The sequence below is a fragment of the Lolium rigidum genome, unplaced genomic scaffold, assembly GCF_022539505.1.
Source record: "Lolium rigidum isolate FL_2022 unplaced genomic scaffold, APGP_CSIRO_Lrig_0.1 contig_29181_1, whole genome shotgun sequence".
Lineage (NCBI taxonomy): Eukaryota > Viridiplantae > Streptophyta > Magnoliopsida > Poales > Poaceae > Lolium > Lolium rigidum.
Window position 1 is genome coordinate 1 of NW_025900107.1, and position 55,589 is coordinate 55,589.

Below are 55,589 nucleotides of genomic sequence, written 5' to 3' on the forward strand. Positions count from 1 at the left end.
CGCATCGTAAACGGCTCGATCGGAGAACGTTGAACGAGATGGCGCGATCGAGAAAAAAAACAATGCCGGAAGAGGCTGCCATCTGGGCCCTACATCCCTCGGCGGTGCGGATTTGCGTTGACTCGGCCGGCGAAGCCGAGAATTCGCGATGCACCACGTCCCGGGCCACCATACGCGACGTTTTGGCCGCTTTCGTCGGGCTAGGTGGCCTCAAAAACGAGAAAAAAAAAAGTTTTGACATGCACCACGGAGGGACCAAAATCGTCGGCCATGGTACACCAGCAACCATGGCGCGACTTCAACTTCGTCGGCCATGGCAACTTTTCTTGTAGTGAATACCTGAACTGATCGTATACCTTGTCATTACCGGAGCCGTCGGCTTCTCCATCACCGGAGCCGTCGGCTTCTCCATCACCAAAGTCCTCGGCTTCTCCATCACCGGAGCCGCGGTCTTCTCCAGCTCCGGAGCCGTCGGCTTCTTTATCACCGGAGTCGCGGTCTTCTCCAGCTCCGGAGCCGTCGGCTTCTGGACCATCGCGGATTATGTTCTCGAAAAAGTCTTCCTGTTCCAAGTCACGATGGATTTCGAATGGATCCATTGTTTCTGCAAAAAATTAAATCGATAAGTACATGGTCTAACCCTAACCAAACCCTAACCCTAATGGCGACGCGTGTTTGCGAGAGGGAGATGGTGTCGGCGACGCGTGTTTGCGAGAGGGAGAGGGTGTCGGCGACGCGTGTTTGCGAGAGGGAGAGGGTGTCGGCGACGCGTGTTTGCGAGAGGCTCGGTGTCGGCGACGTGTTTGCGAGAGGGAGAGGGTGTCGGCGACGCGTGTTTGCGAGAGGCTCGGGTGTTCGCGAGAGGTAGAGGAGAGTGAGAGAGAGGGGAGTTGCGGCGTCGAGTGATCGCGAGAGGGAGAGGGAGCACGGGACGAGGGCGATTGCGCGAGAGGGAGAGGAGAGGGCCGGTGTCGGCGTCGGGGGTGTTCGCGAGAGGGAGTCGTCCGCTGGGGCTATGTACTATAACTAAATACACTAAATAACTAACTAAATACATATACTAAAAAACTAAAAAAGTAACTAACAAATTAACTATTAAACTAACTACTAATTACATAAAAACTAAAACAACTAAAACATTAACTAATTAACTAACTAAACCTAAAAACTAACTACTAAATACATTAACTAATTAACTAACTAAACCTAAAAACTAAAACAATTACAGAAACTAAAAAACTAAAACAATTACAAAAATTAAAAAACTAAAACAATTACAGAAATTAAAAAACTAAAAAAGCTCGATCGGCGGTGGCCGTATGGTGCCAGGGTGCTACCTTGGGCGAGGCGGCGGCCCGAGGCGCGGCGGCGCGTAGAAGTTGTCGGCGGCGGCGGCCGAGGCGCGGCGCGAGAGGCAGAGGCGCGGCGCGGCCCGAGAGGCAGAGGAGCGCGGCGGCGGCCCGAGAGGCAGAGGAGCGCGGCGGCGGCCCGAGAGGCAGAGGCGGGGGCGGCGCAGAGGGCAGCGGCCGGAGACGAGGAAGACGGCGGCGGCGGCGCGAATTCGGGCAGCCTGGCGGCGCTTCGTCTAGGGTTTGGCCTCCAGTAGTGTCGCGGGTGGCGGCTCCGCCCGCGACGACCAGCCTTTTATACCCACCCCCCTTTTGTCGCGGGTGGTGGCACGACCCGCGACAAAGACCCCTTTGTCGCGGGTCGTGCCACCACCCGCGACAAAGGGGGTCTTTGTCGCGGGTCGAGCCACCACCCGCGACAAAAGGCCTTTGGGCTGATCCGTGGCACAGCCCATCCAACGGCTCTGGCCGTTTGAATCCAACAGCCTAGAGCCGTTGGATGAGCTGTGCCACGGATCATCTCATCTACCCTCTTCACCCCTTTTCTTTTTTCTATTTTAAATTAATAAAACTATTATTTCAATAACTTTTGAATGGTAACTCAAATACAAATGTTTTATATTGAATATTGATCAGAAAAAGCTAATGAACATGAATATGACATCCATATACCTATTTGCATCTCGCATCATATGAAACATTGATAGTCCTGTATGTTTCACCCCTGTGCACCGCCGCCGTGCCACACGTGTCGTGTCCCCGTGCCACGTGTCGCGTCCCGTCGACGCCGTCGTGCGACGTGTCGCCACCGCTTCCACGTGTCGCGTCCCGTCGACGCCGTCGTGCGACGTGTAGCCACCGCTTCCACGTGCCTCGCCCCGCCGACGCCGGCGTGCGACGTGTGTAGCCGTGGCTTACACGTGCCATGCCCCGCGTGCGCTATATAGAGCGACGAGTGCGGGCGCAACCACACGTCGCCACCGCCTCCTCCGCTCATTCCTCTCCGGGATGCCTCCACGTCGTCGAGGGGCGTCTGGTTTCCGTGGCGTTCGAGTGCGTCCGAGCGGTAGGTTCACCGCCGAGATACGCGCCGGTGGCTTCCGCCTCACCCTCGGCACGTACAACACGCTGGAGCTGGCGGCGCGCGTTTACGACGCGACGGCGTGGCGCTTTCGGCGGCCAGGGCGCGACATGAACTTCCCGGATGTTGAATCGCTAGAGGAGGCGGAGTTCCTCGCGCCACCGCCGTGCCTCGTCGACAACGAGGACCGACGCCGGCACCGCCAGGTGCAGCGCAGGATCGCCATCGCCAAGCGCGACGAGCAGTTGATGCGCCAGTGGAGGGCGCAGTTCCCCAATGATGTCGACAACACCGACGCATGCTTTGCTAACCTTAGGGCACAACGCAGGTCCGACAGGCGGCACCGTCGGGCCGTCGCCGCCTTCGAGCTCGAGAACCCGAATACAACTTGGACCGAAAACGACCCTCGGTGGGATGACATTTGGACGGAGACAACCTCCGACGACGAGTAGAGACTAGACTAGTAATTTATCTATTTTATTGTAATTTCAATAAAGTCGTTGTCGGTTCTATTAGTTTAAATTTAGTTTATAAAGTCGTTGACGGTTGTTTTTGTTCAATAAAGTGGTTGACACGAAATTTATTACGATTGAACTGAACTTAAAGTACAGAGCTCAACTGAAAATAAAGTACAGTGTTGGGGAAATGGTTCTCATTATTACATAAATGTAGAGATTGTGAAGAATACATTATTACATTGCCATCTACTGATGTGATCTTCTACGCCGTAGCCATGGAGAATCTTCATCATTTAGCAATATGCTTGGGTCAATTTTCACCGTGAAGGGCGGAATTTCTTTAAACTTATTATAATCTTCTGACATGTCTGTCTTGTCATCCACTCCCACGATATTTCTTTTCCCCGAAAGAACTATGTGGCGCTTTGGCTCTCGGTTGATGTATTCTTTTGTTGATTTCTTTTTCTTGATTTGCTAGACATGTCCTTCACATAGAAAACTTGAGCCACCTCGCTGGCTAGGACGAATGGCTCGTCCATGTACGCAAGATTGTTGGGATCCACTGTTGTCATACCGTACTTATCGTCTACCTGTATACCGCTGAGCTTCACCCATTTGCACCGAAACAAAGGGACCTTAAAAGTGGGACCATAGTCAAGTTCCCATATATCCTCTATGTATCCATAATATGTGGTGGTTTGCCCATTCTCATCTTTTGCATCGAAGCGGACACCGCTGTTTTGGTTGGTGCTCTTTTTATCTTGGTCGATCGTGTAAAATGTATTCCCATTTATCTCGTACCCTTGGAATGTACATATGTTTGAAGATGGTAACCTGGCCAACAAGAACAGCTGCTCCACAACAGATGGGTCATTAATGAGATGTCTTTGCAACCAACTGCCGAAGGTATTCATGTGTTGACGTGTAATCAATGACTCGGGCTGGCCCGGGTTTATTTCTCGTAAAACATTCTTGTGTTTCTCGATGTACGGAACCACCAAGCTGGAATTGTATAGAACTGTGTAGTGTGTTTGATTGAAAGAAATCTTGTCCCTGCACACCGTTGCTTTCCTTCCTAGTGTGCCTTTTCCAGTCAGCCTCCCCTCATACCGAGATTCAGGAACACCAATCGGCTTAAGGTCAGGAAGAAAGTCAACGCAAAACTCAATGACCTCCTCAGTTCCGTAGCCCTTTGAGATACTTCCTTCCGGCCTAGCTCGGTTATGAACATATTTATTTAAGACTCCCGTGAACCTCTCGAAGGGGAACATATTGTGTAGAAATACGGGACCGAGAATTCTAATCTCTTCAACTAGGTGAACGAGGAGGTGCGTCATAATATTGAAGAAGGATGGTGGGAACAACAACTCGAAGCCGACAAGACATTCGACCACATCTTCCCGTAATCCCGACAAAGTTTCTGGATCCATTACCTTCCGAGAAATTGCGTTGAGGAATGCACATATCTTCACAATGGCTAGTCGAACATTTTCTCGGTAGAAGTCCCCTCAATGCAACCGGAAGCAATTGTGTCATAAGCACGTGGCAGTCATGGGACTTCAGGTTCTGGAATTTTTTCTCCTTCATATTTACTATTCCCTTTATATTCGACGAGAAACCAGACGGAACCTTGATACTGAATAGGGCTTCAAAAAAGATCTCCTTCTCTTGTTTGGTAAGAGCGTAGCTGGCAGGCCCTACAAACTGCCCTGGATGATTGCCGTTTCGTCCTTTATGACTTTCCTGGTCCTCCCGTGCTTCTAGTGTATCTTTTGTCTTTCCATACACGCCCAGAAAACCTAGAATATTCACAGAAAGATTCTTGGTCAGGTGCATCACATCGATTGCAGAGCGGACTTCCAGGACTTTCCAATATTCTAGCTCCCAAAAAATAGATTTCTTCTTCCACATGGGCGCGTGTCCGTCATCGTCTTTCGGAACAGGTCGACTGCCTGGACCCTTTCCAAAGATAACATTTAAATCCTTGACCATGTCAAATATATCAGCACCACTACGGGGGACAGGCTTCGGACGGCGGTCAGCCTCACCATCGAAATGCTTGCCTTTTTTTCCTTAAGGGATGCTTGCGCGGAAAGAAACGACGATTGAACGGGTACACAACTTTTCTGCTTTTTCCCAAATATTTACTTTCAGTCTCATCTAAACAGTGTGTGCATGCATTGTATCCTTTGTTCGTCTGTCCTGAAATGTTACTAAGAGCGGGCCAATCATTGATGGTTACGAATAGCAACGCTCGTAGGTCAAATTCTTGCTCGGTGTGCTCATCCCACACACGTACACCTGGTTTGGCCCACAACTCCAAAAGTTCATCGACTAATGGCCTTAGGTACACATCAATGTCGTTGCCCGGTTGCTTTGGGCATTGGATAAGCACTGGCATCATAATGAACTTCCGCTTCATGCACAACCAAGGAAGAAGGTTGTAGATACATAGAGTCACGGGCCAGGTGCTGTGATCGCAGCTCTGCTCCCCAAAAGGATTCATGCCATCTCGTACTTAGACCAAAGTATAAGTTCCTTGCCTCACCCGCAAAATCCGGGAACTCTCTCCCGATGTTTCTCCACCGCCGACCATCGGCGGGGTGCCTCAACATCGCGTCTTTCTTACATTCTTCCATGTGCCATCGCAACAACTTGGCATGCTCTTTGTTTCTGAACAAACGTTTTAACCGTGGTATTATGGGAGCATACCACATCACCTTCGCAGGAACCCTCTTCCTGGGTGGCTCACCCTCAACATCACCAGGGTCATCTTTTCTGATCTTATACCGCAATGCACCGCATATCGGGCATTTATTCAAATTCTCGTACTTCTCACCGCGGTAGAGGATACAATCATTAATGCATGCATGTATCTTCTGCACATCTAATCCTAGAGGGCAGACAAGCTTCTTTGCTTCATATGTACTGACGGGCAATTCGTTATTTCTTGGAAACAACTTCTTTAATATTAACATCAATTTTTCAAATCCCGAGTCAGTCACACCGACCTCTGCCTTCCATTTCAGCAATTCCAATATGCTACCCAGCTTTCTATGTCCATCTTCACAACCTGGGTACAACAATTTGTGGTGGTCCTCTAACATCTTGTCGAACTGCAACCTCTCCTTATCCGTGGCACAGTCTCTTCTTGCATCAGAAATGGCCCGACGAAGATCATCATCAACGGGATCATATGCTACCTGTTCTTCACCTCCTTCTTCTTCATTGTCGTCCATTGTGGTATCATCGCATTCAGAGAACATAGATCGGTACTGGTCATCGTTATCTTCTTCTTCATCGCCGTCTTCCATCATAACCCCTTCTTCTCCGTGCTTGGTCCAAACATTATAGCTGGACATGAATCCAAACCGAAGCAGGTGGCTCTTAATGTCTCTTGAGCAAGAGTAATCCTTCTCATTCTTACATTTCAGACATGGACAACACATAAAACCTTGCTTCGACTTGTTGGCCTCGGCCACAAGCGAGGAAAGAATTCACGCCCTCTCCGAAAGCGGGAGCACATCGGTTACCGTACATCCATGGATGACTCATCTGCATCATAAGTGTATCAGATGCAATCACCTTGCTAAAATTAGTATTGTACGGACTATGTATATACGAGAAAATAGTTGCTAACCTTTTAGGATCAAAAAGAGGAGAAATCTTATCAAATAAAATCAAGTGGCATCCCTCACAAGCATTCCATCAAACACCTCTTGTGCACATGAAGAAAAAATGAGCTAGCATACACCTCCACCTTTCACCACCAAGGAAAAAAATGTAGGGAGGTGGGGGGAGGGCTGGCTGCGTGTATATATAGGCATGGACCTTTTGTCGCGGGCCGTATTACGACCCGCGACAAAAGGGGTGCTGGCAGGAGGCGCCAGAGCTCAGACCCCTTTTGTCGCGGGTTGTGATACGACCCGCGACAAAAAGGCGCGATAAAAGGCCCGGCTCGCTCCAAATGGTTTCGGGGCGACGTGGCCAGGCCATTTGTCGCGGGTGCAGGCGCGCCCGCGACAAAAGGCTTCCACGAAATCCCTGTTTTCCACTAGTGCATGCTCCTGTAGCTGTTTGCTTTGCATCAGTCAGCGCCTAGCGATTGTGTGATACGGATGGCTAGCACTAGCAGCTGTATGTGAGTGATTTGTGCGGTGTGCAATTGGGAGTTGGAAACTTGGAAGCATCGACCACGTGGGTTTAGCCCAGTGGTTAGGGTCGCAGTGGCGCACCCTAACGACCAGAGTTCGATCTCTGTCAGGGACGAATTTTGGAATTGTCATGCCAAGTCCCGCTTCTACTATATCAATAGTGTTCTAGTTCCTCCTAGACACTGTTTCATTGAAACTTGGAAGCATCAGGATAATACATGTCCAGTGTGTCTGCTGTTGCGGTAATGAGGAACAAGTATGGCAAGGTTTAATTTGGTTGCATCCGTATTAGTACTACCAACTTTTGTAGCATGTGAAGTATGCCAGATTGCCAGACAATGTTCAATATGTATTCTTGGGGTTGTGAGATTTTTCAACACAATTTCTCGGTCTCGTAGATCTTTTTACACGGGATGTGTTCAAGATGTATTCTTAAGGTTGTGGGATTTTTTGACACAATTTCTCGGTCTCGTAGAACTGTTTACGCAGGATGTGTTCAAGATGTATTCTTGAGACTGTGAGATTTTTCAACACAATTTCTCGGACTCACAGATGTCTTTACACATCATGAGGTATTCCCGCCATCTTTGTTTGATGTTACAGTATATCGAGTGTGGGTCTCAGGCTACGCGGAGCCCCTTTTTAGAAAAAAACCAAAAATAACATTTTGAAGTTGCAAAAAATTCTCATAAAAATTCTAGATGTAGAAAATAATGTACTTGTGCCAACATGAAAAATCTCAACTTGAAATTACTCCGTATTTTGGGCTGCACAAAAATGTCAAATATGACATCTAAAGAATAGTGCAAAATTTTAATCCTCCAAATTCTATCAGATTCTATCTATTATAAGGTATTTCAGGTCCAGATTTCATGTGTTGGTAGAGTACTTCATATTCTATATCTAGGTTTGTTTTTAGAATATTTGGAACTTTGAAATGTTATTATCAATTTTTTTAAAAAAATCGAGCTCTATGTAGCTTGAACTCTAAAGCAAATCTCTGCAAATATCTCACTGCGCACCTAACGTATGCGATAAAGATGTGCGTGGTCATGTATTATGCATAGGGGTGTAAATGGATAGGTTTCAGAACTGAATCCGTTTTAAGGTATTCATATCCGATTCTAAAGAATCCGGCGGATATGGATATCTGATTTCGAAGTGGTGCTCCGAAGATGGTATAGGATATGGTATATCAAATTGCATGTACATATGGATTCTCGGAAATTTAATTAGGACAATTCGAAGGTTTTAAACCAGATAATCCGACTTTTGAGTCAAAAGCCAAGGCCAATCTTGCAAGATCAGTAGTTATTGAGTTACCATATTTATTTGACGAGTATGTTTAGCTCTATATTTATATCAAAGCACGGAACACACCCCTTGTAACACAGGCTCATAATTTACTGCTTTTGCTGACGTATTGTTGGGAAAGATCATGAGCACTAAAAAGTGAAACACGAGAATCACCCACCAAGCCAAAATCGACACCACATTTGCCCCCACCACTGTCTTGATAGGCCGAAGCGGAAGACAACCTACCATATCTAGAGTCCATGATCATTGGGTGTAATTGATATCTTCCCGATATTAATATATGCTCTTTATCGAAAAATGGTCATTGGGGGAAAAACCAACATACTCCTTGGTGTGCCGCATCATCCGTAATAACCACACAAGAGGGGAAAGATAAAGTCGTGTAACTTATCTTCTGTGTAACATTACCTTGACGGGCATGATGTGGCCAACATGAACACACAAAATTAACACTGAGATGCTTAAGACTCCACTCCAACATTATGTGGTTCCTCCACCTCCTGGTTCTAAAAAGTAACCAAGACGAGGAAACTAATGGAAACATGGGTAAGAAAGGAGCGCTTTGGCTGACTGGATGCTCTGTACCCAAGTTTTATGCGCTGGATGTGTTCGTGTTTGCTTGGTTCTGCCCGAACTTACGTTCGTATGACCTAATTCCCGGTACTAATTGCACGCAAAAAAGAGCTAGCATACAACATATCCTAGCTGTCTGCTAATGCTATCGAAACCACCGGAGTGGTCTGTCCTAGTTGACTTTACTAATTTGCCGAAGGTCCAGGAAATCAGGAGAAAATGGAGCATATGTCGCTACTAACTAAGCAAAGACCGTCCGAGACAGCTTCCATTCCGCGTTGTGTTCTTCCCATGGTTGACGTGATTGATAATCTTAGTATTGTAACCTGGTACTTTTCGTTTGGTCCGTAATAACGAGAAGAGTATAAAATTCAATCTAACATGGACCGGCCAAACCGCTAACCTCTAAACTGAACCTCAGACCACTCATCACGCACAAATTAACGCAGTCGGCGGCCTATAACATTTCAAAACAGTTTTCCAGTAAGTAATATAAGTCGAAAAGGATAAGAGATTCGTCGTCTAACAGGAGTAGGAAAATGAGAATGTCAACTCGACATTGCGATGATAAATACCTGACCAATAATCAGTGGGCTTCGTGGTGGTAAGTAAGTCAGGACACCTCTCGCAGGTCAGCTCAGACGACCATGTATAAATACGCCATTGTGGCATTGTAGCAGCAGCTAGCTGGCCCCAACACCGAGTTGTAGGCAACAGAAGGAGATCACACACGATAGAAGAGCAGAAGCTGTGAGAGTTTGGAAGATGGGACGGTTCTTGCTTCTCTGCGCATTCCTCCTGGTTCTGCTCAGTATGGCGAGCCTCACGGACGTCACGGAAGGGAGGGGCGGAGTACGCTTCCGCTTCCACGGCGTCGGAGTTAGCGGCAGCAACCCCCGTAGCCTCAGCGGCGGCACTTGGACGGCGTGCGTCGGCTCCTCGCTGCTGGCCGCGGCGGCCATGCTGGTGTAGCCGCGCTGGATGCATCAGCTGCCCCTAGTGCGATATACGGTCTCGGCCGGGAGATCCGCGACCGTGTAAGCACGTAGACATAGGTGATTTTGTGGTGTGTGCTGACTGGGCCGGATGATGTCCGATCAGTCATCGTAATTGGCAATAACAGTGTGTCTATATTGTGTGGGGATCGTAAAAATTCTTCACGGAGAGCACGCTGATGTCGGTGTGTGCATTGGACACGTCACACGTGTGAACGTATTTGTGAGTGCTCTGATGGTGAATGTATCGTATGTACGGTATGTTTAAAAGTGTGAAGTTGTCGTATTTGTATTACTGGTTTTTTTAAAAAGAGGAAAAAAGCTTTGCCCTATTCCATCGATAACGAGAAGTAGTTTTACAAATAACCCGGTTACAACACTATTACCAAAGGAACTACTCACGCGGCATCAAATTTCTCATACATTTGTCACCCGCCAACACCTAAAGCCTAGCCTCTAACTTAATTTTGTGGAAACCCACCGAGGACGGAAAATGCTTATTGTTGAAGACCTGAGAATTTCTTTCATTCTAAATTTCTAAGACACAAGGGTAAAGGAGGCCAGGTCTTTAGAGCATCTCTAGCCGTTGGGGCTCCCCAGGCCGAAATCCAACGCTATTTAGCGTCGGATGGATGTATTTTTTGGCCTGGGGAGACCATTTCCCTGCGGCGAGTCCAGGATGGATGATTTTTTTTTTGATAAATAACGGTGAATTCGGACAAAACAAGGCGAAATTCGTGTAAACATAAGCGAAATTTAAAGATATTTAACATATGTAGGCGAGTTCGTACATATATAGGCCGAGTTCGTACATATATTTGAAATTGGCCAGATGGAAACATAAACTAAAATGAATAACGGCGTACTACATGTCATCGTCGCTCGAGTTCCCGGCGTCCTCGGGCGGCGGCGCCGCCGGCGGCATCCCAAGGGGGGAGTTGTCGGCATCGATGTGCGCGAACACACGGGTGAGCGTGCGGCCCGACGCACCCCACCAGCGGCGTTGTTACACGCTGGAGGAGGGGGAGGGACCGTCGTACGCTGCGAGTTCCCGTTTGTGCCGGAGACGGAAGAACTCGTTCCATGCGTCGTAGTTGTCGGCGAGGTACCGCTCCTCCGCGCGCTGCTCCTCGGTGAGGGAGACCAGCATAGCGTCGATAGCGGTCGAGCTCGTCGCCTCCCACCGGAAGCGGCGGGATCGGGACTCCCCCCGCGCTCAGGCGCCATCCTCCGGGCACGTGGAATTCCGGCGGCGCCGGGTAGCTCGCCATGTGCAGGAGTCCCGCCTCCCACTGGTGTAGGGAACGGCGGCCGAAGCCATTGTTCGCCGCGTCGTGGCCTGATACGTCTCCGACGTATCGATAATTTCTTATGTTCCATGCCACATTATTGATGATATCTACATGTTTTATACACATTATATGTCGTATTTATGCATTTTCCGGCACTAACCTACTAACGAGATGCCGAAGAGCCAGTTGTTGTTTTCTGCTGTTTTTGGTTTCAGAAATCCTAGTAAAGAAATATTCTCGGAATTGGACGAAATCAACGCCCAGGGTCCTATTTTTGCACGAAGCTTCCAGAAGACCGAGGGGAAAGGAAGTGGGGCCACGAGGCGCCGCCACAGCAGGGCGGCCCGGCCCAGGTCTAGGCCGCGCGGCCCTCGGCGTGTGGGGCCCTCGTGTGGCCCCCGCGTTGCCCTTCCGCCTACTTAAAGCCTTCGTCGCGAAACCCCCAGCACCGAGAGCCACGATACGGAAAACCTCACCGAGACGCCGCCGCCGCCAATCCCATCTCGGGGGATTCTGGAGATCACCTCCGGCACCCCGCCGGAGAGGGGATTCATCTCCCGGAGGACTCTTCACCGCCATGGTCGCCTCCGGAGTGATGAGTGAGTAGTTCACCCCCGGACTATGGGTCCATAGCAGTAGCTAGATGGTTGTCTTCTCCTCATGTGCTTCATTGTCGGATCTTGTGAGCTGCCTAACATGATCAAGATCATCTATCCGTAATTCTATATGTTGTGTTTGTCGGGATCCGATGGATAGAGAATACTATGTTATGTTGATTATCAATCTATTACCTATGTGTTGTTTATGATCTTGCATGCTCTCCGTTATTAGTAGAGGCTCGGCCAAGTTTTTGCTCTTAACTCCAAGAGGGAGTATTTATGCTCGATAGTGGGTTCATGCCTCCATTAAATCTGGGACGAGTGACGAAAGTTTTAAGGTTGTGGATGTGCTCGTTGCCACTAGGGATAAAACATTGATGCTATGTCCGAGGATGTAGTTATTGATTACATTACGCACCATACTTAATGCAATTGTCTCGTTGTTTTACAACTTAATACCGGAAGGGGTTCGGATGATAACCTCGAAGGTGGACTTTTTAGGCATAGATGCATGCTGGATAGCGGTCTATGTACTTTGTCGTAATGCCCAATTAAATCTCACAATACTCATCATGTCATGTATGTGCATTGTTATGCCCTCTCAATTTGTCAATTGCCTGACTGTAATTTATTCACCCAACATGCTATTTATCTTATGGGAGAGACATCTCTAGTGAACTGTGGACCCCGGTCCATTCTTTACATCTGAAATACAAATCTGCTGCAATACTTGTTCTTTACTGTTCTTGCAAACAATCATCATTCACACTATACATCTAATCCTTTGTTACAGCAAGCCGGTGAGATTGACAACCTCACTGTTTCGTTGGGGCTAAGTACTTTGGTTGTGTTGTGCAGGTTCCACGTTGGCGCCGGAATCTCTGGTGTTGCGCCGCACTACATCTCGCCGCCATCAACCTTCAACGTGCTTCTTGGCTCCTCCTGGTTCGATAAACCTTGGTTTCTTTCTGAGGGAAAACTTGCCGCTGTACGCATCACACCTTCCTCTTGGGGTTCCCAACGGACGCGTGCTGTACGCGTATCAAGCTGTTTTTCTGGCGCCGTTGCCGGGGAGATCAAGACACGCTGCAAGGGGAGTCTCCACAATCCAATCTCTTTACTTTGTTTTTGTCTTGCTTTATTTTATTTACTACTTTGTTTGCTGCATTATATCAAAACACAAAAAAATTAGTTGCTAGTTTTACTTTATTTACTGTCTTGCACTCTATATCAAAAACACAAAAAAAAATTAGTTTACTTGCATTCACTTTACTTGATTCATCATGTTTCCTTTTAATTTTACCGTAAAAGACATACCGGTAGGACGTGGGTCTATAGTTGGGAGAGATAATATAGAAGAATTTTTCAATAATGTTAGTACCGTTGAAGATTTTGAAGATAGACACTTGGTAGAACTTGCTCCTACTTATGAAATTGCTGCTGCTGCTTTAGTTCGCATGTTGAAAACTAAATTTGTTAATCTCAATCCTATAATCCAACACATGTTTCTTACACTCGGTGATATGGAAGAAGGGGAAAAGAAAGATTTTGTTTTAGAAACCCTTCTTAGAGAATTTGGTGGTATAGCAAGAGAGGCTAGAAAGGTCTTTATTAAATATAAGATGCTTGGTTCTTATACCAATTTTGTTAGTATCCTTGAAAAGATGGACATGGAGAGAGTAAGGTACACTAATAATATTAATGATGGTGGGGAGATCAAAGCACCAATACCATGTAAGCTCCTAGCGATGAATGAAGCGCTAGAAAATAACTATGCTTGGCTTGTTCCTGAAAATTTGTTTGATGAGAGTAGCAAGCCCAAGACTAATGAAAAGGGAGCCGCTGAAACTTATGTATCCAATATACTATGCATGGTTGAGAAAACTCCAAACCCCGCTGAAATTGCCTGTGATAAAACTGCTGAAATTTTTTCCAACATTGGGGATGATGATCCCATTGCTTTAGATTGTAATGGTTTAGATTTTGATGATTGCCACATCTCTGAAGTCATAAAGTTCTTACAAAAGCTTGCTAAAAGTCCTAATGCTAGTGCTATAAACTTGGCTTTCACGAAACATATTACAAATGCTCTCATAAAAGCTAGAGAAGAGAAACTAAAACTTGAAACTTCTATTCCTAGAAAGCTAGAGGATGGTTGGGAGCCCATCATTAAGATGAAGGTCAATGACTTTGATTGTAATGCTTTATGTGATCTTGGTGCAAGTATTTTCGTTATGCCTAAGAAAATCTACAATATGCTTGACTTGCCACCATTGAAGAATTGTTATTTGGATGTTAATCTTGTTGATAATGCTATAAAGAAACCTTTGGGGAGAGTTAATAATGTTCGCATTACCGTTAACAATAACCTTGTCCCCGTTGATTTTGTTGTCTTGGATATTGAATGCAATGCATCTTGTCCCATTATATTGGGAAGACCTTTTCTTCGAACTCGTTGGTGCTACCATTGATATGAAGGAAGGTAATATTAAATATCAATTTCCTCTCAAGAAAGGTATGGAACACTTCCCTAGAAAGAGAATGAAGTTACCTTTTGATTCTATTATTAGAACAAGTTATGATGTTGATGCTTCATCTCTTGATAACACTTGATATACACTTTCTGCGCCTAGCTGAAAGGCGTTAAAGAAAAGCGCTTATGGGAGACAACCCATGTTTTTACTACAGTATTTTTGTTTTATATTTGAGTCTTGGAAGTTGTTTACTACTGTAGCAACCTCTCCTTATCTTAGTTTTGTGTTTTGTTGTGCCAAGTAAAGTCTTTGATAGTAAAGTTCATACTAGATTTGGATTACTGCGCAGTTACAGATTTCTTTGCTGTCACGAATTTCGACCTGCCTCCCTGTAGGTAGCTCAGAAAATTAAGCCAATTTATGTGCGTGATCCTCAGATATGTACGCAACTTTCATTCAATTTGGGCATTTTCATTTGAGCAAGTCTGGTGCCTCAATAAAATCCATCTTTACGGACTGTTCTGTTTTGACAGATTCTGCCTTTTTATTTCGCATTGCCTCTTTTGCTATGTTGGATGAATTTCTTTGATCCATTAATGTCCAGTAGCTTTATGCAATGTCCAGAAGTGTTAAGAATGATTGTGTCACCTCTGAACATGTTAATTTTTATTGTACACTAACCCTCTAATGAGTTGTTTCGAGTTTGGTGTGGAGGAAGTTTTCAAGGATCAAGAGAGGAGAATGATGCAATATGATCAAGGAGAGTGAAAGCTCTAAGCTTGGGGATGCCCCGGTGGTTCACCCCTGCATATTCTAAGAAGACTCAAGCGTCTAAGCTTGGGGATGCCCAAGGCATCCCCTTCTTCATCGACAACATTATCAAGTTCCTCCCCGAAACTATATTTTTATTCCGTCACATCTTATGTACTTTGCTTGGAGCGTCGGTTTGTTTTTGTTTTTGTTTTGTTTGAATAAAATGGATCCTAGCATTCATTGTGTGGGAGAGAGACACGCTCCGCTGTTGCATATGGACAAGTATGTCCTTAGGCTTTACTCATAGTATTCATGGCGAAGGTTGAATCTTCTTCGTTAAATTGTTATATGGTTGGAATCGGGAAATGCTACATGTAGTAAACTCTAAAATGTCTTGAATAATTCGATACTTGGCAATTGTTGTGCTCATGTTTAAGCTCTTGCATCATATACTTTGCACCCATTAATGAAGAAACACCTAGAGCTTGCTAATTTGGTTTGCATATTTGGTCTCTCTAAAGTCTAGATAATATCTAGTATTGAGTTTTGAACAACAAGGAAGACGGTGTAGAGTCTTATAATGTTTACAATATGTCTTTTATGTGAGTTTTGCTGCATCGGTTCATCCTTGTGTTTGTTTCAAATAACCTTGCTAGCCTAAACCTTGTATCGAGAGGGAATACTTCTCATGCATCCAAAATCCTTGAGCCAACCACTATGCCATTTGTGTCCACCATACCTACCTACTACATGGTATTTCTCCGCCATTCCAAAGTAAATTGCTTGAGTGCTACCTTTAAAATTTTCATTCTTTACCTTTACAATATATAGCTCATGGGACAAATAGCTTAAAAACTATTGTGGTATTGAATATGTACTTATGCACTTTATCTCTTATTAAGTTGCTTGTTGTGCGATAACCATGTTTCGGGGACGCCATCAACTATTCTTTGTTGAATATCATGTGAGTTGCTATGCATGTCCGTCTTGTCTGAAGTAAGAGAGATCTACCACCTTAATGGTTGGAGCATGCATATTGTTAGAGAAGAACATTGGGCCGCTAACTAAAGTCATGAATCATGGTGGAAGTTTCAGTTTTGGACATATATCCTCAATCTCATATGAGAACATTAACTGGTTGCCACATGCTTATGCATTAAAGAGGAGTCCATTATCTGTTGTCCATGTTGTCCCGGTATGGATGTCTAAGTTGAGAATAATCAAAAGCGAGAAATCCAAAATGCGAGCTTTCTCCTTAGACCTTTGTACTTGCGGCATGGAGGTACCCCTTTGTGACACTTGGTTAAAACATGTGTATTGCGATGATCCGGTAGTCCAAGCTAATTAGGACAAGGTGCGGGCACTATTAGTATACTATGCATGAGGCTTGCAACTTGTAAGATATAATTTACATAATACATATGCTTTATTACTACCGTTGACAAAATTGTTTCATGTTTTCAAAATAAAAGCTCTAGCACAAATATAGCAATCGATGCTTTTCCTCTTTGAAGGACCTTTCTTTTACTGTTAATGTTGAGTCAGTTCACCTATCTCTCTCCACCTCAAGAAGCAAACACTTGTGTGAACTGTGCATTGATTCCTACATACTTGCATATTGCATTTGTTATATTACTCTATGTTGACAATTATCCATGAGATATACATGTTACAAGTTGAAAGCAACCGCTGAAACTTAATCTTCTTTTGTGTTGCTTCAAGACCTTTACTTTGATTTATTGCTTTATGAGTTAACTCTTATGCAAGACTTATTGATGCTTGTCTTGAAGTGCTATTCATGAAAAGTCTTTGCTTTATGATTCAGTTGTTTACTCGTGTCATTACCATTGTTTTGATCGCTGCATTCATTACATATGTTTACAATAGTATGATCAAGGTTATGATGGCATGTCACTCCGAAATTATCTTTGTTATTGTTTACTCGCTCGGGACGAGCAGGAACTAAGCTTGGGGATGCCGATACGTCTCCGACGTATCGATAATTTCTTATGTTCCATGCCACATTATTGATGATATCTACATGTTTTATACACATTATATGTCGTATTTATGCATTTTCCGGCACTAACCTACTAACGAGATGCCGAAGAGCCGCTTGTTGTTTTCTGCTGTTTTTGGTTTCAGAAATCCTAGTAAAGAAATATTCTCGGAATTGGACGAAATCAACGCCCGTGGTCCTATTTTTGCACGAAGCTTCCGGAAGACCGAGGGGGAAAGGAAGTGGGGCCACGAGGCGCCGCCACGGCAGGGCGGCGCGGCCCGAGGTCTAGGTCGCGCGGCCCCGGCGTGTGGGGCCCTCGTGTGGCCCCCGCGTTGCCTTCCGCCTACTTAAAGCCTTCGTCGCGAAACCCCCGGCACCGAGAGCCACGATACGGAAAACCTTATCGAGACGCCGCCAATCCCATCTCGGGGGATTCTCGGAGATCACCTCCGGCACCCCGCCGGAGAGGGGATTCATCTCCCGGAGGACTCTTCACCGCCATGGTCGCCTCCGGAGTGATGAGTGAGTAGTTCACCCCTGGACTATGGGTCCATAGCAGTAGCTAGATGGTTGTCTTCTCCTCATGTGCTTCATTGTCGGATCTTGTGAGCTGCCTAACATGATCAAGATCATCTATCCGTAATTCTATATGTTGTGTTTGTCGGGATCCGATGGATAGAGAATACTATGTTATGTTGATTATCAATCTATTACCTATGTGTTGTTTATGATCTTGCATGCTCTCCGTTATTAGTAGAGGCTCTGGCCAAGTTTTTTTCTCTTAACTCCAAGAGGGAGTATTTATGCTCGATAGTGGGTTCATACCTCCATTAAATCCGGGACAGATGATGGAAAGTTCTAAGGTTGTGGATGTGCTGTTGCCACTAGGGATAAAACATTGATGCTATGTCCGAGGATGTAGTTATTGATTACATTACGCACCATACTTAATGCAATTGTCTCGTTGTTTTACAACTTAATACCGGAAGGGGTTCGGATGATAACCCGAAGGTGGACTTTTAGGCATAGATGCATGCTGGATAGCGGTCTATGTACTTTGTCGTAATGCCCAATTAAATCTCACAATACTCATCATGTCATGTATGTGCATTGTTATGCCCTCTCTATTTGTCAATTGCACTGACTGTAATTTGTTCACCCAACATGCTATTTATCTTATGGGAGAGACACCTCTAGTGAACCGTGGACCCCGGTCCATTCTTTACATCTGAAATACAAATCTGCTGCAATACTTGTTCTTTACTGTTCTTGCAAACAATCATCATCCACACTATACATCTAATCCTTTGTTACAGCAAGCCGGTGAGATTGACAACCTCACTGTTTCATTGGGGCAAAGTACTTTGGTTGTGTTGTGCAGGTTCCACGTTGGCGCCGGAATCTCTGGTGTTGCGCCGCACTACATCTCGCCGCCATCAACCTTCAACGTGCTTCTTGGCTCCTCCTGGTTCGATAAACCTTGGTTTCTTTCTGAGGGAAAACTTGCCGCTGTACGCATCACACCTTCCTCTTGGGGTTCCCAACGGACGCGTGCTGTACACGTATCATGGCCCGCCATTGCTCGCTGGTGGAGGCGGATTGGGAAGAGAAGACATGGCTGGGGAGAGGAGGGAGACGGCGGTGCTGAATGCGGCCAGACGCGGTAGGTTCGGCGATAAATAGAGGGAGCCGAATCCGAGGCGACGCCGCGTGGAAGCTACGCGTCCGGTGAAGTCTGACCGGCTGCAGGCTTTTGAAGCGCGCGGAAGTCGATTGGCCTCTGTCGCCGACAAGTCGGGGCCACCATCCACGCGGGAAGTTTTCTCGACGTTTTCTGCGTTTTTGTTTCGTCCGGAGTCCCCGAGCGCTCCCCGGAGGGCCGGGGATGACCTGGGCTCGCCGGACGGATGAAAGCCCAAATCCGGGCGGAAACGAGGTTCCGAGGGCGCGACTGAGCCATTTTTGTCCATCCGGATGAAAAAAAGGGTCCTGGGGCCTTCCCGGGAAGACGGCTGGAGATGCTCTTACACTTCGTAATCGTGCCCCACAAAGGATGAATAGAGGCGGTAGGCCATTCATTGAGGTCAAGAGTTTGAATGCCAAGCCACTCCTTAAGAAGACCCCAAAGTCTAATGGTGTAACAATAATTGACAAGAAGGTGATCAACGGACTCCAAAACCCGCTTGCAAAGGGGACAATTCCGATAATTTGGCCAACCTCTCTTCTTCAACCAGTCATTAGTCCATAGCCTATTTTGGAGCGTGAGCCATATGAAAACTTTTTTTTGGGGGAGCCCAAAACTTCCACACTGTGGAGGCGATTGGGGATGAAGCCGCCCCAAAGAATTGAGCACGATGGGCGGAGCTAGAAGAATAAAGGCCACTTTCGGTGAGGTTCCAAGTGATCTCATCCTCAATATCGTCATGGAGGGTGACATCGATTTGTTTCGTGACGCACACATTTTTTTCGAAATGGGGGAAATATCGCCCCAGCTTCTGCATACAAAGGATGCACACGGCTTTTTTTATTAGATTATTCACAACACCTTACAAGAGCAATACAAAAGATCAAATTCGAAGCCACCTCGCTAAACCTACAGAGGGATGAAGGGAGTGACAATTCACCAACTCACATCAACCAAAAACCATTACTATGATCTTGATTATCTAGACTACATGCAATTAGCTCGGAATTACTACCCCGTGGCGAAAATGCATCCCTAACGCTTAATCAGTTTGCCATGGAAAACATCGATCGATCTACCCTCGGCCAGGGGACTGGAAGTCTGGAAGCTCACCGGTCATGACCCACGGGATTATTATGCTAGTTCGGCCTTTCAGTTCAACAATGCGCATTTTCGTATCACCTCAAAACACCATCCCCGTTCTCATTTGTTAAAATATATTGCTAACCTTCTTTGATCCGTTTGTACTTTTGATTGCGTTGTTAGTGTACGCAGGGATCTCTAACTTATGCAAGGACACAGTCATAGTGCTACAACGCGTTGCCTAAAATGAAGAATGAAAGTTAGGGACTATTAGCTGTTATGTTAAGATCTAAATTCATATAGAGGCGGCTAACTTCTGGTGACTAGAGCGAGATCCATTATGAAAAGCTCGTGACGAGTGAAGTATAATAGCTTCTCTAACTTTTTTTGTGGAAGTTAGATGATTTAGGTTCCGTGCATCAACTCAATATACTATTTGGCTTTTCGTGTATACTTTTCCAAATGCAAACTTCGAGTTCGGCAGTTGATTGACGGATGCTCCCGAATGTCATGACATGTCTTTGTCGTTGCGGTGTTGGAGTGTCGTGGTTGGAGTGATCGTTCATGTCGTCTTGTGTTCCTTTCTATCGGCTAGAGTGGGTGCGGCCCGAACCTATGGGTGTGTATGAGTGTGTTGTTTGCGTGAGCTTGCCATGCCGTTGTAGATTTTCGCACGGTTTTCTCCTAAAAACTATACACTCTCTTCTTAATTAATAGATTAGGCAAAAAAATTACCTTCGTATGAAAGAAAAGAAGATTCTGCACAACATATAGGCTTGTTGTCAAAGGGATAGGAAAATCAGCATATCTAACTAGGGATGAGAATAGAGCGGAAAGATTCTGATTATTCCACAAAATATGAAAACAGAATATAAATATGAATACAGAAACAAAATTTTGCGAAAGAGAAATGAAAACGGATCTTTTTTAGTGGAAATGAAATAGTGGAATAGCCCTTTTAAACATAACAGAAGCGAAAATGGAATTTTTTCCAACTAATATGAAATTTCTATTTTACTGGTTGTTGTCGCTAACCCAATTTAGCGGAATCAATCTGAGATAAGTCAAAATTTCCAAAGTATTCCATCCCGAAACTATCGGATGGCAACCACATAATCTCTTCCTGCATTTGAAATGTTTCGACTCTTCGATCCTTCCCATATTCCCTAGTTAACATGTGATATCTTACAATCTTACTATATAATTATAATATATCATCATATTTGATCATTTTAGGAATTAACAAGAGTCTGTTGGTTTTGGTTGATTTTTTTTTTGCAGGTTTTAAAGAAGTTTCTCGATTTCGAGGAGCGGTCACTTTCGGCTCCGTGTTTGTTTCATATTCGCTTTGTATCTGTTTTTTGGTAGTATCTATTTTTGGTAGTATTTGTTTTTGTATTCGTTTCCTCTCCTACAAAAGAATGTGAAAACAGTATCCGCTCCATTTTCGTCTCTAGTAGATCTTAATTATTATGACGCCGCACTCCATAGCTAGCCGCCCTAAGCCCCTCGCATGATTCTTTTTAGGGACCCTCGCATGATCTTAATCCGGGATCAAAATTGCAACTACTCTCTCCATTCCAAAATAATTATCCCAACTATATCTAGACATGGACATATCTATAACTAAAATGCATCTAGATACATCCGTATTTAGATAAAGCTTATTTTGGAACGAAGAGTTCAATCATAAAAGAAAAAAAATATAGTCAAGCCGCAGAAACAAGGGCAACTATGTATTTTCCCGCAAAAAAGGGCAACTATGTATTTGCAACGAAATAAAAGACTTGCATAATAAGCAGTGGCGGGCCTCTCAGTCTCCGCAGTCCACAGCTAGAAAGTACACCCAGCAGAACTGCAGAAGGCTGAAGAAGCATAGAAGCAGAGAGCACGCCACGGAACTGAGAGATAATCCCAACAAACTCTGAAGAAGCCGAGCATGGGGACAAAAGCGGCGCCGGCGACCCGCCAGATCGCGGCTGTTGGCGTCCTCGGCGCCGGCCAGATGGGCTCGGGCATCGCCCAGCTCGCCGCCGCCGCTGGCTGCAGCGTCTTTCTCCTCGACTCAGACCCGGCCGCCCTCTCGCGCGCCGTCGCCTCCATCTCCTCCTCCCTCGGCCGCCTCGTCGCCAAGGGGCAGCTCTCTCAGGTGAGTGCTTTGACCTCCCCTCGTCGCCCTTCGCGAATCAGGCCTGGTTGCTGAGTAATTGAGGATGACGCTATTCCTGTTCGTTGACATTTTTGGCTTCGCCTCGGTCAATAGGCTGCGTGCGATGATTCCGTCAAGCGGATAAAGTGCGTCTCCGATGTGCAAGAGCTTCGGGGTGTGGATCTTGTGATAGAGGCCATCGTTGAGTCGGAAGATGTCAAGAAGAAGCTGTTCATGGAGCTGGATAAGATCACCAAACCCTCTGCTATTCTTGCGTCCAACACCAGCTCCATTTCTATAACCCGGCTTGCCTCAGCTACCAGCCGCCCCTCTCAGGTGATCACCAATTAGGCTTCTCTCAGCAGACAGCACTGCCTTTTAATTATACTAGCTGTTTGCTGCTCTCAGCTGACTAAATGTGGCATTGTATGGTGGTATAGATCTTATCGATTGCATGCCAAGCGACATTTCGTGAACTATAGTGTCCCCATTTGTTATGTAGGTGGACAAATTCGCATCTGTCGTGTATATGTGTATACGATAATCTGAAGAACCAAAAAAAATAGTTTGTACAACTTCAAGACATGCCTCTGAAGAGAAAAGCACCTTCAATGTTTTGAAGTTTCTGAATGCCAAATATTCTACTAGTGTAACTGTAGTCAAGATACTCCTGTAATTTCTTAGTTTTCTCAGTCCTCTGATTACCATGTCTTTATTGTTTTTGTCTACTTAGTCCATCACATTCGAATATGTTTTCCCAGCAAATATGATCCCTTTTGTTTTTGGAGCTTTTCCATGATAAGGAGTTAAAACCTGTCCCATGACTTGAAGAGGTTTCCATTGTTGCAGGTAATAGGTATGCATTTTTTTAACCCTCCTCCAATAATGAAGTTGGTTGAAATCATACGAGGAGCTGATACATCAGAAGAGGTTTTTTCGCAAGTTAAATCTTTTTCAGAAAGGTAAGCGAAATCTTCCTTTTGCCCTTGGTAAACCTACTAGGCATAGTTTAAATGCTATCTTTTTTCTGCACATATTTCATGGACCTTTACCCAAAAAGATATCTGACTTCTGAAGTGGGACCTAAACCTGTAAGCTAAAACTATAACAGTTGTTGTTGTTCAGAGATTAGGGCCACACAGAATTAGTGTGCTACAAAACTTAATATTGTTAATGGATTTTTTAGAACACGTCAAACTTGGCATACTTTGGAGTTTAAGTAAATTTAGATTCTGAGTTTAGTAGTGTTTACCAGGTAGCCCAATATTTTCCTTGAAAAAAAGTTTCTACCTTTGAACGACCTTATAAGGTATATGACCTGTTTGGTTTGTGGTGTGTACTAAAGTTCAGCTCCAATGAGAATTGCATGCGTTCGTGGAGATATAAAACTAAGATAAAAATAGGTCCACCAGAATTGATACAGGATTTATTTGAGTTGTCAATTTGAAATCGTCTGTTGCCAACATATTTTTCTATTGCTTACTACCTAAGCGCGAAGTTGATTATTGGGTAGCTAGTTAAAGGAACTCAAATCAGACTGCATCATGAAGTGCCAGTCTCTAAAGCAGACAGTAACACACATTTTACCCTTGAAACTTCCTAATGATTTTGATTTTTCTAGGATTGGGAAGGTGGTTATATGTTCGCAAGATTACCCTGGCTTCATTGTAAACCGCATCCTAATGCCAATGATTAACGAAGCATTTTGGGCACTTTACACGGGAGTAGCTACCAAAGAGGACATCGATACAGGGATGAAGCTTGGCACAAATCATCCAATGGGTCCTCTTCAGCTTGCAGACTTCATTGGGTTAGATGTTTGCCTCTCGGTGCTTAGGGTACTTCACAACGGGCTAGGAGATAACAAGTACAGTCCTTGTCCTCTTCTTGTTCAATATGTCGATGCCGGACGACTTGGAAAGAAGCGCGGACAGGGTGTGTACTCATACGGGAGAAGCTCTTCATCAGTTAAACCCAAGTCATCTCTGTGAACATATCGGTAGGCTGCTGAGCAGAGAAATGAAGCTTTGTATGTACCTTGTACATCAGTGGTGAATGAAAGCAGAAGTCCAAAAAGAATACTAGTCACTCACCATCAGTCACAGGCTTACGAAGGCTTGGCTCTGTAGTATTGTTAAATAAGCTGATGTTTCAGCTTAGTTTTGTAGCATTGTTACATAAGTGGTCATAGGTTGAAGTTGCCTGTATCCCACAGGTTAACGTTAAAAGTGACGTGGCTGGCCTTCAAAATGTAACTTCAGTTACTATTGTCTACTCTAGTATACATATAACACCAAAATAAAAATAATGTGCAAAAGCACCTTTTGTGAAAAATCTATACATGTGATTTTTTTAGTTTACCATCCTGAATATTCAAAACGATATCTGCTGTCAAAGTTTGACTGAAGGCACATGTTCCAGACGTCTTTTTTGTGTGAATTGGAGAGAGTAAGAATGATGAAATTTACATACACTACTTAAATACCTGAAAATTCATTCTGTGCTTACCCAGTATGCAGTTTCAGAGATTAAGTACAATGATCCGTCAAGATCAGCGCTACGGATTTGACTACTGCGAGAACTAGCATAGCTGGAGCGTGCACAACAGCAACCAAGCAAATCTTCAAGCCCAGCAGTTTAGCAAAATAAATGTGCTTCTGTTGATCCGAGTGCTAACAATCACGAATTTTACATACTTGAGCACCTGAAAGCATCACGACCTTGCACCAAAATAAGCCATTGAACCGAAACACACGCGCGCACACACACATCATACTCATTATTATCCCTATATATTTAGCTCAACAAGAAACAAGAAATATCTGCAGACTGGACGAATAACAACATATAGCATTGTTACGTTCTAGGTGAGATTGAATCTTCATACGGATCGAACTTCACAATCCTTCTGACATCAGGGAGCAACTGGTGCTTAATTGGTCTGTGTCCTTTCTTGTACCAATAGTTGGTAATGTATCCTTCCAATTTTCTAACCTGATAAAGCAACAAAGTCAGAACCATCTTGGGACTATGCAAAACATCTATGAGAAGAAAGCAAGTCATATGCTTGAAGCATGATCATCCAGATCCAGTTAGCAAGTCACATCCACAAGAAAAATAGCACACAAAACTTGAAGAATGGTTGAACTAGAACATCAATAAAGATCCTTCTAACATCTAATGTGGATTTTCCTCATAAGTTGAATTACATGAACAATAGCTACACATTAAAAAGGTCCCAACATTTGATAAGCACATACTTCCTCTGATCCAAAATGTAAGTTTTGGGCATGCGAAAAGTTAATATCTATTTGATATTTTGGGTATTACTAATTCTTTCTTTATACATGGTCAAACTTAGAATTCTTTGACCTATAAAATTCTCAGAGAACTTATTTGGGATCAGAGATAGTATCTGTATCCCTTAAGATTATCGCATCACCCTGATTGCAAACAAACTTTGACAGGTATACCAGCAGAGCCAGTAGCATAGTTGTGAAAGATAATCTTGCAGGATTAATTGTTCTAGTAAGTAACTGGCAATGGGTACCGATATCACGATGATCGAAAGACTTCCAATAGATCAATCACTAGAAAGTAAAGTATAACATTCCACAAGAAAACAGCAGACTAGCAAGTAACAGAAAAAAGATCATGCTCAATCTATGTCTCTAGGGTGTTTTTTTTTTTTGAATCTGCTGTTCATTTTCTATGTTTTCAAGGTTGCTGATATGTTGATAAGTTCATAGGAGAAACACAGAGCATAGGTCTTACCCTTTTGACAATGTAAGATTCACCGGCAAAACTCAACGGTTCTGTTAATACAGTAAGAAAGCCATTCCTATTTCCATATACAATATCAGTAAAGTATCTATCACCAACCTGGAAAAGGTAGGTAAAATATTAGCAAACTAAACACGTTTTAATATCGAGTAAGAATGGTCAGAACTGATAATAGCCATTCCTACCAGAACAAGATCTGAAGCTGAACAACCAAAATAACTCTCAATTTCCTTAGCTGCTCCAGCAGGCTTCTTAGCATCTGTAATCAATGCAGGCATCAGTATTGGTTCAAAAGTTTCCACTCACAAAGTTAAATTACATCCTAAGAAATAAAGATGTTATCAAAACACAAACTCGTTTAACATTTAAGTGCAAGTAATTTCAATTTGCAACACATAATTTTAGTGCTTCAGTATCATGAGATGTAACTCATACTTAACAAAATGGAGCTTTTGAACTAATACTGATGCCAAATGTTGAACATAACAGGTGAAAGCTTAGCTCAATTCACTTGTTTTCATGAAGATAGCATTATATTTCCAGCTCAATTCTACAAACTCTCATTTCTGATAGCAGATTGAGTTACATGTAGTGCTAGGCTCGCCAACGATAGGACCGAGGCCCAAGGGCATACGTGATCCAGATGTTTGGGAAGCTAATAATTCGGGTAATTCTAGAGCTATGAGTTCCGTGGGCACTTACCATGTCTAATCACATGAACCCCGTCGATAGCCGCCTCGACCGTACTGGCATCCACTCCATCGGGATCATACTGCTTCAAGCCTGCATCCAAGCAAACACATCAATTCCATCATCACGCAAACGTTTCCCCCAATTTCACGCTTCCTAAGAGCAGCGCAACTCGACCAGGGCAGACCTGCGGAGTTGCTGTAGAGAGCGATGGCGCCGGGGAAGGCCGCGCGGCACTGGTCAAACGAGGCAGCGAGCAGTGGCCAGAGCGCGGGCGCGTAGGGCGCGGTGAGGGTGTTGTCCTTGTCGAACACCACGCCACGGAACCCCGCGCGACGGAGCTCCGCCCAGTCCAGCCACCGGATGTCCTGCACCGACACGTGCGGCAGCGCCAGACGCGGCTCGGACGCCGCGACGGTCACCACCGCGGCCACGCCGCCCGCGTTGAAGCGCTGCCCCAGCGCGCGGGGCCACGACGCGGCCACGCCCATGGGTGTTGCTCTGGCGGCGCTGAAGGGGGCGGGACTTGGATCGGTGTTTGGGTTTGCAGCTCTGGGGGCGGGGAGCGGGGAGGAGCGGGGAGGAGCGGGAGGGAGAAGTGGCGCCGGCGGCGGCCTTAGCATCAGAGCAGCGACGAGATGCTTGCTGCCGCTGGGCGTGCCCGTGTGGGAGAGAACGATCCGATGGATACCTTGGCCCTTGGGGATGGCGACATATTGCCAATCTGGCCCTGCGATGCAGTTGCTTCCAAGCTGAGTTTACTTTGGTTGGGCCTCTTTTGTTTTCAAAACAATTCATGCAGTTTTTAGGGAGCCAAATTTAGGCAGTTTGGTTGTTTTTGCCGACATCAAATCTTGGTCATCACGGTTCTTAAAGCATGTTTCAGATGTATGAAGAGAAACGGCCGAATCCATGGTTTTTTCCATAGCCAAGTTCCGCGCGTGTAAAAGGGGAAGATTGCGCCGAGCTCGTGTGAGGGTGGAGATGGCGTGAGCTCGCGCGTCCGTGGAAATAAAGCGGGAGAAAATACGTTACCTCGTATCTATCGATTTGCAAGCCCTATTTAAACTTGGTGGTAAAAAAAAAGAGGTGTACATCACTTATGCATAGACCGAGGTCTTTATCCCCCATTTCGAATATAAACACCCTTTGGCTCAGGCTCACCGTCAAATCACACGCACCATTCCCCCTCCCCCTCAAGCTCTTCATCCCGGGAAGAATCTTCACTGATGATCAGATAAGCGATGCCATCTACTCCAGTCAGTGTAGGACGGCGGCGGCAAGCGATCGTCCTCCTCTTCTATGAGTCGTACGTTGCCTTCTCCGCTCCTTTGATGGCAGTAAGTATTAGCAAACCCTAGTGTTGGTATTTTAGAGTAGATGATGTGATGTGGTACACCTAAGATAGTTATGTAGATTTTTCGTTGGTGGTGGTGTTCATGTTTTAGTGATCGATCAATGATTTTGTGGCCATATGACAGGTTTTGCATTTGCTGCTAGTGTTATTGTGTAATATGTTCTTATGTAATTCCAATGAAATGTTGATTATGTGTAGTATGTTTATGTGTTGTATGTTTTTATCTAGACCTTGCGAAAAAGATTGTTAGAATTTTTTGACAATTAGAAATATGTTTTTTGGGTGGAGAAAGCATATGCATCCGTGAGCCAAATTGAATTTCCGACTAAGAAGAATGTATATAGGCTCAAAGGTGATGTCTTGGGTGTATTAGAAACCACTGTACTCGTGCTTATAATATGGTCTAATGACCACGAAGAAACCATATTCTGGGAGGATAAAAGTCTAGGAAAAACCTCTCTCTTGAAACAATATCCCCTATACAACATCATCCGCCACAAGACCGACACAGTCACCACGGTTTTGGAGAATTTCCACCAAATGTGACATTTATGCGAGATTTAGTTGATCCAGGCTTGCAACATGGAACATTTCTTGGATAGTTGGTGGTTGTTCAATTATTGCAAGGAAATGGCCTATTTCTTTGGAAGCTACATGAGGGTGTACAGAGCACTGGCTCATTCGGAATTGTCAGTTGATAATAACCGAAGTATCTGGAAAATGAAGGTATTGTCAAACTAAAACTTTATTGTGGTATCTCCGCAAAAGTGTTATCCTTTCCAAGGATAACCTAGCAATCACAATTAACATAGAAATTTGCCATGCAGTTTTGTTACCATGATGAGACAATTAAGCACTTATTTTCCAGCTGCCTCGTAGTGTTGCAAACATTTGCAACTCATTACCTGGAATAGATCACGCGTATAGAATTATCATCGGTGAAAGAATTAGTCGCTTTAGCTACGGAGAAATAATATAATATGATTTACAAATTTTATTTCTTTGCAGGTCATTACCTATGTCTCCATTTGTTTTGTTTGTGATCCTCTCTCCAACATATAGAGAGATCTGTTTACGGCAGTTGTAGTAGGCGGTGAGCATATTTTTATCCTACATGGACAAGCTCCCATCGCGTTGCTACGAGTTAGCTACATAATTGTATTGTGTTCTTTTTGTACCGATGTGTATGATTTGTATCTGCATGATGCTAACTTATACCTTTATATATAAAAAAAAAAAGCCATGATGAACATGCCATCTCTTTAACTCCGTCAATTCGATGTCGGTTTTTTTTTTTTTTGAAAGGAATACGGTAGGGGAAGCCCCTACAGTGTTTTTTTTGTGAAATAATAAGAACCCAAATCTGCGTCCGTGGGGACTTGAACCTGGGTGGCTGGGTTGTACATCCACTTCCCTAACCAAGTGCGTCAATTCGATGTCGGTTGCTGAAAGATATTCCGCGGAAAGATATTCCGCGGACAGTCACAAAAGCCTCGTTGAAGGCAAGGGAGCTAGTTTATCATACGCCTAACAGAGAAGTAACTCGTAAGAGCACCTCTATAATACAAATGGTGTTGTAAAGAAATAAATTTTGCATTACTTGGAAAAAACTAATGTCCAACAGGTGACCTGTAGCTATATGTGACCTAAGTTTTCCCTCTATGTGATGTAAATATACATCACCAAACAGGTGGTGCAAAACAAATCTAGGTTGTGCGTGCACAACCAACTACTAGCCTGGACATTCATTTCACCCTCTCCCGTCATGTGTCCGCCACCCTCCCACGATTGTCGCTGGTGACCAAATCGAGTCATGCGATTGTCAGTGGGCGTTGCCCGGCTCCACCGCCCCCTCAGCCACTCCTCCGCCACTCCGGATGGCCGCGTCATCCCGTGAGGTTATTCAAAGATGAAGAAATGATGCGGACAACAAGCTCATGTCTGACTACTTCCTTGAGCATCCGGTGTACCTGAGATATTTTCGTCGCCGATTCTGGATGACTCTCAATTTGTTCTAGTGCATTGCATAGTGTGTCAAGTTCCATGATTGGTCCTTCGAACAGACGAGGAGTTGCACCAGAGAGCTAGGAATAGCACCTCCCAAAAGGTGATTGCCACATTGCACGTGATGGCATTAATTATTCTAACAGATCTTGTTGATGATCACTCGGCAATGTGCGAGAGGCATAGCATCAAGTGTGCGACACGCTTTGTAGTGGCGGTGGTTGTAGTGTGTGAGCCTGAGTTCTTGAGAGCACCCAATGCTCAAGACATGGCTCGGCTATTGGAGAAGAGTGCAACACTTGGTTTTTTTTAGGTATGTTCGGTTTCATTAATTGCATGTATTGGAGGTGGAAGAACTGTCCTGCAACATGGCATGGATAATTTAGATGGGACAAGAAGGATTCAACTATCATAATTGAGGCAGTGGCAAATTATGAGACATGGATATGGCATGCTTTGTTTGAATGTCCGGTTCTTGCAATGTCATCAATGCTCTCCAATGGTCACTTTTTTTTTAAATAATGGTGAGTCACCAATGATGGAGTTTCAAGCAAGTGGCCGTACCTACCACATAGGATACTACTTTGCGAATGACATCTATCTGAAGCATGTTATATTTGTGAATCCACTTCAAAGCCCCATGGTAAGAAATAACTCCAATTCCATAATGCTCAAGCGGCAGCTAGTAAAACGTGGAACAAACATTTTGGATTTTGCAAGCCTAATTTGCTATTGTGAGATCACCGGCTAGACTTCAAGATCAAGAGATCCTTTGATATATCATGAATGCCTGTGTAATCATGCATAACATGAACATTATGATAAGCATGGGAAGAATGAGGTATATGACAAATAAGACTTGAAGTGCCAATCTGTGTGGCCATCATAGAGGTGGAGACCGAGTCCCGAGCTTTCTTGATGCGTACCATAACATTTGAGATTCGGGTGTGCACGATTATCTTTAAAGGGATCTCATTGAGAAGTGGTGGAGGTGGAATGACCAACAAAACCACTAGGTTTATATATATGTCATGTTTTATGTGATGAATTTGATGTTGCTTGTGTGATGATTCGTGTGCTACTTGTTGAACTATTTGTAGACCAAGTTTCATTTGTTTCATAAATGTATGCAATTGTAAAGGTGGTTGTGTGGCAGCCATGCCTTATTTTGCATCATCTCGTAAACCAAAAACTGCACATGTGACCTAAATTCCAGTTTTTGGTGATGCATAACTTATAGGGCACTAGTTAGATATGCTCTAAGCCGCAGATCTGTCAATCAGTAACTTGTGTTCGCCACTGGGTGAAAGTATAGTGGCAGACTGAAGATATAGGTAGATAGAAGAGCGCTGAACCAGAAAAACAACAAATGATTTTTCTTTATCACCATCAGCTTCTAATTATCCATGATCCCACTAGGTGATATAAATGATATGACTCGGTAAGAAACTAATAAGACACAGCTTAATTTACTAATTTAAAACTATCAATGATATTATCAACCCAACGAATTAACACATGAAGATCTATCTATATATTACAAAGACAATATACAAATCTAAACAAGAACACATGAGAAAAAGAAAGATTTTCCCATTTAGCACATTCTCACTGCTTTTTTACATATCCAGAAGAAGACTCAACGTAATTCCCGCATTGAGTCAAGCCACTAAATTGATCTAGTCTTGAGTTTTCAAAGCATATAACAATTCCTGTCATGTGGCAATTGAAGTTAAGGAAAATGTAATCTTATCAGACAGCACAACAAGGAACAAGCATATACGACGCTAAACTTGGTTCATGGTTGGTTCTTACCAGATCATTGCGACCAGAGGCAAATGAAGGGTGAAGATCAGAAAGAAGTTTATCTTCTCTCAATCTTTCCAAGCCATCAAGTAGCCGCAGTTTTGTCTCAGCAGAACTTGAGTCCGTTGCAACACCTCTTCTGTGGAGGTCCATCCTTATGTATATCTCAAGTTCTTCAACTTGGCGAGACAACTGGAGAGCAATGAGCTAAGAACATAAAAATAACCTGGTTATTTGATTTGGACCACATAAACTACAATAGTCCAAAAAGAGAAGACTGAGAGAGGCAAGCAATCACCTGTACAAGATGTCGAATGGATACAGTTGGTTGACAACTTAGATAGGGCTTTTCCAATTTAGGTGTTGTTTGTCCATCAAGAGGAAGGAGAACAAGATACAAGTTGAACTGCAAGGAAATAGTATGAACGCCCTCAAGTCTAAATTAAAAATAAAGTATATCTACAACCAATGTAGCACAGGCTTCTTTATACGTTCCAGTTGAGTTCTGTTAGTTCATACAGACCTATCTGGCAAAACTACTGGAACAAGAGAAGATACATATATCAGAGGAATACATTGCCATTGAATGCATCTTACTATGCAGAAAAGGCTAGCAATACTACCAAGCATGATGCCTGAGTACGGAAACATATGATTTTGACCCTCTTTGAAGTGATCCTTTTGCAACAAGTTCCAGTTTATCAGTAATTTCTTGATTATAAATAACTTTATCCTAAAAAAACAGAATTGATATAATGTCATGCTCTAGAAGTACCTCTTTATCCATTTCATCAGTTGTACGCAGGTGCTCGACTAATTTCGCAACACGTCCGCTCTTTCCAAGCCTGCCATTTAAGCCGCCAACATTGCCATATCGAGTTTGGCTTCGCGTACCATTTTTGCCCCATGCGAGCATCTCTCCCCGCAATGGAGAGGTGGTGAAATTTTCTTTTACAGATACTAGTTCATCATTCTCCTCAGATCCATGGTCACTAGTGGCAATACCCATGGTTCTAACAGGAGAAGGTAGTGGTGCAGGCCTCTTTCTACCTCTTTTCTGCTTTAAATCTGGAGAGTGGTTATCAGCAGAAGACGGGTCTTTGCTGGCATCATTAGAATTTACTTCTTTTCTACCCTCATCATCGGAGACAGCATGGACAATATCACGAGCAACAGTTCTACCTCTCCCACGTGTTCGCACATTTCTCCTGTACTTCCTTGCAAAAGCATTGGCAGTGGCTTTTGCTGTGGAACTTTTCTTACCCATGGCCTCTGACTGTTTTCGAACCGTTTCTTCAATGGTTGCTTGAATCTTCCATGAAAAAATGACATTGATGAAAAATAATAATGAAAAGGAAGCTAAACTTTGCATGAGTATGTTCCTTGATTATTACTTATTACCCAGCAGATAAGATTACCTTCTTGTTCCGAGTCTTCTCCTCTTCACTGAAAGCAAATTCCTGAAGCCTCAAGTATATGAGAAGCATGGCGAGAAGAGCTAAATGGGGCTAAATAAGATAAACTAAACGCTGACAGTGTAACATAGACATCACCTCTTCCTCGTACTTATCAATATCTGGGTACAAGGTTGCAATCAATGCATCGTAATTAGGATCATCCCTCAAAGAACGTCTGCTCGCACAATGAGTGCGGCATGCTGGGCACTCATTATTTCTGCAAAACCAGTTTGTACTGTCAAATATGCTTTTTTTTCATAACTTGCAGCACAGAATTAGTTTGTGAATTTCCCATTGTGAAAATTAATAACATGACAAGCTTGTAGAAAAAATATGTTTGGCATCATACCCTAGCCGCATAGATTTATCAATGCAATCCCTGCAGAAACGGTGCAAACATTCCATAACTGTTCTTGTCTTCCGGATAATGCCTGTAAATTTGAAGGACAAAATTTGGTGTCTGTCATATCTTCATCGAATGAAACATTACATATGTAGAACAGCACTATATCTGAAACTTAGTAAACGCGAGCAATATAAGGTGTAGCAAGTGACTATAATATTTTCACTTATATTTCTTTATAATTTTTATCCAACACACTAAATTTGTATTAAACTCAGATAAAAAAAACTACTTTGCGAACTTTTGTAAAATGAAAAGGGATATCAACTGCGTCAAAGATTTGTACCCAGGTAGGAAGTTATGCCATCAGATGTAACATAGGAAGCTAGACTGCATAACGTATACTAGAGAAATTAGAGATGGACTGACTCTGAACTAGAAGAGGCACACTACAGAATATAGTAAATAATACCATCAGCATGAGAAAGGGAAAAGTTGCGAGTGAGCACCATGAGTCCCATGACTCCTACACCATCAGTCCCTCACTAACTTTTGATTTTTTTTTGAAAAATAGTAAATAAAAACAAAAAAAACTACAAAAAGGGATGAGTGCAGTACAAGATTAGACTATGTTACACAAAAAAATTCAGAGAAAAACTTATAGTACATGGCCTACACAAAAATAGCAAATGGTAGCAAATATATGTGAATACAAGATTCTTCAAAATTTATCTTTTTTGTATCTCTCAAATAGCACAACATATTAATCTCAAATATTTCAGGTCAATATAACTTTTGTACTACATGGTGTAGATATTTATTTTCAAAAAATAATTGTTCACTGAAAGTCTCAAAAAGATGTGTGGGGTGTAGGTGTCATGGTGCTTAGAAAAATGCTACTCGACAGAAAGTGGCACTGATTCAGTCAAACAATAAGATATACATTTGGTACAGCGCATGTAAAACAATTATGCATGGTAGAAGAATGATCATACAATAATACTAAAGAAAGGTTCAGGATTAGTTTCTCCTGAACAGGTAACTAGTATCGACAATTGAAACGACTATAGTTCCTTCGATGTAGATGCCTTCACCTACGAAGGAAGCAAAACTGGAAAGTCCTTACGATGCAGACTGTGGTTTCAACTTAGCTGTGCTATGTAATCACACAGTATAAAAAAACTATTACAACTACCCTTAAACTTGCATATGTAAGGAAAAACAGACGAGACAACTAATTGATGCCCAGAAGATTATCAAAGATACACTGACAATCAGAAGGCAACAAATATTAGAGGGAAATATAATATACGCAGCAGCACGAATGAAACAGGTGGGCTACTGAATATGCTAGGTTATTATGCAGTGATAAAATGTTTAAATATGTATGTAGACATAAGGCGTATGTGCATTAGGCTGGTGCCAACGCGGGCGGTAGCCGGGGCGCTACCGCCCGGGGCGGGGCGGGAGGCGGTCTGGAGGCGGGCGGGACGGGAGGGAGGGGCGCCGGCGGGGGCGCCCGGCGGTAGCGCCCGCTCCCGCCCGGCTGGCGCCCGCGTTGGCGGCGGGAGGGAGGCGGGAGAGGGGCGGGAGGCGGGGCGGCGCGATGGCGGGGTGGGGCGGGAGGCAGGCGGGCGGGAGGCGGGCTGGAGGCGGGCGAGAGGCGGGCTGGAGGCGGGCTGGAGGCGGGCGAGAGTGGGCGGGAGCGGGGCGGGAGTGGGGCGGCAGTGCCCAACGGCTAGCTGACGTGCCGCGACGCGATTGGTCCATGTCAGCTAGCCGTTGCTGGTTCAAATTTTCAGCTCCACCCCTATAAATACCCCCATATACCCCCATATTTTTCACTCACACTCCACACCCATCTCATCTCCATTCATCACCTTCCCTCTCTCAACTTCTCCACCATGTCCGGTTGGACTCCACCAGATTTTTCGTTCACGGATCTGATGCAAGACGGGTCACCAATAGACCTCGAAGGTGCCTCTCCGACGCATCGTCGCAGCAATGTAGCTTCTTCGCCGATTCCCCGAGTTTTATGGTCCCCCGGCGCACCACCTCCGGGGCCATATGGCTCATACGCTCCACCTCCGGCGCCTCCGGGGCCATATGGTTCATTTCTTCCGCCTCCGTATCCATACCCCCAAGCACCTCCAAATGCTCCACCTGTAGGTAGCGGGAGTGGCATTGTACCCCCCTACCCACCACCTTCGTACGGGTCATACCCTCCACCTCCGTATCCATACGCGCCATATGGTCCGTACCCCCACCACCTTCCGAAGCTCCAAGCTCCGAGTCCAATGCCGCGGAAACAATCGTACCACCGCGTGCAAAGAGGCTTGACTGGACTGTCCCGGAAGAGGAGAAACTGGTACTTTACAAGGAGGTGTCCCTGTTCAACGCATACCACATCCAAGAAACAAATATGCGTCAGAGTGGAGCAGACGATGATATGGTCATGAAGGCGGCAATGGAGAGGTACGCCGCAGACAAAAGAGTGACGGGGCCGTTCATAAAGCTCCACTCGGTGGAATGCTGTAAAAAATGAAGCGAAGTGGAAAGGACAACATGGTCCTGGTAGTGGAACCGACTCCGAGTTCCAAGAGAATCCGTCTAGGACCTGATGGTGAGTTCAGCTCTAGCGACGCGACAGGCGACACGGAGGAAGAGCGTCCAATGGGCCGCGATAGGGCCAAGACCGCGGTACGTAAGGGCAGGAGGAAGGGGAAGGAAACCTCATCAAGCAGTGAGGTAGGAAGTAAATCCTTCGCGATGAGTACCATGATGAAGAGTTTAGTGAAGGCTAAGCTATTCAAGCAATGGAACAAAATGAAAGACCGATCAACCGTCGACATGAACGAAGCAGAAAAGCGCAAACATGCGAAGGCCATGAAGATGGTGGAAAAAGAGCTTGGTCTGGAAGATGATGACGACGAGGAGGAGGAGCAGAACCAAGAGGAAGAAGAGTAGAATTTTTATTTATTATGTAATTTTTAATATTTATTATGCAATTTATTAATTATTATGTAATCGGAAATATTTTAAGTTGAATAAAATATTTTCTTGCATTATTTTGAATGTCTAAACAAAATCGAGTGAAATAACTTAATGTAGAAAAGAAATGGTGATGTGGAGGAGAGAGAAGTGAGAGTGGGGACTATAGCCCATGCATTGGCACCGTGTGGTGAGAGTGGGGTGAGAGTGGGGTGAGAGTGGGCCAAAAGCTGACGTGGCGGGGCGGGAGCGGGGCGGTGCGTTGGCACCAGCCTTAGCATGTTCAGGAGCTTCCATGTTAGCATTCAGAAAAGCAATATGGAATCCGAATCTCTAAGCAAAATGGCAACATGTATACATACCTAAACAAATAGGGCACTGGACTTCCTTCCGTATTTCAGCTAATTTCACTAGTATAAACCTGTGGAGAAAACAGTTCATGTAAGCTTCAAGCTGCGTGAGATTAACATCAAACCGTTCACCATATATCAACCTTATGATCTGAGGTTTGGTTGAACAGTTCAATATAAAGCAGTAGCATTAGCTTGAAAATATAGCTGACTACAAACTTAACACCAAATAATAACATATAACCTGCAGGTGCTTGCCTACAGAGTCATGTGGCAATGGCATAGATCCATAAGACATCTGAATAAAATAATACCAAATGTGTTCTTAAGACCAACCCTGATCTCCAACATTGCACCAGATAGATTTCCACAGCATTTGCATCTTCTATAAGGCTACTGGTTGAAGAGCATGTTACCGAAGTGCTATGTGTTGTGTGTGGAAGAACTAGTAGGAAAATTCCATATGAAAAAAGAAAGTCTGTTGTGGTGTGCCAAAAACAGAGTTAGAACACCTAAAGCTGCATTCGTAGACAACGTGAGGACACCTGACCAAAGTAGTAAGGTAACATCAACGGGAAATCATCTAGACCAGCTAAGGAAGACTTCCGAATAGAAGCTGGTCACAAGCTATGAGAACTTATAAACACACAGCCGCCAAAAAAACAGCAACGGAATAGCGAATTTAGAGCAAGAACGATGAGACAAGCAGAGCAGCTTATTAGGCTTCAGATGCAAGTGGTGACCCCAGTCCAACATAAGAGTGTAGCACAGACAGGTAGCTTGCACAGCTGGGTGTCTAGGCTGAGCCCGAATATTATTCCCAGGAATCTCCGTCATGGCTATGGCGTGGCGTCCAGTATGATGGAAGCATGCATACACCATCAAAGAGATCGTACGCATAGCTCGAAGAAACAGGATGCGAGACTGTTGGTTGACGAAGTGATCATACGAACGAAGCGACCAGAATCGCTTCTCCGGAAGTCTAGCAGGCAGCCAACCGAGCCCACCAGTCACCTCGCAGATTCACCGCCGTGGGTGGGTGGGAATAGGATAGGAGGGAGCGGGGTAGGACTCGAGGACACGGAGCATGGGAGCAGGGCAACCGACAATAAATCGCGTAGAAAGCCACACGGGATCCACGATACCGGAAGGCCGGGATAGGGCCGGAGCCGGGAGAGACCTGAGGGAGGGGAGGAGGGAAGACTCACTCGTCCATGCCGCCGTCGCTCTGCGACGATTCGCTGTCGCTGTACGCGCCGCCGCCTCCGCCGCGTTTGGGGCTTCCTGAATCTGCCGAACCCATAAGAAATAGGACACACATGCTTCTTAGCGATACTCACACCGAAACATGCAGAGTAGCAGGCGATTGCGAGATACGGTAGGTCCCGATGCTCACCGCGTACGCGCTGCGGCTGCGGGTCGGTGGCCCGATTGGCGGCGCCTCCGCCGGGCACCAGGCGGAGCCCTCCCCCTCCGCCGCCGGCTGTGGAAGCATCCGCCGTCCCGTTGGCCTCCTCCACGTGGTCGCGGGGTTTGGAGGACGGCGAAGGGAGCTGGCGCTTCTGCGAGGGCATTCTGGCGTAGGATCCCGGCCCTCGGATTCCGGCGAGGCGGCCCCGCGGGGCGTCCGGGAGAGGGGAGGGGCAGAGGGATGTGGCGGCCGACGGGGAGGACGACTGGAAGAGGTGGTGGCCAGGTGGGTGCGGGAGCCGGGATGGAAGGGAGGCTGCAGGGGGCGGAGAAAGAGAGAGGAGGACTTGCGGAAATAAATAAGGAGCTCGATGCGTGTTTGTGTCGTGCTCGGTCGTCCCGGTCGTGTATATCTACTATCTCCTGGCTACTTCGTCTCGGGGAATCGCGTGAGAGATCGGGAGCGAGGCCGGCAGCGAGCGGCGCGAAGGACATGCAGGCCGCCGTGCTTCTGGGCGTGGCTCCGATTGTTGCAGCTGCGTGGGGGCAAAGCGGAGGGCGGCCGTACTTCCATGCCGGCGGCTCCATCTGGTATATGGGTGGATCAACGAACAAGACGGACACGCGTGAACACTGACTGTACTGGGACGCCGGTTTTGTGCAACCGGCAACCCGCCGGCGCTCTACCGGAGCCATCCGCCGGTCGACGGAAATCAATCAAGCTGAACTTTGACGATCCGTTGATAAGGTGATATATATATGTCATTCAGCTCGTAGAACAAACGCATTCAAGATGGACAGACAAAAGCAACAGAGTTTGCTATCCATAGAATAGGAGGAAGAGTGTAGAGTTTTGACTTGTGTTTTCTCAGACAAGAACACTAGCCAGCGCGGTAAATATACACTGTCAGTAACAATGTTCCTTCTGGTTATGCACTTCATCGTGCTTTCTCTCTCGGAAAAAATGATCATGACATCATGTAGTATAGAACGAGGAATACCGAAAATGGAAGTGAACACACTTTTTTTAATCGAAAATGATATAACTGGAGCCACAAAACATCTACTTCTAGCTTCCAAAAAAAAAATGAAACAGAACTGAAAGATCAAAGATGCAGCGCTATTGGGATGGAAGAAACAGTCTCTGTCTAGGTTATAAGAGGATCATGAACACAGCTAGACTTAATTAATTGCTTGACTTTCTACTCCGAATGACGTTGAAACTCCCGGATTATATATCCAGTGCCGAGTACGTCACAGGCTAAGCAGTATACTAGTAGATTCTAACTGCAACTCGTCAGATCACTAAGCCAGTGTCAGAATGTCTGACAAGTGAAGCGACAGCGATATGCCATTCGCTTCTGAAGTTGCAAATTGTCGTTGCCTGATTGGTAAGTGTTGTTCTCGTAAAATCAGTACCCGAAAGTATGGTAGGGACGACGACTCTATTCATGAAAAATAATTTATGGATTCATAGCAGAAGTCCATACTCTAAAAACTAGTCCTAACAGAAGCCATGAACTAGAAAAGTTCAAAGAAAGGTCATGAACTGGGAACTCCAGATCTCCAGATAGCAGTGTTGGCGCAACCAACAAATTAATCAGTGACTCCAGGAAACACCAGGCTGATCTTGCATTCAGCAGCTCCATGCCTGTTTTAAGAGATGGCCGAACGCAGGTCGCAGGAGATGTGAAATCAGAGGTTACAGTCGTGAAGGACAAGGAGCGACACGCCGCCGCTGGTGTGGCGACAGGCATAACGGCGAAGGCATGCACACTATCATAATGCACGATCATGCGTTCAATGTTTATGCTGCTAGGATAATCAGCTCTCCCAAAGACCACGGACCAAACCACGGACAAATTGGAACGAGGCAATCATCGAGCATCGTGGTTGTATACTTGCAGACCACTACTCTCCTGAGACCTGAGCTCACCAGCTCGGCCATGTATCTCGCCGTTGGCCAGAGTCACAGCAGCGGAGCTAGGCTAGCCCACGACTGCACGAGACATGAAGCAGCAAGGAGATCGGATCGCCTTGACGGGCAAGGCCCAGCAGAGGAGAAGAGAGCAGGGAGCACGGGCCCAGCAGAGGAGAAGGGAGCATGGAGCCACGGGGGAGGGAAGGCTTACTAGTCGTCGTCCTCGTCGCCGGCGCTCAGAGACGACTCGCTGCCGTTGCCGCTTCCGCCTCCTCCTCCACGCCCACCTTCCGCGTCGGGATCTGCGCAACCAATCAAGCACGGACGAGGCCACTTAGAGATGCCCACAGCCCCATGCCATCGAACGCGATGCCCGCGCGCGTGCATCGAGAGACAGAGATGTCGGCGCCCTTCGTCTTACCGCCGTAGCGGGTCGCCCGACGCGGAGCGAGTTCGCCGTCCGAGGACCCATGCGAGGCCGCGCCTCCGCCGCGGCTGGTGGCGGCGCGGCGGACTCCGACGTGGCCGTGCGAGTGGTCGTCGTAGGCGGGCGGCGGGAGCGGGCGCTTCCGGGCGGCCATTCCGTCCTCCGGTCTGGGGTCCGCGGCGGGGTTCTCGACCGCGCGGCGGCTTTCCCTGGGCGTTGGGGGGAGCGGGTGGTGGTTCCGTGGAGAGGGTGGAAGTGCGGCAGGGAGAGGAAGAGGAGGAGGGTCAGGCCAGGTCTGAGGGATGCATTTGTAGCGTGCGTGTGGCCTGACCGGATTTGACGATCGCGCGAGGGCCAGCGAAGAAGGGGCCAAGGAAGAAGCGGACGGCGCACGGGACTTGCTAGCCGGCGCGCGGCACACCTGCCGTCTTCGCCGAGATATGCGAGCCGTTTTTCTGAATTCGCGTAGCCGTAGTTCTGAACTCGTGTCAAGTGGTTTGGTACCCCACTTTGATGTAGGGTTGAAAACTTGAGATGAAGTAAAGGTGTAGTTCGAGTTTATTTGAACGGCAAGAACGGTAATCCATCACAAGGTGCATGACCCGGACATTTTCGTTAGGAAGTTTTTAAGAATTTCGTTGCAAAGTATTTAAGGTCGAGTAATGCTACACCTACGGACAGGTTTTACGGAAATCTCTTACGAACCTATAACGTGACATAGCAAGAATGGGTGAAACTACAAACCACTCCCGGTTTTTCAGCAAGGGATAAAATTTCACCCAACCATTTTCGGCCACGTTCGTCTGTAATCTTTCCGTAAGCCTATCAGTCCGTAAGTCTAGGATTATTGTTTGAGAGTTGATATCATTTTTCTACTCCCTCCATCCCAACAAAGTTGTCTAAAATTTGCATGTCTAATCATGAAGTAGCTAATTGGCCCGGTTGTCTCTTAGTGGTGGGCTAACTAGGGTTAGGGTTCCTCGCAAAAAAAAACTAGGGTTAGGATTTACAAACGTGATATTGGCATATATCTTAAGATCGACGAATCTGGCGTGCATGTCTGATCCATTGGTATCATGCTTTATGATTCGTTTTTATATGTTTCATGATTTCATCATGTTTCGTAAAAACCACACGGATTAAAACACAAAAGGACGGGATGAAAGAATGCAAACTACCCTGCATGATAGAAAGAAAATTTTCCATATATCTTGATCAATTAAGACATTTGTTCCTAATCATGTGAAAGAACATTTTATACTCGGTCTCGAAAACTAGTAGGTGTCATTGGTAGACAAACGATGGAGCTATTAGGGACACTTGGCGGTCGGGAGGGTGATTTTAGGTGATCATGCTAGAGAGAGATGATGAAGAGGACCTCGTCTCACCGAAGGCCATGGTCTGACAAGGGCTCATCGTCCTTAGCACCGTTCGCTGGTGTGTGACGCCTCTCGTGGGCTCGTGGAGATATCATCTTCGGCAATCACAACGATATTGTAGAAGAGAATCGGGAAGAGGAGGGCGGAGATACAGATCATCGCCTCAGTGGATCAGCTGGCAAGTCCTTCACAGTAAGCTATCCATCATCACCTTCTTAAGGCCGGTGGGTGAGTTCACTGATACGTCCCAAACGTATCTATAATTTCTTATGTTCCATGCTACTTTTATGATGATACTCACATGTTTTATACAGATTATATGTCATATTTATGCATTTTGCGGCACAAACCTATTGACGAGATGCCGAAGAGCTAGTTGATGTTTTCTGCTGTTTTTGGTTTCAGAAATCCTAGTAAGGAAATATTCTTGAAATTGGACGAAATCAACGCCCAGGGTCCTATTTTTGCACGAAGCTTCCAGAAGTCCGAGGGAGAGACGAAGTGGGGCCACGAGGCGCGGCCACAACAGGGCGGCGCGGCCAGCAAGGGGCCCGCGCGGCCCTGTTGTGTGGGGCCCCCGTGGCGCCTCTTGACCTGCCCTTCCGCCTACATAAAGCCTCCGTCGCGAAACCCCCAGTACCGAGAGCCACGATACGGAAAACCTTCCAGAGACGCCGCCGCCGCCAATCTCATCTCGGGGGATTCAGGAGATCGCCTCCGGCACCCTGCCGGAGAGGGGAATCATCTCCCGGAGGTCTCTTCATCGCCATGATCGCCTCCGGATCGATGTGTGAGTAGTCCACCCCTGGACTATGGGTCCATAGAAGTAGCTAGATGGTCGTCTTCTCCTCATTGTGCTATCATGTTAGATCTTGTGAGCTGCCTATCATGATCAAGATCATCTATTTGTAATCCTTCATGTTGTGTTTGTTGGGATCCGATGAATATTGAATACTATGTCAAGTTGATTATCAATCTATCATATATGTTATTTATGTTCTTGCATGCTCTCCGTTGCTAGTAGAGGCTCCGGCCAAGTTGATACTTGTGACTCCAAGAGGGGGTATTTATGCTCGATAGTGGGTTCATGCCTCCATTAAATCTGGGACGAGTGACGAAAGTTCTAAGGTTGTGGATGTGCTTGTTGCCACTAGGGATAAAATATCGATGCTTTGTCTAAGGATATTTGTGTTGATTACATTACGCACCATACTTAATGCAATTGTCCGTTGTTTACAACTTAATACCGGAGGGGGTTCGGATGATAACCTCGAAGGTGGACTTTTTAGGCATAGATGCATGCTGGATAGCGGTCTATGTACTTTGTCGTAATGCCCTGATTAAATCTCATAGTACTCATCATGATATATGTATGTGCATTGTTATGCCTTCTTTATTTGTCAATTGCCCGACTGTAATTTGTTCACCCAACATCTGCTATCTTATGAACCACTAGTGAACTGTGGACCCCGGTCCTATTCTTTACATCTGAAATACAATCTACTGCAATTGCTCTTTACTGTTCTTCGCAAACAACCATCATCATCCACACTATACATCTAATCCTTTGTTTACAGCAAGCCGGTGAGATTGACAACCTCACTGTTACGTTGGGGCAAAGTTCTGTGATTGTGTTGTGCAGGTTCCATTGGCGCCGGAATCCCTGGTGTTGCGCCGCACTACACTCCTCCGCCATCAACCTTCAACGTGCTTCTTGGCTCCTACTGGTTCGATAAACCTTGGTTTCTTTCTGAGGGAAAACTTGCTACTGTACGCATCACACCTTCCTCTTGGGGTTCCCAACTGACGTGTCGACTACACGCATCAAGCTCTTTTTCTGGCGCCGTTGCCGGGGAGATCAAGACACGTGCAAGGAAGTCTCCACTTCCAATCTCTTTACTTTGTTTTTGTCTTGCTTTATTTTATTTACTGCTTTGTTTGCTGCATTATATCAAAACACAAAAAAAATTAGTTGCTAGTTTTACTTTATTTACTGTCTTGCTCTCTATATCAAAAACACAAAAAAATTAGTTACTTGCATTTTACTTTTATTATCATGTCTAGCTCTGCGCCTGTTACTTCTTCACCTGAGGAATTAGTCTTCACTTTTAAACAAGGGGATGAGGAGAGTTTTAAAGATGCTTGGTCCAGAATTTTTGATTCTTATCGTAAAGCTGAACCTCAAATGACTCTAAGTTTGCTCCTTGGTAACTTTTATTTCGGGCTTATGATTCGCTATAGATATGCCTTGGATGCTGTAGTGGGAGGAGATTTCCTTCATTGCGACGGTGATCAAGCTTTTAATGCCATAAAAAAATTGGTTGCATCACATAGTTCAGCTAATAACTTTGATTCAGCTCTTATTAGCATTTATAATAGATTAAACACTCTTGAGACAAGTGCATCTTGCTTGGAAAAAAATTATAGTTATGTTCGTAACCGTCTTGATCAAGTTTTGGTGAACTCGAACCTTCAATATGGGACCCTACTATTAAAATTGTTATAGGTGGTGAAACTTTTCATGCCAATTGTGATATTATGTCTGAATTTTGCCTTATGCCTAAGAGTATTTATGAATCTTTGACACTTTGGGGACTCGTTGAAGGGGAGAAGGAATAACTCTTATTGATAACTCGTTATAACTCCTAAGGGAATAGCCGGGGGTGTGCATACAACCATTCTTGGAAGAACAATATCGACTGATTATCTTGTTATTGATTGTGTAGGAACAGGACAAATCACACTCGGAAGATCCCTGTTGAAACTATTGGGAGCAGTCATAGATGTGGGAGAAGGCACCCTAAAATTCACCTCTACGCCAGGAGGTAGACATGTATTCCCTAAATCAAAGGGTAAGAAAAAGAATAAGAAAGGTGGGCGCAATGCCCGAGGTAATGCTTCATCTCTTGATAATACTTGATTCACACTTTCTGCGCCTAGCTGAAAGGCGTTAAAGAAAAGCGCTTATGGGAGACAACCCATTATTTTACTTCTGCACTTTATTTTATATTTGAGTCTTGGAAGTTGTTTACTACTGTAGCAACCTCTCCTTATCTTTATTTTATTGCATTGTTGTGCCAAGTAAAGTCTTTGATAGTAAAGCCAATACTAGATTTGGATTACTGCGCAGGAACATATTTCTTGCTGTCACGAATTTGAGCAGTAGTCTCTGTATAAAAATCAAAAAAATCTGCCAATTTACGTGCGTGATCCTCAGATATGTACGCAACTTTCATTCAATTTGGGCATTTTCATCTGAGAAAGTCTGGTGCCACTTTAAAATTCGTCTTTACGAACTGTTCTGTTTTGACAGATTCTGCCTTTTATTTCGCATTGCCTCTTTTGCTATGTTTGATGGATTTCTTTGTTCCATTAACTTTCAGTAGCTTTGTGCAATGTTCAGAAGTGTTAAGAATGATTATGTCACCTCTGAATATATGAATTATGCACTGACCCTCTAATGAGTTTGTTTCGAGTTTGGTGTGGAGGAAGTTTTCAAGGGTCAAGAGAGGAGGATGATACAATATGATCAAGAAGAGTGAAAAGTCAAAGCTTGGGGATGCCCCCGTGGTTCATCCCTGCATATTTTAAGAAGACTCAAGCGTCTAAGCTTGGGGATGCCCAAGGCATCCCTTCTTCATCGACAACTTATCAGGTTTCTCTAGTGAAACTATATTTTTATTCCGTTACATCTTATGTGCTTTACTTGGAGCGTCTGTTTGTTTTTATTTTTTGTTTTTGTTTGAATAAAATCGGATCCTAGCATTCTTTGTTTGGGAGAGAGACACGCTCCGCTGTTTCGTATGAACACATGTGTTCTTAGCTTTATCTTTTGTGTTCATTGCGAAAGTTGAACTATTTCATTCATTGCTATATGGTTGGAAACGGAAAATGCCGCATGTGGTAAATGGTTTAATGTCTTGAATAAAGTGATACTTGGCAATTGTTGTGCTCATATAGATCTTGTTTAAGCTCTTGCATCATGTACCTTGTACTCATTAATGAATAACTACATAGAGCTTGTTAAAATTTGGTTTGCATGATTGATCTCTAGAATCTAGATATTTTCTGGTTGAGGTGTTTGAACAACAAGGAGACAATGTAAAGTCTTATAATAGTTACAATATGTTCATATGTAAGCTTTGCTGCACCTTTTATACTTGAGTTTGCTTCAAACAACCTTGCTAGCCTAGCCTTGTATTGAGAGGAATTCTTCTCGTGCATCCAAATCCTTGAGCCAATAACCATGACATTTGTGTCCACCATACCTACCTACTACATGGTATTTCTCCGACATTCCAAAGTAAATTACTTGAGTGCTACCTTTAAAATTTCTATTCTTTACCTTTGCAATATATAGCTCATGGGACAAAATAGCTTAAAAACTATCGTGGTGAAGAATATGTACTTATGTGTCTTATTTCTTAATAAGTTGCTAGTTGAGTGGTAACCTTGTTTTCTGGGGACGCCATCAACTCTTTTACCTTTGTTGAATATCATGTGAGTTGCTATGCATGTTCGTCTTGTCTGAAGTAAGGGCGGTTCTCACGATCAAATGGTTTGAGTATGCATACCGTTAGAAAAGAACATTGGGCCGCTAACTAAAGCCATGATCCATGGAGGAAGTTTCAGTTTGGACAACTAATCCTCAATCTCTTATGAGAATATTAATTGTTGTTGAATGCTTATGCATTAAAGAGGAGTCCATTATCTGTTGTCTATGTTGTCCCGGTATGGATGTCTAAGTTGAGAATAATCAAAAGCGAGAAATCCAATGCGAGCTTTCTCCTTAGACCTTTGTACGAGCGGCATAGAGGTACCCCTTTGTGACACTTGGTTGAAACATATGCTATGCAATGATAATTCGTGTTAATCCAAGCTAATTAGGACAAGGTGCGAGCACTATTAGTATACTATGCATGAGGCTTGCAACTTATAGGATATCTTATACATAACACATATGCTTTATTACTACCGTTGACAAAATTGTTTCTTGTTTTCAAAATGAAAAGCTCTAGCACAAATATAGTAATCAATGCTTCCCTCTGCGAAGGGCCTATCTTCTACTTTATTGTTGAGTCAGTTTGCCTATTCTTTCTATCTTAGAAGCTGAAAGTATAGAGATGGTAAACCTAGAGGGGGGTGAATAGGTTTCTACAAATTTTAATTCTTTCTTTGCAATGTTAGGCTTTGCGGAATATAAAGATGAGCCTAATGCAAACTAGGTGAAGCAACCTATATGGGGATACAACTAACTCAAGCACGAAGGCTCTCACAGAGCGGTTAAATCACAAGTAAGGAGTTCGGTTAGAGATAACCGATAGCACGCGGAGACGAGGATGTATTCCCGTGTTCCCTTGCTTTGCAACAAGGTACGTCACGTTTGGAGGAGTGGAGGTCCCACGAAGGATTCCCCGCGCCACGAAGGCTCACCCTATTCTCCGGAGCCTATCCCACGAAGGAATAGCTCACTCACTTGTGGTAGACTTTGAGGTAGCCTCCAAACCTTCACAATCTTGCCCGGAGCAAATCCACGGCCCGGATGCTTCCGGACTCCTCTTGCCCACCTAGGGTTTCCAAGGAACCCTAGGAAGCAAGCTTCTCAATGAATACAAGGGGGAATGAGATTTGGCTTGGTAGAACGGTAGATCGGGTCCTCCTCTAATGATTCCCCGGAGGGATTTGAGTTTGGGTGGAGGAGGAGGGAGATCTGAGGCTTTTGGTGTTTCTAGTAATGGAGTAAGAGAGAGAGAGCTCAAGAACAGCTTATAGTATGTTGCCTAACCTTTCCAAGGTAGAAGAAGGGGTATTTATAGTGTTCTTCAAAATCTGGCCGTTGCCACTTGCCACCTCAAGCATTCTTCCCGACAAACCCGGTCGGACCGGACCACGGACCGGACAGCCCGGTCGTGAGGCCGGTCGGACCGGGACCGGTGACCGGAGCACCTTTGCGTCGTCCTGGCGCTTCTCCGGTTGGTGCCCGGTTGCTGCCCGGTTTCCGAGCGGTCGACCGGACCGTGCGCCGGACCCGCCGGTCAGGAGCCTGGTCGACCGGGCCACAAACCGGACCTGCTGGTTCCTCCTTTGGAGCCCGGTTTCCAACCGGTCGACCGGCCAGCACGCCGGACTGGCCGGTTGCTGGCCCGGTTGGACCGGGCAGGTGACCGGATTTCTCCTGTAACCCCTTTTTGTTTGTTGTTGAAATGGGGGGGTCTCCTTTAGCCTTCTTGTTCCTTTGATACACCATTTACGCCTCATTGCCTAATCCTGAGATTATCCTTATAAACATATTAGGCCAAATACTTTAGCACGGTGTCATCGTTACCAAAATAATGGATAAGGGTGAAATACCCTTACAATCTCCCCCTTTTTGGTATACGATGACAAACCGAGCTAGAGTCACAAATAGATATTATGATAAGCTCTAAACCTTGATTCCATATAAGATATTACGAAAGCTCCCCCATAATGTGTGCACTTGGAGAATTTGCGTTTGAATGCAAAGTGCACCATTTGTGAAACATGAGAAGCTCCCCCAATATCTTTAGGAAACAAGCATGGTATGGAGATGTGCATATCAAGATATATAAGCATAGCACACATAAACATCCTAACATAGAGTAGCACACATAATAGTCGTCCATACACATCCATACATGAATTGTTGGAAATAGCAAATGGTTCTTGAAAAACTCAAAGTAAACAAGCACAAGCCATATAAAATCCAAATAAGGCAACTCCCATGGCTTGTGGCACTCAAAGAACCCCGTGGTCCTAGACTCTACTCTCTTCTCCCCTTTGGCATCGGAACACCAAAAAGGCGAAGAAAAAAGGAGAGATGCTATCGCACCCATCAGTAGTGACCAAACCCAAGCGAGGAGGAGCTCTCGCGTGCATCATCATCAGCCGCATCATCATCATCACCTGCATCAGCATCAGCATCCTCAGCAGCATCATCAGTAGGAGTGGGAGCACGAGCAGTCCTAGTAGGAAGAGCACCATGAGCGTACACGGAGTAGTCGAAGTTCTGAAGCATCTCATCGGTAAGAAGAGGCATCTCCCACTGAGGAGCTACCACAGGCTCCATCTCGGGTCCAGGAGGAGGAACGAGGTGGTTCCTTGAGGCCATGAATTCATTCCGGCGCCTCCGTGTCTCCCGAGTCATAGAAAGAGTCCGATGTGCAACATCATTGCTGTTCTTGCACATTTGGAACATGCATGTGAAGAAACGAGCAGCCCCATGCTCGGGAGCGCCGAGAGTGACTGGAGCTAGCATCATGATCATGGTGTGCCTTGGAGCGGCGCTCAGAGGTGGGCATCATGGAGGGAATGTCTGGACGAGTGGCCTCCTAAATGGGAAACCTGAAAAGGTCCATGATGACTCTTTCACCACAAGCGTTCCAAGGAGCGGGAACAATGTAGTTGATGAGCCGCTGAACATACTGGGCGTAGTTAGGAGTCATGCGGTCCATAATGGCTCTCTTCGGCTCACGAGTAGATTAGATCACAGCCATCAATCTTCCTTACCCCGTCAGGATGACAATAGTACATCAAGTTGAGGTGATAGTTCCGGACTTCACCGTGGTCGCCGGACTTGTCGATGAGGTTCTCACGGAACAGACTTGGCAAGTACCGGATAGGAGTAGTACATCCCGCGAGATAGTGGGAGGTCCAGGTGTAGGGTTCGCAGGATAGCGTAAAGAGATGTCACCCTTTGTAAGCCTGGACCGTGAATGAATCCTGTATCCGGGATTACTGTCATCACCACAACCCATGGCTGCACGGAACTGAGAGTAGGAGCATGAGTACTTCGTCTTGCCGGTCATCCAAGTGAGGGTGCGGTCCTCATCATCATGAAAGAAGACGGTGCAGTGAAACTGGCGGACAAGGAGGGGACAAAAGGTGGGATCATCTTGGGAATCATCCGGCTTGAGGCACACGAGGTCATACAATCCCAGACTCTTCAAGGTTTGAACCACAAAACGGTACTTTGTGGCTTCATGCAGGGCAAGCTCGTCAGGATTGATGGCCTTGGGTGATACAATATTACCATGCTTCATACACTCATGAGAATCATAGAAACCCTCCCAGAGGGCTGCTTGTGTGTTGGTCCAGAAGGCCCTGTCCGAACGAGTGTAAGTTGGCTCCTTGAAGCGATACGGATTCACTGTCCTCCATTCCTGCCACTCAAGACGGTTTGCAAGCCCAACATTCATGGTTGGCACTACCTCATCATCCTCGTGGGCAACTTGCTTATCCTTGTGCTTGGTAGCAACAGACTTGGTTCGACCCCGAGCTGAGCTGCCAATGTCAGTATCTTGATGAGCTTGAGGAGGTGCACGACTACTAGAACGGCGGGGAGGATCAGCCGTCCTTCCTCGCTTGGAAACACTGCCACGTGGTGGCTCACCACTCCAACTATCGGTGAATGAGAAAATAGAGCAAGGATAGCGAGTGGGGTAAGTGTACATGTCATCGATAAGAGAGAAACCAAGAGAGCATAGCATATATTCAAGTGTAGTGATGAAATTGTGCGAAAACTGGGCAGCACGGCGCAGAGGCCGGTCAAACCGGACAGCAGACCGGACTGGCCGGTTTCCGACCGGTTGACCGGGCCATGCACCGGGCCGGCCGGTTGAGCGGCCGGTCGACCGGGCGAGTGACCGGGTATGTCGAGTTGTGATGATGTGCCCAGATTTTCTACCACAAAACCATGCAAAAGCTCATAAACTTGAATATAGACTATAGCAATGTAGTGGAGAAGTGCATTGTGGTGTGAGACACTCTAAAGGCATGAGGACTTTACAAACCCTAACCCTAACTTTTCTCAACTTTCCTCAACATGTGACAATGGGAGAGGGAAATCAAGAGGGAGAGGGAATGGAAGGGAAATTTACCCGATGACATTGTCCTTGTTGCCCAAGAGAGCAAGAAGAACACGTGGAGAGGGCTTGAGGACCAAATCCCCAAGATCTTCCAAGCAAACTCGAGAAAGACCAAATCCCTTGGTGAAGAAGCTTGAGAGACCCCGATCTACGGTTGGGTGAAGTTTGGGGAGGAACTAGTGGTGGGAAGGACCTAGGTTGTGGTGGAGATGGTCAGGGCGCCGGCCATGGAGGTTGGAGATTGGGGAACAATGGGGAAGAAGACCCCAAGGGGTATCCCTTCCCCAATATATAGGTGGCGGCGCGACCGGTCGAGAGTCCGGTCAGACCGGGCCGGTGACCGGCTGACCCGGCCCGGACTCCGGTTTCCGACCGGTCAACCGGACCATCCGGTCAGGGACCCGGTCCAACCGGACCGGGGACCGGCCAGCCCAGAATTTCCTAATTTTGCCTCGTTTTTGCCCCTATGCTTTGTGTAATGTGTGTGAGTGCTCAAATGATGACATGTACATATAGATAGATAGATGATGATGAGATGAGCATAGACATGGGGTTGGAAACACAAAGTTCTCTAGGCATACCCATTGGAGAGAAAATCCAAACAAGATGTGAATAGCAACAATGGGCATGATTCGAAGTGTATATCAAGAATCATAAGTCATTTTGGAATGATTTTTGCAATAAGATCATTTGGCCTTATATAGTCAAATCAATTTGTAATGAAGGCTCAATGAGGGGCGGGGATTACTCCCCCTATGTGAAAGCGCAAATGTCATGTGACCACGAAGAGACATGCTTGGGTCCATATAATGACATTGGGTCTATTTATGTTGCACACATAGGTATGCATCATACCAAGACATGGTAAGATGACTATCCCCATATGTGCTATGCCTCTAAGCTAGATAGCAAGATAAATGCAAGAATATAGTGCAAGAAGTTAATCAATCCAAGTTTTTAGGATCAAGAATACCAAGTTCTCCTCTCAAGTTAACAAAGCGGGCTTCATCCAAAGGCTTAGTGAAAATATCCGCCAATTGGTAGGTTGTTCCCACATGAGTGAGATCAATATCCTTATTGGCAACATGATCACGTAGGAAGTGATGGCGAATGTCAATATGTTTGGTGCGACAATGTTGAACCGGGTTGTTGGCGATCTTTATTGCACTTTCATTGTCACAAAGAAGAGGCACCGTACCAAGAGACACACCATAGTCTTTCAAGGTTTGCTTCATCCATAACAATTGAGTGCAACAAGATGCCGCGGATATGTATTCGGCTTCGGCGGTGGATAGGGCGGTGGAGTTTTGTTTCTTGGATGACCAACTCACCAATGACCGGCCAATAAATTGGCAAGCCCCGGAGGTAGACTTCCGATCAACCTTATCACCGGCCCAATCGGAATCCGAATAGCCAATGAGTTCAAAGGTTGACTGTAATGTCCCAGGTTTAGAGACGATCGAGGGGTAGATTTTAGAAAGGGATGTGCATTGCATAGTAAATTCTGGGGAAATTTCGCGCTTTTAAACAAAAACTGCATCGAAGGGGGACAAGTTTCTCTCTCGACACCTTACAGGATTAGGGTTTCGAGAGTGCGACAAACTTGCAACTCACTACACTAGTTTAGAGTTTTGAGAAGAGAGGGGAAAGTTTGCATGATTGAATTCTAAATAAAGTGACATGGTTGAATTCAAACCAATGATGAATTTGAATTTCAAATTCAAATATTAAATAATTACCTAAATATTGAATTGTGAGGAAATTCATTAAGTAAAATATAAACTATAAACAATATAATCAAATAAAGTAAAGCTCATTAGAGAAAACTTTGAGCTTTATTGATCAACACACACATAATACATTGTCTTTACAATATTCAGATTTGAATTATGGAAATTACAAACATATTACAAGAATTGAATAAATAGAAAAAGAAAAAGGAAAATTACAAGATCTCTAAATGACCTAAACTACATTGTGATCTTCATGAATTCTTTGATCTTGATGATCTTGAGTTCATCCTGATCAGCACTTGATACCTGCACACATACACAACAACCAGATCATTAAGCCAAGTGGCAAAGCCACTTGGCAGGTTAGCAAACAATTGAAATGAAGGGGATATGATCAAGCTGCCGAGATGATCTCTCCACAGCACAAGTCCCAAGCTGGACTTGCACACACATACAACCAGGCAGCACACAAGGCTGTGTGCATGCAGCACACCGCACACACACTGCTGGTGAGTCACCAGCAGGCTGCCAGGCCTTGTTGTCGACCAGAGAAGGAGAGGGAGATCATATAAAAGCTTCTCCAACAGTGAACCTTAGATCATTCATCGACAGCAGCAGGGTAAGTCACCAAACATCAAGAACGACCAAGAACGGATGAACAGCTAGAGCCGTTTCATCTATTCCCATTCACCGAGAAAATAAACCAAGCTTCACAAGCTCACCGAGAGGAGCAGGGCAAGCAACTCAACCATCAGATCAACACTGAAGAAAAACCTCTACACCAACACCAAAAATCTAGGAGCTGGAGTGAGGTATACAACTCAACATGAACAAACCAGATGGTTTTGTTCATAAATAAGCATGTGCATCAAACACACAGAAGCAAAAGGGTGTGAGTACCTCGTTTGTGTCATCATCTCGGTCACTAAGCCATTTGGTGCAAGCAAATATGGTAAAGGCCATTAGGAAATCATCCTATGGGAACAACGACTATGTAAATTAATGCATAATCGAAGAAATCCAGCAGCGAGATGAAGACCCAGCTAGCTTAGCCACATACTCAACACCTACAGCCTATTGATTCCATCGGACCGATAGACAATATGTGTCTATTTAAGTTTGTCAACAACAAAGAGCCACTTGGAAGTCCAAATCTGGATCAACCAGGTAAGCATCTAGTAATCACAGCAAGCCAACAAGAGGTGGGAGCTTCCCGAACGAGTCAAGAATGGTCTGTTGAGGCAACCTCTACCACTTAAGCAATCAAACCATCAAACCAGCACATATATCATTACCCGAATGGGTTCAAATGAAGCTAGGGTCCCCAATATATGATTGGCATCCCTCTAGCTTAACTAAATTCATTCATATGATCATCACTCGCAGAGCAGTTCACATCATTTATCTACTTAATGAATCAAAGCTACACAGATAAATGAAACAGAGGAGTAAGCTATGCACCAGGCCATGCAGATGATCCAATGGATCATTACAGATAGTAGCAGGGGCTTGAGAAAACACCAAGGAGTACAAACACAAGCCACTGTGTTACACTGGCATCAGGAGAGCATCAGCTAGACACAAGAATGAAACAACAGCCATTCACCAAGCAACTGATGATCATAAGATCATCAGGACTTGATCAAGCATGCTAGAACCAAGCCTAGCATCAATACTTTAACCATATAAATTAAATGGCCACAGCACAGGAACAAGGGCATAGCAGACAATCAAATATATGACAAATAATTGTATGCAGTAACATAACATCAAGAGAGGGTATTGTCTAGACCAAAAGCATGCTCAAGGGAGCATGTCCATGAATTATAGCACACTGAAGAGCACCCGTGTGCACTCTGGTTCTTGCAAATTTGCAAGAGTTGCACACTCGCAATCAAGCCGAGAGCGAGTATATATGAACACATTTGATGTCGAGCAAGCATAGAACTAAGAGCGAGAGGCACAGGGAAGAATTCTAGCAAGTAAAGCAAGCTTTCACGGGCACATAGCTTAGCAATCTTGCGCGAGTAGCACACGCATAGCGCAGCAAGCATAGCATAGCAGGAGCGAGGCAAACATGGCGCTGCAGAAGAACACAGCAGATCTTGCGCAGGCAAGCACACCACAGCAGCAGGTCTAGAGGAGGAAGAAGGTCAGGCACAGGAGGGGAGCAGGAAAGGAGGCGCACTTACCCGAAGTCGAGGAGAACAACACAGCCATGGCGGCCACGGCGGCACACGCCGGAGCACGGCGGCGCCAGGCCAAGCCAGGCCATGGCAGCACCACAGCACCACGGCCAGGCGCAGCAACACCGCAGCATCAGGGGCGCCGGCAGGCGGCGCATCGCCATGAATCCTTGCGGCCAGGGTTGCAGGCGAGTTGGGGCCGCAAGGTAGCGTGGATGAAATCCAGATCGACGCGGACCACCGTGTCCGCCGTCGAAAGGCGGATCAAATCCACCTGATCTCGCCGGTGGCGGCGGCCTGAGTTGGCCGGAGAAATTCCGAGAAGGGGGCGGCGACGAGGAAATCGCCAGAGAGGCGAAGGAGATTAGGGTTAGGTCGAGCGGCGCGGGGAGAGGAAGTGAGCGAGCGACCGCTCGGGTCGGTTGGACCCGAGCTGGTCTAGCCCAACCCTCTGGGCTCCACTGACAGGTGGGCCCAGGGGCAATATAGACATTTCACAATTTCATTTAAAACAAGAAAACTTGGAAGTTTAATAGAAAATTGATAAGAGCTCTAAAAAAATAATTAAAAATATGAAAATCAATCAGCATAAAATTCTCTATCTAAATAAAATGTCAAAGAGAATTTTTGAAGACAATTAAGAATAAGTCTTAATTTGAGGATTTAAATAATGATTTAAATCACACATATTATTTTCAACAATAAAAATAAGTCCATTAATGCAATTGGACTTTAAAAACACCTTGACAATATTTCAAGGTTGTATTTATCATAAATAGAGTATCTCCAAATTATTCTTAGTATTAACCTCTTACATGAAATAATAACGACATCAGAAGGGGGGGAACAAACCCTAAAAATGGAATCATGCATAATTGCTTCTTTAACCATTGCCCTTATCGGA

General features: G+C 45.2%; 3 protein-coding genes across 3 annotated transcripts; 1 reads left to right on the plus strand and 2 right to left on the minus strand.

Moving 5' to 3' along the window:
• Nucleotides 1-21,706: 21,706 nt before the first annotated feature.
• On the plus strand, nt 21,707-24,041 carry LOC124680834 (3-hydroxybutyryl-CoA dehydrogenase-like). Its single transcript, XM_047215874.1, has 4 exons — nt 21,707-21,963; nt 22,078-22,299; nt 22,813-22,925; nt 23,585-24,041. The coding sequence occupies exons 1-4, from the start codon at nt 21,754-21,756 to the stop codon at nt 23,952-23,954; spliced, it is 915 nt and encodes a 304-aa protein (XP_047071830.1). The 5' UTR covers nt 21,707-21,753; the 3' UTR covers nt 23,955-24,041.
• A 762-nt stretch (nt 24,042-24,803) lies between these two features.
• On the minus strand, nt 24,804-27,059 carry LOC124680835 (phosphatidylglycerophosphate phosphatase 1, chloroplastic/mitochondrial-like). The gene is made up of 5 exons (XM_047215875.1): nt 26,624-27,059; nt 26,449-26,529; nt 25,932-26,005; nt 25,738-25,845; nt 24,804-24,957 (listed from the first exon to the last, which is right to left on the minus strand). The coding sequence occupies exons 1-5, from the start codon at nt 27,057-27,059 to the stop codon at nt 24,820-24,822; spliced, it is 837 nt and encodes a 278-aa protein (XP_047071831.1). The 3' UTR covers nt 24,804-24,819.
• A 4,211-nt stretch (nt 27,060-31,270) lies between these two features.
• On the minus strand, nt 31,271-38,318 carry LOC124680833 (putative E3 ubiquitin-protein ligase RING1a). Its single transcript, XM_047215873.1, has 10 exons — nt 38,141-38,318; nt 37,953-38,034; nt 36,757-36,815; nt 33,410-33,491; nt 33,157-33,277; nt 33,022-33,063; nt 32,379-32,915; nt 31,902-32,009; nt 31,613-31,810; nt 31,271-31,509 (listed from the first exon to the last, which is right to left on the minus strand). The coding sequence occupies exons 1-10, from the start codon at nt 38,316-38,318 to the stop codon at nt 31,477-31,479; spliced, it is 1,440 nt and encodes a 479-aa protein (XP_047071829.1). The 3' UTR covers nt 31,271-31,476.
• Between the last annotated feature and the right edge of the window lie 17,271 nt (nt 38,319-55,589).

Coding starts and splice junctions, on each gene's coding strand:
- LOC124680834 (XM_047215874.1), top strand. CDS start 21,754: ATGGGGACAAAAGCGGCGCCGGCGACCCGCCAGATCGCGGCTGTTGGC. Junction 21,964..22,077: donor CCAAGGGGCAGCTCTCTCAG/GTGAGTGCTTTG, acceptor CTCGGTCAATAG/GCTGCGTGCGATGATTCCGT. Junction 22,300..22,812: donor CTACCAGCCGCCCCTCTCAG/GTGATCACCAAT, acceptor CCATTGTTGCAG/GTAATAGGTATGCATTTTTT.
- LOC124680835 (XM_047215875.1), bottom strand. CDS start 27,059: ATGCTAAGGCCGCCGCCGGCGCCACTTCTCCCTCCCGCTCCTCCCCGC. Junction 26,530..26,623: donor TCTCTACAGCAACTCCGCAG/GTCTGCCCTGGT, acceptor GCTTGGATGCAG/GCTTGAAGCAGTATGATCCC. Junction 25,846..25,931: donor CAGCTTCAGATCTTGTTCTG/GTAGGAATGGCT, acceptor TACCTTTTCCAG/GTTGGTGATAGATACTTTAC.
- LOC124680833 (XM_047215873.1), bottom strand. CDS start 38,318: ATGCCCTCGCAGAAGCGCCAGCTCCCTTCGCCGTCCTCCAAACCCCGC. Junction 33,492..36,756: donor CCAGTGCCCTATTTGTTTAG/GTATGTATACAT, acceptor TCAAATTTACAG/GCATTATCCGGAAGACAAGA. Junction 33,064..33,156: donor TTGATAAGTACGAGGAAGAG/GTGATGTCTATG, acceptor TTGAGGCTTCAG/GAATTTGCTTTCAGTGAAGA.